General features: G+C 36.4%; 2 protein-coding genes and 1 long non-coding RNA gene across 15 annotated transcripts; 1 reads left to right on the top strand and 2 right to left on the bottom strand.

Moving 5' to 3' along the window:
• Positions 1 to 299: 299 nt before the first annotated feature.
• LOC122015966 lies at positions 300 to 3,916 on the top strand. 13 transcript variants are annotated; one of them, XR_006121026.1, is made up of 5 exons: positions 311 to 1,315; positions 2,471 to 2,522; positions 2,771 to 2,816; positions 3,088 to 3,443; positions 3,570 to 3,916. It is a non-coding gene; the product is annotated as an uncharacterized LOC122015966 (long non-coding RNA). The 13 variants fall into 13 exon arrangements; XR_006121023.1 differs by having other exon boundaries at positions 300 to 1,029; positions 1,162 to 2,522; positions 2,771 to 3,443; XR_006121024.1 differs by having other exon boundaries at positions 300 to 731; positions 821 to 2,522; positions 2,771 to 3,443.
• Positions 3,917 to 23,053: 19,137 nt separating this feature from the next.
• Positions 23,054 to 32,756, bottom strand: LOC122015396 (ABSCISIC ACID-INSENSITIVE 5-like protein 2). The gene is made up of 4 exons (XM_042572263.1): positions 32,600 to 32,756; positions 25,426 to 26,413; positions 25,212 to 25,283; positions 23,054 to 23,366 (listed from the first exon to the last, which is right to left on the bottom strand). The coding sequence occupies exons 2-4, from the start codon at positions 26,278 to 26,280 to the stop codon at positions 23,286 to 23,288; spliced, it is 1,008 nt and encodes a 335-aa protein (XP_042428197.1). The 5' UTR covers positions 26,281 to 26,413; positions 32,600 to 32,756; the 3' UTR covers positions 23,054 to 23,285.
• A 3,148-nt stretch (positions 32,757 to 35,904) lies between these two features.
• Positions 35,905 to 38,052, bottom strand: LOC122016133 (ferritin-3, chloroplastic-like). Its single transcript, XM_042573342.1, has 8 exons — positions 37,886 to 38,052; positions 37,514 to 37,597; positions 37,374 to 37,434; positions 37,205 to 37,292; positions 36,781 to 36,842; positions 36,634 to 36,699; positions 36,249 to 36,312; positions 35,905 to 36,151 (listed from the first exon to the last, which is right to left on the bottom strand). The coding sequence occupies exons 1-8, from the start codon at positions 38,023 to 38,025 to the stop codon at positions 36,096 to 36,098; spliced, it is 621 nt and encodes a 206-aa protein (XP_042429276.1). The 5' UTR covers positions 38,026 to 38,052; the 3' UTR covers positions 35,905 to 36,095.
• Positions 38,053 to 66,370: the final 28,318 nt, after the last annotated feature.

Raw genomic sequence — 66,370 nt, forward strand, 5'->3', positions numbered from 1 at the left:
GAGATAATGGTCGACAAGGTATAACAACCAAGCACTACAACAAAAATGACTTTCTACAGCACGTCATCAACGGCGCACAATTAAGACGTGTCGTTAATACTAGTTTTTACGGCACACCCAATCAAGTACGCTACGAATAGTATTATATTTATACAAATAACAGCGTGCAAAAAATTACACGCTGTTAAAAATAAATATTAACAGCATACTTTTTACATGCTATTAAAACTATTACAAATTTTAAAAATTAAAATTTTAAAAACATACAAAATATACTATTAAAAATATTATAAATTAAAATTTTAACAGCATACACAACAAATATGCTGTTAAAAGTTTTATGTAACTTTTCGCGGCACGTCCTCTACAGCACGCTGTTAATAATCTTAAAAGTTTTGGGATTTAATCGTGTCCGACGCCGTATCTCATCACGATCCCGCACCTTTATTTTTCTTGTTAACCTAAGCTTTCCCTTCCCGCAACGTCGCCTTTCCTCTCCGCAGCACAACATGATTTCTTCCATCGCCGACAAAGAGGCCGCCGACAAAGAGGCAGGCGACAAGGTTGAGGGTCGGCTGCTCGAGAGGTGGCCAGTGAGGCAACGAGCGGTTGTTGCCTGCCTCCTTGTCGACGGCCTCCTCCCATCGTAGCACGATCTTCACCAGTCACCTACGCGATGCAGCCGTTGCCTAGACTCGCTTGTAGGCGGTTCGCAAACGGCTACTTGAACGGTGATGTAACCCTTTCTTCCTCTCGTTGCGGCAATCCACTCAGGGATTAGCTAACTAGAATGCTAACTAGAATGCTACCTGCAACCTAGCTTCCTCCGCCACTCAGGGATTAGCACCGTCAATTACATGTTGAATACAATCACTTAATCAGTTACTCAGCGAAACTGAGTTACGGGCGCGAATCTTTGATGGCTTCAGAAGTTTGTTCATGGGTTCACCTAACATGAACACATTAGTTGGTTTAGGTGCTTTATCATCCTTTGCAGTCAGTTCAATTGCTGCCTTAATTCCAAAACTGGTATTTACAATCTTATACGGGAAGATGCTTTAATTTATTACGTTTGTTGCTATACATGCATCTGCTTGTTGACCATGCTCCTTATCAACATGTTTTAATGGTTATAAAAAATGTTGTTTGATTATGTCATAGCAACAAAAGAGGCGGGGAGGAATGGGGATGCACAAATTAAACAAAGGACGGCGATGTGAGACACAACAAATTGTAAGGGTAGGGGTGCAGGGAGTGGTAGACTTGTTGATGCCCAGAAAATGAGGCTTCAATATCAAACCAGTGACTACACTTTGTACGCATATAACTCCAAATTAACCTAACTATATTAGTGACTATCAATATCTGATTATCATTTTAGTGACAAATTAATAACAAAATGATAATATCAATTTAGATTGGTCTGAAGAAATTGAAAAATTATATTTGTTTTTTTATTAGTAAAACTGTAGGACTTTGCTAGTGTGTTGATGGTAACAGTATGCCAAACGAAGTGTTCCATACTATGTCAAAACATGGATATATCATAGTATTTTGCTTAGGAGCAAGCAAGGCAGCTGCTTGTTTTATGTTGCTGTGGTGAAAAAAATTCTTCTTAATGCTAGTTTGATTAGAATGCATGATGACAGAAGTACATATTATGATGCATAACAAGGCTATAATACTACTTGGCATTTCCAGTGAGCATTGATATTGTACTTTTTTGAATATTTGAATATTGTACTTTTAAATGTCGGAGAATATTTAAAAGGTAGCCATTCCTTTCCTTTCGCCCGTAAGTGATTGTATTCAACATGTAAATATGTTGGAGAATATTTTGTATTCTTACTTATATTTTGAATTTTGATACTTGCTAATATATCTAGATTCACTAACATATACACTTTCACTTATATTTGCAAATTATATTTGAATGATGTTTGAGGAATGACTTTTTAGTCGATAATGCATTGGTCTTAGAATGCATTGATATGGTATTTATCCAAGACATATTATCTATTGTTTGCTCTGTTCTGTCCAAATAAACTTTCAATTTCTTCAAAATACAGTCAGATTAATTTTTAGAATTCATTGGTTATTCTTTTGAGATTTTTTCTCTCCTCATTTTGATGGCTAATATATGACTCTAAGCTTACCAATTCTTCCATAAAGCCTTTCATTCCATTCAAAGGGATGGCAAACATCATCCACAAGTGATGTGGAATGTGAATGAGAAGAATTTTATGCTTCACTTGGCTTCATCCTGATTTGTGCTACTCATTGTTATAGATTTAGTGAAAACACTGTTTACAAGTAAATTGCTTGGATTGTTATTGTAAGTACGTTACATCAGTTGCATTGGAATACCCTTACTATCTGTATGCAAGCATGATTCAAGGTGTACACATTGCTAAAATCACTTGAGCATCCAAAGGGATGAAAATGACTTGTATTTTAATGCATGAAACAGGTGTCTTGGTGGGTTATAACGTAATACATGAAATAGATTTCTTGGTGCGTCGGTGAGTTATACCTTGATTATATTTCACTAACAAGTCATGAAGTAGCTTGAAATTATGTTATCTTTTTACCTGGTAGCCTTTTTAGCCCATTCTGCTGGTAGAACCAAAATCCATGGTTTTTGATGCTTTATTAGAAAGATTATGTTGACTTTCTTTTGAAGATATCATGTATCTGTCTAAAATATCTAGTACAAAAATTTCAAGCTGATTGGCAAATTCATCAAATTTCCTTTTTGTTGGATATACAGATTGCTTGAATTTGTGAGACGGGATTCAGATGACATTCCAATCCAGGTAGTGAAGTTTCACTTACTCTTTTCATTTATCCCACATAATTGGTTTAGCACATTGAAATTTTCAAACATGCTTGGTTGTAGCACTGCATTGTGCTTCACACACCTGATATAATGTGGCTCTATAATATGTTTCTGTTGTGCTCAACCACAAGCAGTTGAAGTTGTTGTTGCTACAAAATTGACTTAAAGAATTATTAGAAATTAAAAAAAATAGTAAGCATGCAATATTTATTTCTGTTCTGTATACCTTGAAATGAGTACCTATGCAGGAGAATTAGGATCATTTTGAAGCTACTATCTCATCTTCTAAAGGAAAGGGATTTGCTACAAAAGAACATTTTGAAGCATTTACTAGAGCTAGCTTGTTGCTCTTCAACAACATATTCTCTCTTCTTATTGAGGAACTGATTAATTTGGTAAGCAATTCATTTAATAATCCACACATTCTCTAAGTTCCAAACCATAATAAATCAGTTTAGAATTAACAATTTTCGCCTTCTTTTTCTTGGGTCTCCGAGTTGATTTTGGAAACATGCTTTGCACTCAGCATGCTCTCTAGCCGAGGAATCTTTGCCTACTCCGACAACTAGTCAATCACCATGCTCTCGGCCTTTTACGATTTAATGTACTTAATCTTATCTATGATTTAACGATTAATATGAAGTATTCATATTTTCTTTCTCATCTCATATATGCTTTATTAATTTAATCAAGTTTACTAACTTAAACTCTCATCATGGTTAATTTGCAGGTTGTAATTCCCTTGCATAAGTTGATTTCAATTGTGTCCTCTACAAACAAAATAAATTCTGTCGAAAAGTATATTCAGGTCGATAATCATGAATTCTGGTTCATGGGGTTTCTGAACTATGACACGGTTGTGCGCCGTCAGCACGAAGCTTTGCGCCATATGCAAAAGGAAGCATCGCCGCGACGGTAGATCTAGATGTTCCAACTATGTAACTTTTGTACTGAGCAATAGACTTAGGGTCTTTCTTTGGTTCATGTTAATATTTATATTGTTGTTTAGAGAAATTGATGAGCTTTGTAAAATGATTATTAGATGAATAAAAATTATGTATTCATATTTTGATTTTATATTATAATTTTTATTTTATTTTAAGTGGTGTATGAATTGGGATAATATCTAAATTTTAAATTTGTATTACATATTTTAAATCAATATTAGTGATAATTATATGATATTTTAACCGCGGCGCGCAACGCATGCTGCGGATATTATTTTTCGCGGCATGCAACGCATGCTGTGGATATTATTTTCCGCGGTGTACGTTGCGCGCCACGGATAATAATATTCGTGACATGCAAGGCACTTTTCACAGCGTGCAATGCATGCTACGGATATTATTTTCCGCAGCGTGCGTTGCGCGCTGCGGATAATAATATCCACGGCATGCATTGCACGCTGCCAATAACCTAGAACTTTCAACAGCTTTTAATTGTGCAGCTTGCAATGTGCGCTGTAGAAAGTGAATTTGCACTCTGCAAAAAGTCATTTTTGTTGTAGTGAAGGGTCTAGTAGAATCCTTGAAATCCTATACTATGGTATAATTCTACTAATGTATAGGCATGAGCCTATATTACAAGTAAGGGTTTACTAGGATACTCAGTACCTTATATTATAATATAATCCTACTAATATATAGGCAGAAACTAGGCAATCATGTCTCCAAGTTGCTAGTCACCTAACATTAATATCTTGATTAATTCTATGGAATCATCTCAAATATAATAAACAACGAAATCAAGATCAAGTAATCCTAGGAACCGATTCAAAGGGGAAAGCCTAGTGGAATACACTACCCTCCTGCTAGGGAGTGATTTCCATCAAGTATAGGTTAGTATAATCTCACTAACATATATGTCCTCACACCAGTATACAACTATACTACCTATAATATTAGTGCCCTGCAGGCACGAGCCTAAGTATATAGTCATACTATAATATAAATTCATGAACATAAGCTATAGGCCTAAATAACAACAAAAGTCTATTAGGATACTCAATATCCTACACTGCAGTATGAAATAATAAACAAAGGTTTAGCAAGATGCTCGATATCCTATGCTACGATATGATCATCCTAACAATAAACACAAAGTCAAATCATCTACTAAGGGGTCTAGCAGAATATTCAATGTCCTATACTATGATATGGTAATATCATGCATATCCATAAACACCATTATGAATATTAAACATAATTGCATAGCTATCAACAATAGATTAACATATAAGGATAAACAATAAAGTATCAAACTCAGGAGTGATATAGGATAGACTTAAGAAAGCGAGTAACTGTGACCTCATCAAAACATGACAATAAACAATCATGCACTATAATCACAGCTATCAAGACGATAAGCAAGATCAACCCACCTCATTGTAAATCATCCTCACTGTCTTTAAGTCAATTATTTGCTCCGAACTCAAGTCTTACAAGTATAGGATACAGATCCAATCTAAGTACTAAAGTAGTCCTAATAATAATGTTAAATTGGTTTATCGACCAGGTGATTAATTCATATGTTAATCACTAACTCATCAATGTTAACCCATTTGTTAATTAGTTAGTCAATCTATTAAATCTGTAACTAGTACAATTAATTAATCAACTAAATCATAGCTTTAATTAATATAACCTTCTGCTAACTGTGTTCTTCCGGAGTCTGTGACTCCTCCTCGAGTAGAAATTCCGACGAGGTTGTAGGGAATCAATGGCGGCGACATCACTGGAGAAGGGTTCGTGCACGGCGAAGGGAAGAAGAAAAGTGGCTGGTGGCCCGGTGGTGACGACTCGTCGGACTCACGGCGTGTGTGTGGCATTGGGAGGAAGGGGAAGGCAGTCGGTTGGAGCAGTTGGGAGGCGCCGGCATTTGGGGGATCTTGGGCAGCCGACACGGCGGCGGCCGCTCATGATACCCAGATCGCAGTTTTCTCCATCGATAGACTCTCGACAGCTTGCTCTCTCGGTAGCTGACAGTTTACAGCGGTGACGTCGCATGACCAGGAGAAGGGAGTACAGTGTCCGACAACCAACAAAAACAACAAGGATGCTTGACGACGACCGTGAAATCACGGCAGCATCCGTGCGGCGGCGATGAGGATGAGGAACGATTCCACATCGTCTTCTTCAGCGATGTCTCACGACCGCAGAAGACGGCGGCAGTGGGCAGATTAGTGACTTGCGTCGCGTGTGGGAGCAGGGAAGGGACGAGTGGTGGATGTGCAGTAGAGAAACGACACCGGTAGAGGCTGTACCGGTGTCTGAGGTGAGTGGCGGCTGCGGCTACAGTGACGACGCCGCGTGCATGAGACGTGTGAGAGGAGACTTCGAACCTAGGTCTTTAATATCAACTTAGATTAATTAAGTTAATTATATTATTAACTCCCATTCTAAACAGACTTTAGAAAAGTCGAATCCATTAATCCCATAAACTATCTAAATATTCATTTTAAAATATATATATAATAACAAAATAAATTATTAATAAAAATTTATTAGAATTTTTCATCATTTATTTTATTATTATTATTATTATTATTATATATATATATATATATATATATATATATAACAGTATGCTCCCAGGAGAACAAAATTATATCATTTTAAGTTGCATGATAAACAAAGATCCAAATTGTTATTGGAAGATTATGCAAATCAAGACTAGCATAGGGAGGAATCTTACCCTCCATTAACAATTTCATCGAGGTAAAGTAGGACCAAATCTAAGTTTTCAAGTGTTAACTTTTATCTACATTCTTCCTAAAAAGATATGATGCAATTAGAGCTGCATATAAAATTAACATAACCATTTTACCTATTTTATGAGTAATAAACAAAAAGACTGAGTTGAAGGTAAACAAATCTAAAAAAAAACAGTTGCTATTTTTAGCTACTTATCAGTGGCTTTAGGGTCTTGAGTCTTTTTGGAATAAAAATCATGTGCCATTGAAAAAGCATGACTCATTAATGAATGAGATGATATAAAGCGAGATATAAAATTTTGCACAGGCCGGCTCAAGACATATGATTTATGCCTAGGGCCTCAATTATATTAGGGTCCATCAAATTTTATATATATATATAATATTTATTAAAATATTTAAAATTATAGTTAAAATAAAATTTACTCAAGATTTATTTTTATTATTAATTTTATTTTTATAGCCAGATATATTTTGATCAATAATTTTAAATTTTTTAGATTTAACCAATATTTTTTATTTTTTTTATAGATTAAAGTTAAATTTGATTATTTTTATTTTTTTTACTCGTGATAGATTTAATTGATAATTTTAATTTTTTATTAAAATTTAATTCGTAATTTAAAATTTTTTACTAATAAAATTTAATTTACTAATCAAAATTAAGTTTGGTTAATAAATTAAAAATATTTATTGGTTATACTTAATTGATATTATCTTATAAAAATACTTTTGGAAGTCAAAACATATTTAATATTACACTATCATTTCCTCTAAATTTTATTGTCCTTTCTTTCTTCTCATTTTTATACTATTATTATTGTGTCGTTACTCTTCCATTAGGCACACTCTTTTATTTTTAATAATTCATCATTAATATTTAATAACTAAATATTTTTAACTAAATAAATTTGATTGATAATTTATCGAAGTTAAAATTGATAAAAAGATAGTTTAGTTCACGAATCTCTCACCAATATGAGATCCAGAGAAAGAGTATCTCATACGTAGTGACTATATCTACTACTCAAATCTATTACTTTTAGATCACATAACAATAATTTTATTGAGTTAAGACCTTCCTTTATCGAAGTTAAAATTGATTGATAAATTTTTAAAAAATAATAATTAAAATGTATATTAATAGTATTATAATAATTTATTACTCGTTGCCAAATTAGTTAACATAAAGTGACATTGGCACAAGATAAAGTTATTGCTATATGACTTAATTGACCACTGTTTCCAATTGTAAAAATAATCATTAACAATCTATGAAATTGTCCTTTTAAATTTTACTAATAAAATTAAATGTCGTGCCCGGGGCATAGTTGAGTTTGGCTATTGTGGGCGGGCAAGGGGTTAAATCTTAACAAAGTTAAAAAAAATGTCATACCCGCAGTGGCCAACTTTAATTTCCCAATTTACCTTCTCATAGATGGTCATGAGACCGACTATGTGGATCAATAGGGTGGCGAATTTCACCTTTTGCTACAACTAATAAGATTTTTAATATTTATTATTTTTTAAATTAAGGCTTATTTTTTTCGCCTAGGGCCTCAAGAATAATTGAGACTGATCTTGCATCAACTGCTCTACTTCCACCTTGACCCGATCTTCCATAAACAACTCTGATATTGCGAATCGATCTCTCAATTCTTGATTCTCCTTTCTTAACTCTCGTACTTCAGTAGATGATGAACTCGAACGACCTTGAGCCTAGGAGTAGACATCACACGATCAAAAATAACTTTTGTTTGTGAGTCAAGGTTAAAGAGGGAATTCTTTTTTTGCTTTGATCACCAATGACCTTATAATACATGTCACGTATAACATTGTGTGATGGAATTTGTAGCTCCCCTCCCTCTATATCAAGTTGAGACACCTGTGCAACACTAGCAGTCATATCGTTCTATGTAAAAGAAAATATTATTCTTATTTAATATACAAATAATAAAGCTAGTCATTGTTAAATGCGAGAGGTAATAAAGTTTAGATACTCCATCATCCTTTCGTCGATGCTGCTACAAAATAGCTCCCAATAATTGGATGGTAGTTATAAAGTATTTCTTACATAAACACATTTGTTTATAAATTTAAATAAGTTCATTGATAATTATGATAATTAAATAAGTTATGGTAAGCTCATAAACTCTATTACATCTTCTATAATAGATTGTGATCCAGTTGTATGATTCTTGTATCCAGATCAGCGATCTCAGTATTTATATTGTTTCAAGAAATTAATGAATTTTGTTGTTATTTTTCTATAGTCCAATTTTTTTTTTTTCAATCATCCCAAATCTCATTTGGTACATATATGGGATGACTTTGTCTCTTTCTTTCTTCACTTGTACAATAATTTCTTATATTATTTTTGACAATACAAGTTTCATAAATTTAGGCTCGTATCGGCTCCCAATTATATTTTTTCTACAATAATATTAAGAAAATTAGTATAAAGGGATATTATACAGTATCAATAATACTGTATAAGTTGACCACTTCCATCTTTTAGCCAACTTGAAGGTCAGTTATAAGCTGACTCTATGATTTACTGCTCTTCATATAACTTGGGGACGGACTGTGAAAGACTTATGAGGTGAGCGTAATTACTTTATGCTACAATAATATTCAAACACTTACAAAAAAATTCACGATAATAAAATCTTTAATGTGTTGATCTACATACCTCCATATATAATCAAAAACACACTGACATTTATTAAATTTTTTAGTGATGTAAACAATATGCTATGATTATTGAGAGTAAAACTGCTAAAAAATCTTTATTTTTTTAAAATAATAAAAAAAAAGATTATATGAATATGAATCAGTAATAACATCAATACTTATCACCAATAATTTTCAGCGTAATCTAGCCATTGTATATTAATATAATTAAGATGTGACTTTATTATATCTGTAAAATAATATTATAACACATATAAGTTTCAAATAATAATCAAATCAGTATAAAAGCATATGCCGGAAATAATTAAGCATAAAGGACACCTTTAGAAATTTTGTTTGGCAACAAAAGAGACATGTTAGGCAAACTTAGTGTACAACATTATGAGGCCTGAAAAAAATTACAGATCAATCAGCCTTAGAAATTTAGTTAACCATAATTTTCAGTCCTAAAATTTAATCATCATTACAAACTAAATCATTAACATTAACAGTTTTTAAATCTCCAGACTTTATTTAAAGCATCCAAGTTTGCTGAGGACATTCTGAATATCAAATAGGTCCTAAAAAAATTAAATATGTTCAAGAACCATTCATCTTTGCATAGTTCAACCCCTCTAATGAACATGCTATCTTTAACCAAAATAATTTTACTTATTTCCCTCTATGGATGAAATTTCTATTTTTAGAAAATTTATTTATATCCATGCTTCAATCCCATTCATTAGAAATGATTTCAATCTATTGAAACCAAACATAACAGAAAAAGTTACTGGTTTACCTACCATTTTGATTTCATTTTGAATTTATTTACATTGTATCAAAGGCAATCTATGCACATTTATCTTTGCGAGTGTTCTTTTTAATAACAAATGTAATCTCTTCAATAATAAATAGGTAATTGGTTAAAGATGTCATCCTCTCACCAACAAAATATTAATCTTTATTAACTAAGATTAGCAATTCTTTTTCTATCGTTGTAGAATTCTTATTAAGCATTAGGATCTTATATATTGTTCATTCTAATATAGGAATGTGAATTTACTAACATCATCAATAATGTGCACTGGAATGTGAATACTTATATGGGGTAACATCATCTTTTCCACATGCTTATTTCAAGTACAGAAAGTCATCTGCATGACTGCATTGTGCTAAGTGAGTAAGAGCGCATTGCTAATAATAATCATTCATCAATACCTAGTGCACAAAGAAAATTATCTCCAAATAGTTTAAGAACACGTCAAATAGAAGGCTGCACAAACAACATTATAAAATTAAGTATCAAATAGAGGGTCGCACAGCTAACAAACAACATTTTTGGTATTTTTTACCATAGAAAATTCCATCCCATGCACGCCAGTTCAAGGGTTGCACGCGTGGCCGGCCTGGGTTGCGTGCGCACCCGACCTCTACCTTGCCCATGACCTGGTATCATTAAGGTGGCTAGGTCATGCTTGGCCTCATGACCTCGGTGCAAGGCCGCAGTCGAGGTCACGCTTGACTTCGTGACCGCTATGAGCCACGGTCGAGGTCACGCTCGACCTCACGACCTCGCTATGAGGCTGCGGCACGACTTGGTCATGGGCACAGCGAGGTGACACCTCGGTTGCTGACAGATCAGGGTAGTGGGATAGGGAAGACTGAAGAGGGTAGAGAAGCAAACCTATGAGGAGAGATTGCATGAGGAGATCACATGATCAGCGTGATTGCGTGAGGAAAAATTTAGAGGATAGATCGGAAAGAAATTGGGAAAGTAATTTAGTGACGGAATAAATTATTTTAAAAATTTTCTATCGCTACTTTAGCTAATGTATCCCATTTTTATTAGAGCTAGTTTAGCCGAAATTATTTTTAGTCACTATTTAGTAATTAGGACCGTAAATAAGTTGAGTCGTGCTGAGTTAAATTTTTGGGCGCTCAATTTTTTTTGATAAAATAATCGAGTCAAGTCGAGTTTAAAATGAATCAAGCCTTTGAAATGATTGTTTAAACTTGATTTGATTTATTTTTTATGAACCTGAGCTCGAGCTTATATGAAGTTTGGCCTGAGCTTGACTCGTTTAGATGTTTTTGAGCTCCTAATTCAAACTTAGCTTGAGCCTGATTTGAGTTTGGTTCATTTAAATATTGTCAAACTCTCAATTTAAGCTTGTTTGATTGTTTGAAACTTTTATTTGGTTAATTAGTTATTGAGATTGATAATTCAAACTTATTTATTTATTTAGCATAAGAGTTTTATTACTGAATATGGTTCGTGAACATTGTTCATAAGTAGTGGCGTAGCTAGGATTTTCATTCAGGAGGGGCAAAGTGACGGAGTCGATTGATGACGGTGATGTTGGCGAAAAACAACGACGTCGACTAAGCGAAAGAAATCAATCAAGAAAATTTCACCTCAATTAAAAGGTGTTCCGGCGAAGAGATTGCGTTAGCCAAGTGAAGACGAGAGACATGCAACAAATGATAGCGACGATGGTAACAATCGGTGTGCGACGATAGTGACTTGCTATAACGGCAACGACATGTCGCGGAAGATCTTGTGGGTAAAATTAGAGTTAGGAAAAAGAATAGGAAAGAAATTAGAGGAAGAAAAAAAATGAAAAGGGGAAAATAAAAGTTCGGGATTAGAGGAGGTAGGAGAAAATGGACAGAGAAAAAAAATTAATTCAGGAAAAAGGGAAAATGGGTTTGGCTGAAAGGATTTTAATTGGAATTTTTTGTTAAAAAGATTAGAAAGTTTCAAAATTTATGACTATACCTTTTTTTTTAATGTTTTTCCCATCGTATTAATATTTTCTTTGAATTCCAGGGGGTGCGACCGCACCCCTTGAGTCTTATATAGCTACGCCCCTGTTCATAAGCATTGTTCACGAACATTAACGAACTGAATACATATGTGTTCAAACTTTTTTATTTAATATGACGAGCTGTTCAATCTTATTTATTTAAACGATCTTGTGTATATTGAATGAAAATAAATAAATTCTTACCAAACTTGTTTAGGAACATCTAATTCATTTACATCCCCAAGGGCGGATCCAGAGGGGGGGGGCAGCATCGGCGGTCCCCCCCCTACCGGTAATGGAACCCCTAGTAGTATGGGGTTTCACCGGTGGAGATAGAAGATATTGCCCCTTGTTCCATATAAAAATCGCCCCTCAATCCTTTAATTCCTGGATCCACCACTATACATCCCTATTTGTTGACGTTGAGGAGACGAAGGGACACCATTTCCCCTTCATTTCTCTCATTGCTGCAAACGTCTCTCATTGCTGTAAACACCAAGGAGACAAAGGGGCGTCCTTTCCCTTTTGTCTTCCTCAGTCATCTTATAATGTAACACCCCACCCTCCTCACTACTAGTCTGTGAGGGCGGAGCGCTACTGGACTACTAACTTATCTGAACTAATCTTGTTCACATGTTGATAGTAATTCCTAAAACTCTCGGAGAACTCAAAACATACAATTAACTAGCAGCGGAAGACTAAAATGACTCATCTAAACACATAAAATCATTCTATAAATAATATCATCAACATGAATGAACAATTCCAATAGTCTAAATACAACATAATCTTAATAAATTCTTATGCTAAATCCCAAGGCTTCTATAGTCCAGGCATCACACATCCATCCGCACCTCCTTGTCGCCTTCCTCTGCTATAACTTTTCCTTTCCTTTATCAGCAGTAAGAGGAAATGCAACTATAAGCAAAATTGCTTAGTAAGCGTTATCTAACTTACAAAACTCGAATATGCATGTTGCTGGAAGAAATCTAAAACTGAATGCTCAGAAAGAAATACTACTCATGCTCATCTAATAGCAAAAGAAACATAGCATACTGAAATACTAAACATGTAAACAAATCTAAACAACATGTCAGCATATAGGAAAACTAAACTTGCTGAATTCTAAACTTATGTGAAGCTTGTTTCTTTTGTTTAAAAAAAAACTTATACTTTAATACTTCAAAATAATAAACAACTTCTCTTGGGCCCAGGCGTAGTATCATCTTATGCGCGTTCCCTAATAGGTTGGGGTAGCGAGCCACCAATCCTAAAAGAGCAGACCTCGGTCTACCAGGGCCAAGACCTCAGAATTGGACACCTAAATTTGTTTAACGACAACCTCGGAAGTCGGGTACTAGCCTCTTCAAAGTAAAATATCTTAATTACTTCTTCTTTAAATGTCTTGACATTTTAATAAGCACCATGTGTGCCAAAATCCCTAAAATCTTGACTTTGGGATCTACTTAAGGCCTTGGCATTTTTCTTTCTTTTCTTTATCTTTCTTATACTTGTTAATACCTCTAATAAAAGAATGCTTTTTTAAAAACTGAAATGTTTAAACAAATTCTAACTTTGAAATGCATAAACAAAAATCTGCATACTATGCTAATCAAAATTCTGCATACTATACTAATCAAGATTCTGCATTCTATGCTACACTATTTCTGTATACTATGCAAACATAAATTCTGCACTATAATACTTAACCAAACTGCACTATAATCTTTTTTTAAAAAACTGCACTATAAGTTCCACAAAAAATCTGCACTACAAGTTTCACCAAAAATCTGCACTATAAATTCCACCAAAAATTTGCACTACAAACTTAATTAAAATATGCACTATAAGCTTAATTAAAATCTGCACTATAAGTTTACATAAAAATCTGTACTATAAGCTTAATTAAAATCTGCATTATAGGCTTAATTAAAATCTGCACTATAAATTCCACCAAAAATCTGCACTACAAGTTTCACAAAAAATCTGTACTATAAACTTAATCAAAAGCTGCACTACAAGCTTAATCAAAATCTGCACTATAAACTTAATCAAAATCTGCACTATAAGCTTAATTAAAAATCTGCACTATAAGCTTACATAAAAATCTGCACTATAAGCTTAATTAAAATATGCACTATATGCTTAATTAAAATCTGCATTATAAGCTTAATTAAAATCTGCACTACAAGCTTAATTAAAATCTGCATTATAGGCTTAATTAAAATCTGCACTACAAGCTTAATTAAAATCTGCACTATAAGCTTACATAAAAATCTGCATTATAAGCTTAATTAAAATCTGCACTATAAGCTTAATTAAAATCTGCACTATAGGCTTAATTAAAAATCTGCACTATAGGCTTAATTAAAAATCTGCACTATAAGCTCACATAAAAATCCGAATTTCTAATTACAAGGAGAAAACAAATCTTGGATCTACTCTAAATTCCCAAGCAACCACAATCCTTTATAGCATATTCCGAAAACTAAAAGAAACACTAAATCAAAGTTCGAAACTACCCTTACCGCAGGTGAGTAGCACTTACCTTGGTGTTCTTGGACTCACAACCGAACAAGAAGGGCTTCTAGGACCTTGGCCGGCCGCCGGAGACGATGCCCTAACTCCTTTTTGTTTTCTGCCCGAGCTCCGCCGTCGCACGCAGAAGAGAAGGAGAGAATGGTTTAGGTCACCGGAAAACAGAACATCAACTTATCCCTTTTTATAACTCAATATTTCTGTTAACTCCTTAAATAAATTTTTCTATCTTTACTAAACAGAACCGCCCGCTTGGGCACTTGGTCAGCCGCATCCGCTTAAGGTTCGGTTCGGGTTGGAGGTTGCGGGTTCGAATCTTGGCTGCATCCCTTTTATTCCTATTTATTTTATGTTTTCCTATTAACTATTACTTAAATAAATTTCATTCCCCTTTTTAATTGGCAATGCTCACTGAGACACTTGGTTAGCCGCGCTTTGCTAAATCTTGACCGGGTCAGAGGTCGCGGGTTCGATTCCTCAGCTGCCCCTTTTATTCTCATTTATTTTCTGTTTCCTATTAACTATTACTTAAATATATTTCATTCCCTATTGTAATCGGCAATGATTTATGGGACACTTGGTCAGTCGCGTTTTGCTAAATCTTGACTAGGTCGCGGGTTCGAATCCCAGCCGCAACCCTTTTATTACAATTTATTTTCTGTTTATTAACTACAACTTAAATAATTTTCACTCCTCCTTTAATCAGCAACGCCTGCTTGAACACTTGGCTAATTGTGTTTCACCCCGGTTAGAGGTTACGGGTTCGATTCCTCATCTGAACCTTTTATTCTCATTTATTTTCTATTTCCCTAACTACTGCTTAAATAAATTTTGTTCTCCTTTTAATTAGTAATACCTGCTTGGGCACTTGGTCAACAGGATCTGCTTAAGAGTTAGCTCGGCCAGAGGTCTCTTGTTCTAATCTCGGTTTGGACTTTATTTTTATTAAAACTTCTTTCGTTTAGTAAAAATACCAAACGAACTCCAAAAATACTCTAAAAATTTCTAGAATATTTCTAGAATATTTTTAAATACTATTAGGACTTGGAATAAGGAAATTTGGGTCGTTACATATAAATAGTGTGTCCAAGCCATGAGAAGGAACATGCATAAGGAGAGGGATTGGAGGGGATCAGAAAGTCAAAGCAGAACGTTCTAGGCTCTGGAGATTTGACTCGTGAATTTTGAAGTACTTTTCGGTTATTCGTGATCATACTTCTAACAGTAACGATATCCGACGACTTCTTCGATTTTTTCGGAAGATCATTGTAAATAATTATAACTTTATTTTTGTATTTGATTCATGCAGTAAAAAAGACAACACTATTAGCAATAAAAAATTTAATCTGTCCTTAAATTAACGACTGATATTTAATTTCATTCCTTAAATTTACATCTGAATTAAATTTTTATAGTTGATTAGCTATACAATTAAAAATTCCATCACTAATTAAATGAAATTAATGTTTGATTTCTAATTAACGGCAGAATAAATATTTAATGGATAATTTTCTAATAGTCCAGGAAGATCGGGCTTCTTTGGCAACTGAAAAATAAAAATGTTTTGTTGAATTTTATTTATATCATTACCTAAGGTAAGAATTAAAAGAGCTTTCTAAATTATATAAATGATCAAAGGACTTTTCATTTTAAAATAAATAAATAAAGCACACTCCACTAGATGTTGTGTAATTAAAATACTCTTTTATTCTTGATTTGGTAATGACGAGGGATCCCATCAAAGAAGAGTCAAGGCTGTAAAGATAAGATGACGTGGAGGGTACGTTCGAGCGGATTTCATACACCCGAGCGGGCTACAATACAATCAAGCTGGCTACATACGCACAAGCAGGCTACATGCAGTCTTGTAGGCTACATATGCCCAAGCAGGCTACATACGCCTGAATAAGCTACATACGCCCGAGCGGGGTACAATACAGCGGAGTAGATCACCCAAGTGGCTCGGCGCGAGTCAAGCAAGTATCTTATCATATCTTTCTGGGAGAGAGTGTCGTTGACAACATGATTGCTCTAGCTGGCGGAGAGTATCTTAGAAGCTTCCAGCCGTTTTGTCAGAAGATGGTTGGCTTACTTAAGGAATAGTGCCAAAAATACTTTCTGGAGTTGTCCTTTCATAGGACATCTGGAAAGACACATTTGTGCTTTGAGATGTGTGCACAAGCGTTACAATAGCTCTATAAAAGGGGGGTTCCCTTCTATAGTGGAGGTATGCGCAACTTCATTTCTTTACACGCTCTAGCTGCAGTTTTCCCACTATTCTGTTTCACCGGAAAACTGACTTAAGCGTCGGAGGGCCAACGTCGGGAACCCTTTCCGGGCTCGGCATTGACGTTCTTGCAGGACTATCGAGGAGTCTTCACCGAGTCAACCAGTGGGCCACGTCGCTAGCTCACCATCTCCTCAGATTTTGGACAGGATCATATTGGCGCCATCTGTGGGAACGTAGCTTGCATCAAAAACGTGAAGATGGAGGACGATGGATGGCTCACAATGGTAACACTAACACAAGAGGATCGGGAGACGTTGATATAGGTCTGAGCTGCGAGAATGTTTCAACAACAGCAGGAAGCAACCGGCGATGACCGAGTGTCCAAGGACCCAATAGCATCGGAGCTAGGTCGGCCACCTGACCATGGGTCCTGAGCAGACAACTCGCCCGACCGGTGACCGTGTAGCCAGCCAATAGGGGTCGATTAGCAGGCGCCTAACGCACCGATCCCCTACCATCGAGCGCTGTTTCTCACTCCTATGGAAGGACAAGGCCAAGCGGAAAGAATGCAGGGATCATCTAGCGAAGACATGACCACTCGAGATAACCGAAAGGGCAAGACCCCCCTCGGCTCGACGACTTTGCCGAGTGGGTTAATTGGCAATTCTGACAAGCAATTCACGATGATGAGTTGCCATCAAACTTTAGACCGTCGACGATCGGGAAGTATAATAGGTCAACTGGCCTGGAGGACCATTTGCTCGAGTTCGACACTGTATCTACTCTCCACCAATACTTGGACGGAGTCAAGTGTCGAGTCTTCCTTACTACTCTTTTGGGATCGGCGCAGAGGTGGTTCCAGCGATTGTCGTTCGATTCCATTCGTTGCTTCAGAGACTTCTGAGTGACATTCACTCAACACTTGCTAGTAGCCGTCATTAGCAAAATACCAAAGTAAACCTCTTCGCAATCAAGCAAGGGCCCAAGGAGCCACTCAGGACCGATTGTCGTTCGATTCCATTCGTTACTTCAGAGACTTCTGAGTGACATTCACTCAACACTTTGCTAGCAGCCGTCATTAGAAAAATACCAAAGTAAACCTCTTCGCAATCAAGCAAGGGCCCAAGGAGCCGCTCAGGACCTATATTAAGAGGTTCAATCAGGTGGCTATGGAGGTCCTAGCGGCTACCCAGGAAGTGCCGCGGAGCGCATTCTCTCAGGGACTCACGGAGGGCGAATTTTTCTACTCGCTCGTCATAGAGCCCCCAAAGGACTTGATGAGTTGCTCGAACGAGAAATGAAGTTCATCAACATCGAGGAGGCACAGGCGGCTCGAAAGAGAGACGCGACTGCCAAGTCGGCTGTTACTTAGGAGCGTCGAGCGGCACACCATAATCCGCCCCGAAGGGACCCTGATCGGGTACGACGTATTAGCATATGGAGCACCAAGCACATGCCATGCAACATGTAAAGGCCGAGCGGAAGAAGGTCAAAGAGCTTCGGCAGTGGACTGTTAGGTTCTGCTCGTTGCACAAAACAGCGACTCGTAATATGAGAGACTGCTATAGCTTAAATGTTGGTGTGGTTAGCACTAACGGTCTAACTCAAGTTTTGATGAATAATAAAGTAGGCTAAGTTAGTTTCATATTGATTTAACACTTTGACCAAGTGTGAAGGAGAAGCCCAGACGGGTCGACGGGCTGACCTGACGTTTGGCACGACATCCAGCTAGGTCAACGTGCTGACCTGATAGCTGACACGAAGTCTAGACGGGTTGAAGGGCTGACCTGACGTTTGACACGAAGTCTAGCTAGGTCGATGGGCTGACCTGATAGCTGGCACGAAGTCCAGACGAGTCGAAGTGCTGATCGGACGTCTGACACGAAGTCCAGATGGGTCGATGGGCTGACCGGACGTCTAGCAAGTAAATTGAGGTAAGTCACTAGAGGGGAGTGACTGTGAGGACGCGTTCCCGGGAAGGGAACTTAGGCGCCGATCCAACTTAGAACAATTTCAGAACTCTAAGTTGAGATCTTGACTAGATTTCGGTCTCGGTGAGATGAAATCTAATTACTATTCTGTTTAATTATAAACTGTGCTAACACTCTATTTTGCAAGATATATAATTTACATTTGCCTCCGAATTAACGTTTTCTTGCAGGAAGGAGATTGTTGGAAAATAAGGGTCCGGGCACTCGGAGGCAAGTTTTATCCTCCAACGCACGTTGACACGTGGAGCTTTGTGATTGGCCGTGCTACGTAACATTCCAGGCGCCCGGAAGGGATCCGGGCGTCCGGAGCCTCCTATATAAGGAGGGTGAAGGCTGGAGCAATAAAAACGACAAGATCTTCCATTGATTGCTTTGTTGTGCTCTTGCGACGCTGCGAAGGCTCTCCGACAAGTACTGTTTTTTCTTTCTTCTAAATTATTGTCGGTATTATTTTTACTAGCATTTCTGTACCTTACTTTTGTAATAAGCTTTTCGAATTGCTAGTGGATTGTCCAACGAAAGCACTCAACGAGTGCGGGCCTTGGAGTAGGAGTCACCGAAGGCTCCGAACCAAGTAAAAATTATTTGTGTTAGCATTGTTGTTTTCGTGTTTATTCTGCTGCATACTCTCGCTAAATTTTTAATTGCTATTCACCCCTCCCCCTCTAGCGAATTCATGATCCAACATTAAATACCCCACACCACCGCCCCTCTTAGTAGGGCGTTCGGTTCTGATCTCCAAAACCCAAGCACCGACACTATTGCCGAGCGGATGACAGCACGGTCGGGATAGCGCACATACCGAGGCATCCTGAAGGCGATCACAGTCAAGGCATGGTGACATATCCGCCCGAGCGTCTTCGGAAAGGCTGTGCATATCCACGCAGGAGGAAGAAAATAAAAGGAATGCCGCTCGGGGCGACATTAGATGATCATGAGGAGTCCAATTGATGGCAACTCCAACAAGGCACGAAAGTCGCACGCCCAACAGTTGGAGACTCATATTGTTCTGGCACAAAAGCACAGGAGCCACCTACCAGAGGCTAATGAACAGAGTGTGCTGGCATCAAATCGACAGAAATGTAGAAAGAAAACATGCTGAACATTGGAGAAATTCAGAGTTAGGTTGAATCCGGCCAAGTGCTTGTTTTGAGCTAGAAGCGGGCGCTTCCTTGGTTATATAGTAATCGAGATGGGAATTGAGGCTAACTGAGCAGGAGAGCTCGACTCATACTCTCATTGTCTGCAAGACAAAAGCAGGAGTAATTTGAAGCGGCCATGGAGTGCGAACCACCTACAACTCTACCGGGTCGGATAGTAAGTGCGAAATTGAATTCATGTAATTTATAAAAATATCCGTTGCATGAATGCAAGGGAATTTGAAAGAAATCTCTAAAATACTCAAGGCTCACGTGCCAAGCGGCCATGTTATAAGTGGGCATGCCCTCACGCCAAGTGTCAAAGACTCACGTGCCCAAACGATCGTGTTATAAGTGAGCCTAGCTAGCCACGCCTAGTGTCAGAGACTCTTGTGCCAAGCAGCCAGGTTTGAACTCAAGGTTCACGTGCCGAGCGACTGTGTTATAAGTGGGCATGCCCTTATGCCAAGTGTCAAAGACTCATGCGCCCGAGCGACATGTTATAAGTGAGCCTAGCTAGCCACGCCCAGTGTCAGAGACTCTTGTGCCGAGCGATCAGGTTTGAACTCAAGGCTCACGTGCCAAATAGTTGTGTTATAAGTGGGCTTGCCCCCATGCCAAGTGTCAAAGACTCATGCGCCCGAGCGACCGTGTTATAAGTGAGCTTAGCTAGTCACGCCTAGTGTCAGAAACTCTTGTGCCGAGCGACCAGGTTTGAGCTCAAGGCTCATGTGTCGAACGATCGTGTTATAAGTGGACATGCCCCCATGTGAAGTGTCAAAGACTCACGCGCCCTAGCGGTCGTGTTATAAGTAAGCCTAGTTAGCCACACCCAATGTCGGAGACTCCTCTATCGAGCGGCTAGGTTTGAACTCAAGGCTCACGTGCTGAGTGAATGTGTTATAAGTGGGCATGCCCCCACGCCAAGTGTCAAAGACTCACGTGCCCGAGTGGTCGTGTTATAAGTGAGCCTAGCTAGCCACGCCCAGTGTCAGAGACTCCTATGTCGAGCAGCCAGGTTTGAACTTAAGGCTCACGTGCCGAGCGACCGTGTTATAAGTGGGCATGCCCCAACGCTAAGTGTCAAAGACTCACACGCTCGAGCGGTACCTAGCTAGTTACGCCTAGTGTCAGAGACTCACGTGCCCGAGCGACCATGTTATAAGGGAGCCTAGCTAGCCATGCCTAGTGTCGGAGATTCTTGTGCCAAGCGGCCAAATTTAATTCTAGGATCACGTACCCGTGCGGTCGGGAGCAGTTGAGCCATGTCCACAAACTCCGGGCCTTTGACCGCTGAGCAACAGACCAAAACCCAAGAAGGCGAATCAGTGGACTTGCAGCCTCCTTCGACTAAACTTGAGGGAGAGACTTGTGATCCGGTAATGACGAGGGACCCCATTGAAGGAGAGTCAAGGTCGCGAAGATCGGATGATGTGGAGGGCATGGCCGAGTGGACTACATACGCCTGAGCGGGCTACAATACGGCCGAGTGGGCTACATACGCATGAGCAGGCTACATGCGGTCGAGTAGGTTACATACGCCCAAGAAGGTTACATACGCCCGAGCGAGCTATAATACGACCGAGCAGATCACTTGTGCGGCTCCGTACGGATTAAGCAAGTATCTTATCACATCCTTTTGGGAGTGAATGCCGCTGACAGCAGGATTGCTCCAGCTGACGGAGTGTACCTTAGAAACTTCCAGCCATCTTGTCAGAAGATGGTTAGCTTGCTTAAGGAAAAGTGTCAAAGATACTTTCTGGAGTTGTCCTTTCATAGGACATTTGGGAAGACGCACCTGTGCTTTGAGATACATGCACAAAAGTTACAATGGCTCTATAAAAGAGGGGTTCCTTCACAGCGGAGGTATGTGCAACTTTATTTCTTTACACGCTTTAGCTGTAGTTTTTCCACTATTATGTTTTGCAAGAAAACTAATTTGAGCGTCGGAGAACGAACGCCGAAAATCCCTTCCCGACTCAGTACTGACATTCTATGTGCTTGTAGGACTATCAAGGAGTTTTCCCCGAGTCAACTAATGGGCCACATCGTCAACTCACCAACTCCTTAAATTTTGGATAGGATCAATTCTAAATGTTATTATAACAACTACTACGAACTCCAACATATAATAGTTCGTCAATGTATAATTATTACAATGTTAAAAACATTTTAATTAAACTTATTATACATGAAATATTATTCTATTAAAACACCCCTTACTAACTTAATAAAAATTCTTTCAAATTCATCCAAATCTATTAACGTGGGTCGCAATTATTTTAAAATAATTTTAACTATTACGTAGTTATTATAATTATATTTAAATTTTAAATATTATTATATTAAAATATTTTTTATTAATTTATCAAAATTATTTTAAATTTATCAAAATCACTTTAAAATTTTAAAATAATTATAGCAGCTATAATGAGTACAACTACATAATAGCTATTAATATTACAATAATATTGTATAGCAATGAGACAACTATATAATAGCTATTTATATTACAATAATATTGTATTAATAGTTACATAGTGTGGCAATTACATAATAACTATTATAGATTATAACATACAGTCGTGCTATAATAACACTAAAAAGCTCCCAGGACGTACCTAACTTGAGTTGGTACTCAAATGATAGATTTATATCAATAGACAAAAGTTCAAATTGCGATTACAACAAATAACCCTTCCACTTAAGGTCATCAATATTTAATTTACTTCCATTCATCTCATCATAGGATCAATGGTGAGCGCGAGCACTATCACATCTTTACATCTACAATAACACTAAAGGTAAGAAATAATATTGTAATAGCTACAGGAAAATTATTACATGTTATAACAGCTAATCCTAATTATTACAACAACATTAAAATAAGAATAATCTCAAAATAAAACATATGATGGATTGTTCTTTTAATTTTTTTTTAGAAAAAACTTTTAAGAATTTATATTATTTAGAAGGCCCTTTTAATTTTTACTCTTTTTATTACAAGAACCATGTCAAATCAACAGGCTAGTTTGTCTGCAATTTAAGAGCACCAATTGCAACTGAACTTCCTTCCAACTAGCCAGTAAATCATTTGTAGCTAACCATCTACTTTCTAATGCCATTTACCTCTTAACACATTTTGAGTGTTGTGTATTTGGACATCCCCTTTAACTCATCCAATTTACAAAGCAACTGCTACAATATTGATTCCCCAAAACCAGGGCTCATAAAGGGGCAGCAACCACTATTCATGGCTGTTGCTCTCCATAACTTAAAAGTCGACTAACTATTATGTCTCCATTGAAAGATTGATTACAACACCCTGAGCTACGAAGGATATATATTTGAAATTATTAGAGAGGTGCAGAACTCGTCCGTCGAAGTTGATACCTTGGTTCGGGTACTGGTAAAGCCATAAGAATCTGGTCCAACTCCTGCAACGATTGGAGGAAATGGAAGTAAGCAAGGATTTAAGTCAGTTTATTGAGCTGCAATCAAATTGCAAAAGAGCACGGCCATGACAAGTTGAATCCAAGAAGAGAATGCTTCCCACTAATCGATGTCTATGTATCACAGCCAAAAAGAAATGGCAGATGCATAAATATTGTAGAGAATAAGGATGCAACTAGATTGCAAGTGTGAAATGCATGAAACTCACGAAGTTGATCATCATGCTATATAAAAGTTTCATGCGTGTTCATGAGATTATGGATGATACGTAATATGCATTTGCTTTTTCATCGAGAATTTTACATGCATCAATAATAAGATGACTAGCATAACCAGTACTAACGGAATGTCTCTAATACCCTATAAATTACCATATTATATTACTTAATTAATGGAAGAACAGGTGGCTTGTTTGACATTTCAATGCAACTCTACAACATGCATAACAGTAAGGTTGCTGAATTAATATTTTATTAATACGATTAGCCAAAGAAGATAGGACCAATAGGATAAAAAAATGCGTTAAGGTATTATATCCACCTCATCGTTTGGGACTTTTGTTTCTTTATTTGGCTACTGATAATGCTTAACATTAATATCCACCTAATAAAACCTGAATTAGCTGGCATATGGTGGATCTTATGAACATAAGCAAAAACCTAACATCACAAGCCACAATGCAAGTCAAACAACCAAATATTCATCTTACCATGCCATCAACGCTAAATAAAATGAATTTCAAATGCGAATAATGTACTTGAGCTATATTTTATGGTGATATTTCATTGAATTTAAACAGGCAGCAAAACAAAGGTTAACCTAGAAACATGTAAAAGCAATACTAATGCATGAGTGGCTGCTAGATAATCAAATGGAGTTCCAATGTTGGTTGTATATTTAAGACCTGTTTGTTAATAAGACATGAAAAACTCAGCTGCACCTGCACCAGTTGGTGTAATTGAAACAAGAGTTAAAGAAAAGGTACACCAAGACTGAGCTCTTTGGTTCTATTAGTGGATAATTGGACAAAAGTAAATAATAAATGTACTTATGCTCCAACCAATATTAGAATTTGTAGACAGTCTAATCAAATATTTAAGATTATAAACAGGAAATATCTAAAGAAAAACTTTTGAGGTGAAAATATGGTTTTTCAAGCACAAAATCCATAAATATGAATAGTTTTTACATAATCTAAAGTATGAAAACAAGTGACAATGTTAGTTGTGCTTGTCAAGTAACAACGAAAAAAACAATGACTATGCAAATCTAATTTGTAAGTGTCGTTTTTCACAGAAATGTCAACTATGTTTTTGCATGCTTTTAAGAACGTTCTTAACACTGATAGAGTAATCTTAAAATAATGTCTTAATGCCAATGATATGCTAAGCTTTACGATAATACCTTTAGGCATGTTGTAAAGTTGTAGCATTTCAGAACTTTGCAGATGTTTTGTGGTTAACATGAAAAAATAAATCTTCAAAATAACATGAAAAAACAGAACTTGAGAGGGAAGTGATTTCACAGGAACTGATAGTTTCGCAACCACCTCAATTTTTAAGTAGACAACAACAACCAAGTCTTATCCTATTAGGTGGGGCCGGCCAAATTTTATTTAGTGGAATAATAGAAAAATTCTAAAACAACGATTTTCATTTAAAGCACTCTACAAAGAATCATCCAAATAAGTACACCAGTAACATGAAAATGAATAAAAATAATTTCAACGTTGGCATGCCTGGATTCAAAGGCAGATATAGAATAAATAAAATGATTGCAGAAAGAAAATTCACTCAGATAAAATAATCATAGAGAAGGCAATAGTCTACCTTCTGTTTCTTCAGCCTCTCATTCTCTTCTTCCAAGCGAGAAACCTTGTTTTCTAATTCATTGGTGTATGCCTAAAATATAATAAATTAAAGGTTAGAATGCAACCTTTCCAATGAAAGAAATAGCCTCCCAGAGAACTCATAAAATAGCAAACGAACTGTTGGTTTAAAAAACAAATGCATGGTTATAATTATTATTGTGCTGTTAAAAAACCTGTTTCCTAGCTCTTGATCGTGCAGCAGACTCACGGTTCTTGATCATCCTTTTCTGTCTCCTCTCAGACAATTTGTCTACTATGTCCTCTGAAGCTCTGCGTTTTCTTCCAGGTGTCTGAGAATCAGAATATCCACCAATTGTTGGTGATGATATATTCATCTGACCCTCAGGGAAAACAGTGTCAAACATAGGTGCAGAACCAGCAACTATTGGTTGTGGAGGTGGACGGGCAGACATATAAGCCCCCAGCAAGCTTTGCTGTCCCTGCATTTGATTATTCATAGCTGGGATCTGATTAAACTGTGGTAACCAACTAGCTCCATGTGTAAAACCATGTGTCCTAGATGTTAGATCTGGATTTTCTACACGATCCAAATTTCCAATAAAATCATTACCCTCTTTCATAATGTTCTCAGTAACCACCCCAGCCTTCAAAAGAAAATCCTCCAGTGTCATTTCACCAAGTGTTGTTTGCCTCTCATGGCCTGATTTCTTTACCTCATCACCTTTAGTTGGCCCAACTTGAATGTCCCGCCAAACTTCATCCACTGTCTTTTTACACAACCCTTGTGACATGGTAATGCTTCCTTGACGGTGGATTCCAGAGCTAGAGGCATGTTGGTCTATGGGATTTTCATGGTCCACACCATTTAACTGATTAGTCTCTGCTGCAAAAACACTCTTCAGTAGTTCATCTAGGTTCATGCTATGAAGGGGCTCCCCTAAGTGGTTCTGAACTTCATTGAGGGTCATATTATAAAGTGACCCTTGCCTCGACAAATTCTGAATCTGGGAAGATTGCCTATCCCCACTGCTACCTTCATCCTTCAACGCCATAGTCAATATTCCCATCAACCTTCTGTACAAAATATCATCAGTCTCACATCCTCAAGCTCAAGCCCCCAAATCAGAATTCTTCAAGAAGCTCTAGAATCCACAAAGAATTTTGCATGCTCTTGTAATATCTTCTTTTGGCAAGTCTCTCCTAGTAAATCACAAGAAGACAACAAAAGTCATGGTAGTAGAAATAAGTAGTTAGCTTTGTTAGTTGACATAGGCAACACATATCATTACACCGATGAAATGAAAATTGAACCAGCTGATAGGGAAAAAATAACAAGTTTTGCCCATATGGTATATTGCCAATACTAGGAAGTAGAAACCTTGATGCTGTCAATACAAGACAAACTTAAGACCTATAAAACCGAGTTTAAATCCAAACTTGAATCCAATTCTGAATAATTATCAAATCAAATATACAATTTGGGTTAAATAGCGACATTGTTCTTTGTAATATAGAGTACAAATAGATAGTCATACATGTATAAGTATTACATTTAGTAATAATAAACTCATAACTGATATTTTGCCACACTCAACCTTCCTGCTGCTGTAGTTCTAACACATCATATAATGATGGATTAGAGCTCCTTGGCCTTCTTTTAGCAAAAGGTCATACGTTGACCCCAGATGCCCCCACACTACCGGCCACACAACCGGTTTCACAGTCATTTATAAAGAGGTAAATTACGGGTGACTTTGTTTTTGAATAGTGACCATTACATGGGGGAGGGCAGGAACCTGGCAAGCATTTCGCTTCCCGGAATTGACTTCCAGACCTCTTGGTGGCAACACCCCCATGCAATGACCATCTATCCGTCCCATGGGGACAAACCTTGGCCTTCTCTAGTTTTAGTTATGTCAGTCCTCAAAATATTATTAGATTTGTAAATTAACCAATCCATAAGGGCATGATAGATGTTAGTCATTCAAGATTTTAATCCCTGAAAACTTCACTTTAACAAAGTTTGAACCGATCCTTACCCATTAGTCAACTACTCTAACTAGATTAGGTGTTGAACCATGAGTTGACTAATAACCACTTATTGGCCGATTGGGTCAAACCACAAACCCCTTACTCACACGGGGAGTTGACTAGATCCCAACACCAATCGACTATGCCCCTTGACTTTGACCAGTTCTAAGGTCGATTCCGCCTAAGTTGTTGTCTACCTTTCATCCCTTGTATATAGTTCACTCCACTCACATCTCACATTCTCATGTCCTTTGAATGCAATGAACCCACGACTCCTACCCATGGCATCTTTCGTGTAGTTCACCTTCTCGGCTTGCCACACTCCAATATTCCTCATCCAGCGACCTTTGATGCACTGTCCTTCTCTGATCTCACAGCCCTTGGGTCATCACAACCTATGCCAAGTCAACATGTATACATAATATATACTACACAACTTAACACACAAGTTAGACAAACCACAAATCTAACTTAACCCCTTTGTCAATCTTATCAAAATCCTTTTGCTACTTACAACACAAAAAGGGACGAGAGTCCTATCATAAGGGACCACAGACCAAGGTCTGTGATGATTAAAGAAGGATGACAATGCCATCCAAGGGACAATGGGACAAGGAGCATAGAACATGGTAAAGCCGAGGAGGTGAACTATGTAAGAGAAGGCATGATAAGCCAAGGGCTCAACACACGAGTAGCTTGATGGAAGAAAACCTCAAGGTTTAGATACTCTCCATGAGAGATGTGAGTAATGACCTATATATAAAGGACAAGGATAGATGACAACTTAGGCAAACTCGACCGTAAATGTTGTCGAAGTCTGGGTTGACTAGTGTTGGGGATTAGTCGATTGGTGGCTAAGAAAACCACACCTCAAGTGTTCTGTGGCTTGTGGTTTGACCAATCGACTGATGCCTATAGAATAGTCAATTGATGGTTGAGAAATTCAATAACGAAGTTTATGGTTTGGACAGTTGACTGGTAGTTGGTCGTGTTATGGATGTAGCAATCAACTGATTGGTCATTTTGGTTACTGATAACTCAAACCATTTGGCAAACGAACAAAATGTTTGTCAGTTGATTGCACAGTAAACTGAGGTTCTATTTGGCTGAGAACATAATCCTTTCTAATCAACTAAGCATTTGGCTCAATACTAATCATCTGATTGATGTTATAGCGACCTATTCAAATGCAATTGAAGATGAAAGGAGCAATGACAGGACTGGGATAAAATATGACAGATCAATCAACTTATAGATGTCACATCAGCATAACGATAAGATAAGTTTGAATTTAAGGAGGAGGCTATAAAAAGAGTTCGAGAAGCTACAAAATTGATTATAAGCCTAGGGCTGCTAAACTATGTTAAATCACAATGCATTCTGGTTTGCATTTTATTTCTTGTATTCTTTCAGAATTCTAACATTGCAGGAAAGTGGTATTCACCCTCTCTACCACATCGTTCATTCAATCCAACACGTGGTATCATAGCCTCATCACATTCAAAGGAGTAATGACAGACGAAGCAATGGTAAGAGACAGATTTATTCCAAGGCTGGAGGGCAACTTCAACTCATGGAAAAGAAAATGGCTCTCTCCTACATAGTCGACATGGATATAGAGATATCCATAAAAGAAGGTTGACAAAAATAATTGCAAGACAGATTTATTGCAGTATGATTTTCCTACATATTCCAAGACAGATTTATTGCAGTATGATTTTCCTATTGATGGAAATAATAATTTGCTATCTCCTTCTAGGTTGACAAAGTAACAAAAGGAGGTGGTGACCAACATGAATGTGAACTTGGAGTTGGAACAAGTATTATCTGAGTAGGAGTAGGAGATGAACAAAATTGGAAAATACAAGCCCGCCAAAGACCTATGGAACAAGGTCATAGCCATACATGAAGGATCATCGGAGGTGAAGCTTGCATGGAGAGACCTACTACAAAAAAACTCAATTCGTTCACATGCTGAAGGGAGAACAAATCGTCAATATGTACATAAGATATAAACAAATTGTTCATGACTCAACAAGTATTAGCGAGTAAATATTGAATAGGTACCTCATCTGAATCACACTAAATGCCCTACTGAAGACATAGTGTTGAAGCTAAATGATAAAGAGCTAATACATAGCTCAAGAGATGAATGTAATATTTTAGATGAGTTATTTTTAGAATTAAAATTAAATACTTCCAGACCCGATGCTAAAAAGGAACAAGCATACACTCATCAAAACCTGGCATTGGTAGGTAAAGAAAAAGAGAAAAATGACAGAGCACCATCCTCAGATTCTGAGGAGTTCATTGCAGAGGAGGAATGATGACAAATGATGTATGGTAAGGTAAAGAGTAAAATTCAAAAATAAAATGAAATTGACCAGGAACGACATAAAGGAGTACTTGAAGCAAAGTAAGACGGCAGGAAAATAGTTTATTGCTACAAATGCCATAAGGAGGGCGAAGGAGAGGGAAAAGAAGAAGAAAAGGAGGCAACCACATCAAAGAGGTCAAAGAAGAAACATCCTAAAAGAAAATTTGAAGGGCACATGGAATGAATCAAGCTCTTCATCGGAAGATGTTGAAGTCAATAGCACAACATGCTTGGTGAATTATATCAACACATCCGCATCCGAAGACAAAGCAGGAGACACCTACACAGCCAACAAAACATTTATGGCGTTTGACGATAGCATACCTTCCTCATCCAAAGAAGGCAATGAGGCATCAAATTAAGGGAAAGCAAACCATTATGATTCAACTGGCACAATGAGGTAAATTCTTTCACCTACGAAACTAAGCTAATTTAGTAAATTCCTTGAATCGATCACTCAAGAAACGTAAAAAGAAAAAGAAAATTTCTCATTTATGGCGTTTGACGATAGCATACCTTCCTCATCCAAAGAAGGCAATGAGGCATCAAATTAAGGGAAAGCAAACCATTATGATTCAACTGGCACAATGAGGTAAATTCTTTCACCTACGAAACTAAGCTAATTTAGTAAATTCCTTGAATCGATCACTCAAGAAACGTAAAAAGAAAAAGAAAATTTCTATGTTAGCAGAAAAAATAAGTGTTATTGTTCCTTGTGAGAAATTGCATTATATTAGGATTTAAGGATTAAAATTAGAAAATAATTGGTTGAAAAGGTAAATTGACTCTTTAAAGTAGCATTAGAAAAATTTACCATTAGTTCACAATCCTTAAACATGATAATCAATAATTAAATAGTAAATTTCAGCAAAACTGGTTTAGGCCACAAGGAGTTAAAGAAGGAAAAATCGTATTACTACCTTGTAACTAGAAAAATTTAGAATTTTCTATGCATTTTTCGAAGTGTGGCACAGAACCAACCTTTTGTGCCTCAATTGACTGATTTAGTAATTTTGTCGACTGAATAACGCCTTTCAGGCAATAGTACTTTATGAATAGCAATCTAACCTTGTTTTCACATTCGTGGTTTAGGGTTAAATTGAAATATTAATCATGTGTAATGAATATTTTCGATTGTTTTTTTGTACATTCCTTTGATGAATGACAAAGGAAGAAAAATATAAGGGGTTAATTCTCGAAATAGTATATTTTTTTTCTAAATTCCTAACTCAAGTGGAGCTTAAGTGAAGAGGGAGTTTAATCATATTTTTTTTAAAAAAAACTTTCCTATATGTTGTCTTTATACCCCTAACTTAAATGTGTTGTAAAAAAGGGAGATCGTTGGAGTTTTCATCCCCTTCTATATTGATGCAATTAAGTGTTTTAATGAATTGTACAAAGGTTTAAATTAAAGATTGCTACATCTAATATGTGTGTTAAGTTGTGCAGGATCCACCGCGTGAAGAAGTGAAACCAACATAATCAAGGCAGTTGATGGCTCGATGGCTCGATGGCTCGAGGTTCATGGAGATCGGAGAAGGATGACGTAGACATCCAAGGGTCTATAGGATGAGATCCATGGAGATCTATTAATGATGGAATTGTCATTTGAGGGTCCGCAGGAGAGCACAATAGAGCTGAGGAAGTGAACTACATAAGCAAAAGCATGAAAGATGATATAATAATTTTACAACACAAAATTGTGTCTAGTTCTCAGAATTTGAGGTTTCATTATTAAATAAAAAGAAAGCCCAAGGTTTAATATGCATTATTTTGATAATTATAAAGGAAAAAAAATGAGAATTTAACTACTACAACAATAATAGCAACCAAGTCTTATCCCACTAGGTGTGGTCGACTTAAAAAAAAAGATCCACATAGCTAATTTATTCTCAATATGGATGTTGATAATTTTATGGTAGGGGATAGAGCCCAATGGCGTAAAAGGATCCACATAGCCGATCCCACTTATTAGGATAAGGCTTGGTTGTTGTTGTTGTTGTTATGATAGTTTTTCACATTAGTAACACAAAATTAATACATAGACATCACATACTGACAATCTAGCAGTTACAAAATTTTAAAACTCACATGCCTAGCAGCGCAAACTTTCAATAGTTGAGTGATACCAATCTCAAAGGATATCTCCTTGTTCAAGCACTAGATTTATTTGTACTATTCAAATTTTATAATTTATATCTTAAATGTTCGACATGTAAAACATCAATAAAGTGAGACTAAACCTTTTCAGAACAATCTATTTTTTTACAACAAAATAATGGAAAATCTTCATAATAATATCATAGTAAGCTTCACACAATAGCAGAAACTGTCTAAAAATTCACATTGCCCAAAAAATATGAGCAATCATATTCAAGTCATTTAAACATCTAAATACATAACATAATTACGGGATTCACTGAGTTGCTACTAATTAGTAGGATGATCGGCGCAAAAAGGATTGTCTTCGATGATGATATAGTTTAATGTCTCCAACATTCTTTCACAGACAAAGAGATCTAACAATTAGCAAGTGCTGGAATAACTGAAATAAACAACTATACTGTTAAGATTAATTTTGAACTCCACAATCAGCGTTGATGTGTTGTTTGGTTAAACACGAAAAGTGGTTGTGCTCTACCTATAAAAATGTAAGCGTCTTTCTTATATGTACATCTACCAGAGTCAATCAAAAATTTGGAAATTTTGTAGCATTTTGAAAAAAAAAAAAAATCTAGCAGAGTAGGCAATTGATACTGCAAAATTGAAGGTAGTAGCTAGCTAAAGAAAGAGAGAAAAAAAAAAGTGAGGCAGTCAGGTAGGTCACGGGGCCAAAGAGGGAGTAAGAAGAGAAATAGGGAGAGGCAGATTGGAAGGAAGGGGGAAAAAGCAGAGTGGCGACTGCCGACTGCAGCTCCTAGGGAGAGGAAGGAGAGGAAGAAGGGCAGCAGAAAGAAGGAAGAGAGGAGGATCCAAACCTCGGTTGAAGGTGCTGGTGGCGGTGCTGGCGGCGGATGTTCAGCGAGAGGGGGCGGACGGGAGGCGGCGGATGGCCGGAGACATGGCGAGTCGTAGACGTGGCGTTAGGGCAGGCAGAGGGGCATGGGCCGGGGAGCACGTCATAATTATTTATTTGATGATTTTATTTCTTGGAGTTAATTAAATAATCTTTTCTTCTTTGTTTTTTTTTCTAGCAAAAATGACTTTTGAGTTTCTTATAACAGCAAATTACCCAAAAATCACTAATACAAAACGCAACTCTCTCCGCTTTCCCATGTGTCTCAAAATTTTATTTTCGACCCCGGCTATGGTGCAATTACATAATATTTAAATTGTCGCCTAGATATTCACGATTCAAATTCTAGTTATGATAAATTTGTAAGAAATTTTACTGGTCACCCTAGGTTTGACGTTACCCAACTTGATTAATCATTTTTCAAAATTTTATTTCCACTTCCTATCTAAAATATTTTTTTTTACTTCAATTCCCTAATATACACTTCGATTTACCTAATTATTTTTATTTTTTAAAATATAAGAAGTCTAAAATAAGATATAATTTATCATAAAATTAGTACAATTTAACTAAAATCATCTAATTAATTTAGCCTAAGCCAATTGCTTGATATGAGCTTCGAATCAATTGGTCATGCGAAAAAAAGTTATGCTCAATTGAATAGATAATATACTCGATTCTAGTTAAATGGTACTAAATTTAAGAAAAATTATACTTTATTTTAGATTTTTTTTCTACTTATAAAAAATAATGAGGGCTTTTGTTCTCTTAGGTAAAAAGAGTCATTCTTAATTTGATAAAAAAAAAAATACTAGTTTCTATTTTAAATATGTTGAATTTAGAAAGAATTACATCTCATTTTAGATTTTTTTTTACCTATAAAAAATAATAAAGGCTTTTATTCCCTCGCGACAAATGAAAAAAATTATACTTAATTTGATAGAAAATATACTAGATTCTAATTTAAATATGTTAAATTTAGGAGAAATTATACCTCATTTTGGACTTTTTTTTACCTATAAAAAATTAGAGTAATTAGGTAAATCGATGTGCATTACGGAGTTAAAAGGTAGTTTAAGCAAATGAAAGTTTGTATGTAGAGAGTGAGAATAATTTTTTTTTCTGACGTAAGGACTGAGAAGAAAGTTGAATTTGGTGTTACAGAGTTTAGGAGAATTTACCCTTATATTCAAAAGCTTACTATAATAATAAACTTTATTGTATTATAAAGGATAAAAATAAAAATGACAATTTTTCAAAGGATGCACTTAGGTTTATGAATTAACCAAAATACACACTATATTTTAATATTTACCAAATAGTACACTCAATTTAATACTCTTCCCATTCTACCCTTCCATCATTTCTCTCTTTTCTCTCTCATTTGGATGTATGCATGCGCATAACATGGGTATAATATAATTCCATATCAAGCTCACGTTGGTCTTGATATGATTCATATCAGGTCCATAAGATTTAGGATTTAGATAATTCTTTCGATAATCTTTTAATACCTCCAGAAAAGTCAAAATAAATAATAGAGGACACCATTATATTTCTTGTAGTCTCAGAAATTCATAGAACTTGAAATGAGTCTAATCAGATTAGTCTAAGTTCATTAGTAGATTTTGATTAAAACTCACTGATCGATCTAGAGACCTCTGATTGTAATCATTTTAGGTCCTGTATTTTTTAGGCTGCAAGAAGTCCAACGGTGTTGTCCATTACATATTTCATCCTTTTTAGTGGTGCTAAAATTTTATCAAAAAAAATAGCTAAACCATAAACTCATTCATATCAAGCCTAAAGTAGGCTTGATATAATTCCATATTAGACCCATGGGGGGCAAGGTTTAGCTGATTATTCTAATAAAATTTTAACACTTTCAAAGAAGCTGAAATATGTAATGGACGACATTGTTAGACTCCTTGCAGCCTTAGAAATCCACATGACCTAAAATAGATCCTAATCCAGTCTGGAAACGGAGAAGATGGCAAGTTGGGGATGTAGTTCGGAAGTTGATGGGGCGAAGACTCCACGTGGTCCTATAACACAAAAACCTTAGTGCCGGGTTGGGAAGGGGTTTCCGGCATTGACCCTCTAATACTTAAGTCAGTTTCTGGTGATGTAGAGAATAGTAAAAACGTTATAACAAAGAGCGTGTCGAATAACAAAGTTACGCATACCTCTGTTTGAAGATGGGAACCTCTCTTTTATAATGTCACTGCAGTGCCTGTGCAAGCATATCAAAGCATGACACATTTTCCCAGATGCCCTAGGAAAAGATAAGATAAAAAGTGTCCCTAACACCTTTCCTTAAGCGAGTATACAAATCCCTGATGTGACAGGCTAGAAGCTTCTAAAATACGATTTGCCTATGGAACATATTCTGTTGTTAGTGGCACAAACCTCTAAAAGAATACGAAGAGATACATAGATGGGTCCCGTTGTAGCCCGATTGGCACCTGCTCGACCAGGACTCCTTGTCCAGTCATGCTAAATAAAGCAATCTCCGTTCGCTCGACCTCTCCGTAGTTGGAGGGCCTCCTTTTAAAAAATGTTCCACTTCCAATCCCAATTCATAAACCTTGTAGAGAAAGCTTATTCAAATTTATCAACACAATTGGTCTAGAAAATTTAGTTCTCGAATCCAAGAATACGATTTGATCTATTTTCATGAGGCTTCCCATAGTAAAATAACAATTTCACTATGAATAAACTCCTATATTCAAATTGGGACTTTGTAGATTTACTCAATGAGAGTCTAAAATAGCAGTTATACACTCCTCCAAATAATTAAAGAAAGTAAAATAGTAAACAAATAGAACAATCACTCTAGGTTTAATGAGCCCAGAGCCCATGGTAAAAAAAAAATGGACTAGGGAATTGACCACTTGCAATTGCAGCCGGATCGCACCACCCCTTATTATAGTTTGAGTCATGACGAGTAACCAAAGGCTGCTCGGAGGTCGCCAGCGGTGGGCAAGTGGCCAAGCTGCTGGGCGACGAGCAGGAGGTGGCCTCCGGCCACTCGCCCCAACCCAAACTATAATCTAGGGACAGTGAACCTAGGGAGAGATCATAACCAATTATGACCGGATTACGACCATAATCTAGTCGTAATTATAAGTGATCAATCCCCTAATTCACTTTTTTTATGAACGAAGGATCCCAAATCCATGGCACGAGGTCAGCCCTTTCAAGTTATGACAACCACACACAATTGCACATATTTATTCCAACATGAAGTGTTAATCTAGTTGATTGCGAAAGCTTGAACCAAGTTTCATAGTCAATCAAGACTAGACCTCGACGTCATACATCAAATATTACTTCCTCCAGAAACCCCGTCTGGTTCTGCTCTCTACTTTCGACAGCATCAAAGATTACAAATACAGAATGAAGCAAATGACAACCTACATCTAGAGACAGATGTAACTGATCAGGACCTCAACACTTTAGGCAGCCACAACATCTCCCTCATGGAGGAGCATCTGGTCGAAATGCCAAACCCCTGCATATAATACCCAATCGCAAATAAGACATTTGAAGGTTATCTACAACATTTCAAAACAGACATCTAGAGATTATCTTAATAATGGAATCCTTACCATGTCCTTTCCCTAACCTTCTCAGCTGAGCAACGTACTCAGATATCTTCTTTATGGCTTCCACCTGAAAATGAGATGAAGATTATAAATTTCAGCAGCAACAAGCAAATTTGATTTTTCTAACTTGTTGTTTGACAGGTTCATAAGTTGCTATTACTTATTTGCTCTAACAGTATTCTAATAGCGGTATAAAGATTGGTTACTGGAGAGTAGAAACTGGAAATAAAGCTTTTGCTTTCTTTTTTTACCTTGACCTTTCAATCTTATTCTAGGTTTTTGTCTATAATTTTGCTGATTTTAGTGAAATTATGTTCAATTTTTCTGAACAAATTAACAATTGTGTCAAAGTTGACAATCAGTTAAACCATCCTCATAATTATGTCACCTGCTCTTCGAGAAATTCACTCTCAATAAAGTCAGCCAGTTGAGCATCTTTGCAATTTTCAGCAATCTGGATTAAATTTCAAGACAATGTAAAAGTTAAAATATGAGATAACGCTAACTAGTTGGACCATGGTTCAGTATCACTTACATTGTGTAGCTGGATCAACTTCTCGTTCGTCAACTTCTCAAGAGCCAAAGTCAATTCCATGGCTGAAACAAAGCAAAACAATGTCACCAAAGATTTTACAAAATCCAAGGTTTGATCAAACTTAGCAGAGTAGTAAAAAAAATGGAATGATACAAAACCAAATAATTCAATCTCGATGTAAAAATTTAGGATTCCGAATGAAAATATTAGGATTCCTGGAGCCGACATTAAATTGTAAAAATTTAGGAATAGTCGCCATCGTTGTTAAAAAAAAAAGTCTCTTTCCTGGAACATCATCAACGAATAAGTAATAACAAGATAGAGTTCAGCGATATTGAGGAGAATGGACGCAACAAATATTTATATGCAACATTTACATAAAACGACAGAGTAGATTTGTGCTTATGCACAGATTCGAACTTACCATGCAATGCTTCTCCCTTCTCGGGATGATCGAATTCAGACGGTGGCATAACAAGAGACTGGAGTTTCACTCTTCCTCCTCGCTTGTTCTGATCACGGAGAGATTTAGAATCAGTTGTCGTAGTTTAGAGACAATAACAAACACCTTGAAATTTGAATCTGTAACTTACTTGGTATTCCATCAGTTTCTCGGCATGCTCCCTTTCCTCTTCACTTGACTCCTTGAAAAATCTGTAATGAGCAAAAGCAAGTCAGATATACTCAAGAATCACAACACATGTATGAAAATAGAGAATAAACACCGACTTACTTTGCGAGGCCTTTCAGCGCAACGTTGTCGCGGTCGAAGTAAGCGAACAAGGCATGATAGACGTACGAATTATTGTATTCGACACTGCGAATGGAACAATGTTGACGAGATCACTGAGATTGATCTAATTAAATTTCTCATAGAAGGAATTTAAAGAACAGAACAAACGAAAGGTAAGTCAAACAAGACGCATTTTCCAAGAACTATCAACTAACAAGGCAGCTAAGAACTCGCTCGCATTGTGGAGATCCCAGGTCATTTATCTCGAGAATGACAAAGAAATTTCATCGAAAAGATGAATCAAAGATCGCAGGGAAAAAATATTACAATAAACATAAGGTTAAATGAATGAGAGAGAGAAATAGAACCGACTTGATCTGTTGATTGATGGCAGATTCGCACTCATCGGCGTATTTCTGACGGCCCAAAGACAGATCTGGGGACGTCGGAATCAGAGCGAGCTCCTTCCCGATCTCCTCCAAGGCAGCGGCCACGGAAGCTTCGAGAGGCATGTCTTCTCGCTCGAAGGATGATGGGTGGGGAATGAAAGGGTGAGGACGCGGGGATATAAAAAGGGCAGGGGAGAGACTGGATGGGCGACAAGTGGACAGTCAGATCATTTTCAGTCGGATGTGCGCGTGGACGACTCACGATCTCCACACGACTCTCTTCCTCAGCGACTGTGTGAAAGGAATCTTTAAGCCACAAAAAAAATAAAGTTTTGAAAACAAAAGGCAGCTCATAGCTTTTAATGTCATCCACGGTGCAAACGGAACTAATAATTCCATTTCCTTTTTTGATATTTTTATCTGATTTTCATATTATCATTCAGATATTTTATTTTTCAAATATTTTAAAATTTATAATTAAATATTTTATTAAGTAAATATTTATAGATAAATTTGTTGAGTATCAAATATCTTTAATTCTCTCTTAAAAAAATTAGATAAAAAAAAAATAATAAAAAAAATTAAATAAGTAATCAATGCCGACTTTTTTTTGTGGCCCCTGCTACGTCACCCATGTGCCCCCAATGCAGAACCCGTCTTTTTTTTTAAATGTTTCTTTATATATTTTTTAAAAATAGAAATCATCGAGTATATTGGAGAGGATCCGCATGGATGCCCTAATAAGGAAGACGTGTGGCGGCCTCGCGCTTGTTGCGGAGACAACAGCAAATGAGACCCACAGAAGTCGCGTGTTGCTTCCCAGTTGATCATGGTCTTTGTGTTGATTTACAGTGAAAAACGTTCTAGAAGAAATCAAGAAAGTAGATGTACAAAAAGATATTCGGTAATTGACTAAAGCCCACATATAAAATTTCAGAATTCCTAATTAAAGAACACACTAAAGTTGTTATTTTTTGAAAAGTGCATTTATTTCCGATAATACACCTCTCGCCAACTGCTTATCCCATTCCCAAACATCAGAGCAAGTGAGCAACATATTCAAAATAAAAAAAAAGTTTATTTGATTCGGATGCATGCAATCTCGACATCTCTTCGCTCTCCCAATTCACGGAAATTAAATCTCCTCTCTCTCTATTAGCTCGTCGAAAACGATTTCCTCAAAAGTCGAAACCCTCCACATGGATCTATCAGCTCGTCGAAAGTGAATTAGGATCTACTGATAATCTTTCCGTCTACCATTCAAGTTCAGGGTTAGTTTGACTTCTCATTCTGTATCCTGACGTTGGTCATCTCTCTCCTCTCCTATCTTGGATCGCTGACATAGTATTGTAATTCAACCTCTCGATCAGGTATATTTCAGATTTCTATCTTGTAGAGCCCTCCTTTTTTTTTTTAATGTCTTTATATATTTTTTTAAAATAAAAATCACCGGGTATATTAGAGAGGATCCGCATGAATGCCCTAATAAAGAAGACGTGTGGCGACCTCTCGCTTGTTGCGAAGACAATAGCAAATGAGACCCACGGAAGTCACGTGTTGCTTCCCAGCTGATCATGGCCTTTGTGTTGATTTACAGTGAAACAACATTCTAAAAGAAATCAAGAAAGTAGATGTACAAAAAGATATTCGATAATTGACTAAAGCTCACATATAAAATTTCAGAATTCCTAATTAAAGAACACACTAAAGTTGTTATTTTTCAAAAAGTGCATTTATTTCCGATAATACGCCTCTCGCCAACTACTTATCCCATTCCCAAACATCAGAGCAACATATTAAAAATAAAAAAAATTATTTGATTCGGATGCATACAATCTCGACATCTCTTCGCTCTCCCAGTTCACAGAAATTAAATCTCCTCTCTCTCTATTAGCTCGTCGAAAACAATTTCCTCAAAAGTCGAAACCCTCCACGTAGATCTATCAGCTCGCCGAAAGTGACTTAGGATCTACTGATAATCTTTCCCTCTCCCATTCAAGTTTAGGGTTTAGTTTGACTTCTCATTCTGTATCCTGACGTTGGTCATCTCTCTCCTCTCCTATCTTGGATCGCTGACCTAGTATTGTAATTCAACCTCTCGATCAGGTATGTTTCAGATTTCTATTGTAGTCCCCATCTCTTACACATGTTTAGACTTTGTCACACTTTACACTTTAACTTGCATTCCTTTGATTTGATTTTGTATTGGTTTGCATTGTCCTTAACCACCACGCTATTTTCTTGAAATATGAAAATCCATCTATAATTTTTTATCAAAATTCATTGGTGGGCATGACATAGAGTTTTATCAATTTTAAAATCTTATAACGGGTAGACAGTATTAGACTGGTTAGAGGGGGTGAATAGTCCTGAAAATAAGTTAATCAAATTTTTTACTTTTGCTTAGCAAGGATAGCCAAATTAATTAAGCACAAATAATTAACATTAAAATCAATAACAAAAATAAAGTAAGAGAATAAAAAGATTTACTTGGTTACAACCTAGATGATCGTTAATCCAAGACAATTATAAGCTTCACTAAGAAAAATCTCCTTCGTGCAGGCGGAGTAGCCTCTTACAAACTTTGAATGCTCAAAAAAAGCTAGGAAAATCAATACAATGATTGTTGTTAAATTCCTAACTCCATGGAGTTTTTTATAGTCTCCTGAGATGATGTTACCTTTGGCTGATGTGGCTCGGAGGCACCTCCAAAAGGATCCAAGACGCTTCTAGTGTGGTTAAAGTTTTATCCTTAGTGGCATAGTCACCAACGTCTCTGCCACGTTGAAGGGCACCTTCATGAGGATTGACGGTACATTCGAGTTCGCTCAAGGTGCCTTCGCGCTTTTTTATCCTAGGCACCTCAGACACATTTAAGGCACCTCGGGTCTCGAATGCGACAACTTCTCTACTGAAGCTTAAGATGCCTCCAAAGCCATTGGAGGCGTCTCGAGCAGTATTCATTTGAACAATCTCTTTCCCATGCTCGTTTGGGTGATGCTCTGGCTGTTCGGAATTGAGCTCACCCGAACTCAACTCCAGTCTTCTCTTTAAGCAGGTTTCCTCCCTGACTTCTCGTCCCTCGGATTGCTGTGCGTGTCCTCGCTCCACCAGTATACTCTTCCATAGTTTATCGTTACTCGGATGTACCGAGCCCGTCGACTCACTTCCCATGTCATCCTTCTCATCCGTTGTGTCTTTCGCTTGACTTTTTGTGTTCCTAACCTCTTGCACACTTAGACACAAGGTATAAAAAATAAACATGAACTAACTTAACTTGGCTGATCGTATCAAAATCAACCCAGGGTACTTACAATAACCATACTTTGTGCATCATCAAATTGATAGGAATGTGAGAATTTGGTTTTAACATTTATTAATTTTTATTTTTTAAAATTGTAGGTGTTGGCAAAAATTCCAATGGACTATTGTTTTAGGTCACTTTAATATTTTTTTGGTTGTACAATAAGTAAAGGAAAGCAACATGATTTTGTTAATTTACATGATAGACACAAAGATATCATTAAACAGTCCACTTTTACTATTTTTTTTTAAATATATAAGATATTAAGTAAATTGTGGATCTATTGGTGAATATATTTCATAGTTGGAATTCAACGTCTCAAATATTTTAGATTTTCAAGTGTTCTAGTTACTTTCACCAGAAGAGATGTGTCTCTATTGCTTGGTATTCTAGACAAAAATGTTTAAGTTCCTATGAATTCAACTAATGCATACGGTGACCTCTTTCTTGCTCTTTTTTTTTTTTTAAAAAAGAACCTACTAGATCAAAAATTGAGTTGCTTTAAATATAGTCCTATAGAATTGAAGTAAATGATGATGTTTTAGTATTTTGCAAATTGTATATTTTGTATATATATTTATTTGTGTGTTGTTTTCTTCTATTACATATAAGATTCCTATAAATCTTCTAGATATTATTGATGATTTTGACAATCTAGGTAGATTCAATTGAGTTGAAGTTATTGATCAATTTATTTCTCTAAGATATATCAAACAACTATCTCACTTCCTTACCTAAAGGGATTTATGGGTTTTTGACAATCTAGTTAGATTCAATTGAATTGAAGTTATTGATCAATTTATTTCTCTAAGATATATCAAACAACTATCTCACTTCCTTACCTAAAGGGATTTGCGGGTCTTTTGGCTATAAATTATTTTTTGCTAGTCAATTTGATTTTTTATATGGATGACATTAGTATGTATGTAATACTTAGTTTATGAAATAAGTTTGATTTTTGGAGCATGTCTCAATCAGAGATTATATTATAATATTGAATAGACATGAATAAATAAGTGGATGACTACTCCTATATATATTAGTAAGGTTAGGGCATTGTTGAGCTAAATCTCATCTAGAGAGGTAAATATCAAGAATTTCACCTAACTTTCTTTCATTGTCAATTTCTAAATAAAAAAAAAAAGGTAACTCGATGTACGAAGCTCCCGCCATACGGGGTCTCACAGAAGGATTCATTGTACGCAACTTTATCCTACTTTTTTTATAAGAGACTATTTATATGATTCAAACTCGTGACCTTTTGGTCATATAACAACAACTTTACCGTTACGCCAAGACTCCTCTTCATTTCTAAGTTATTGTCAATTTCTAAATAATTTTATTTTTTGATAAGTTATTGTTGAGCTAGTCCCTACTCCTTTTGAAAATATATTGGTTGAAAATCTTCCTTATCTCGATGATTTTGCTATAGAAGCAAGATACCCTAGTAATAGTGAATGTCGTAACTGTATTATTCATCAAAACTAAATCAAGGAGCTAATAATAAAAAAAATATTCAAATAAATAAAAGGGTGAAATAATTACTTAAAATGATAGAAGATAACGGTATCCAATTTGAACCAAGTGACCATGTAGTGGATCCTCATCTTGAACTAGTCACTTCTAAAACTAGGACTAGGAGAAGATGTGACCGAAGTCACTGTAATTATAGAGATGCTACTATTGATAGTCCTATATGCCTCAAGATGGTACCTTAGAGGAAGAGGAGTAAGACAGAAATCTTCGATCCTTCCATAAACATGACATGGAAAGGAGTACAATTGATTGAGGTATCAAAAAGCAATGTTGAAAAAATATAAAAGAAGTAAAAGTTGTTTTGGAAGGGGAAGGGGGAAAGAAAAAAATTGATGTGGATAATTTGCAATAACAAAGAGTTAGTATCTCAATTTTTGAAGGTAATTCTAAAGAAGAGGTCAATAAGAAGGCAACAAGGATCGTTAAACTTAACAAAAATGAGATTGGGAGTCATTGTTGTAAGATTGTATTTTCACATCAAGTATTTTCAGTATTTTGATTTTAATTACTAATTATATGTGTTTTTTTCTTAATGATAGTATGTCAAGAAATAATTTAAGACTCCTAGGAAGAAAAAAATAAGATGAAGATCTTGTCTATTTATTTTATACATTGAAAAAAAATAAAGTATGGTAGTTTCAAGCCCTCATTACATAGTTATTTAGTTATGTTACACGCTTAATAATTTACAATTGATTTCCCTTGGAGGCCTACTTTCAAATTTGTTTTGCGTGATGCACCTTTTTGTTCAACTATGACTTCCTTCTTATATAGTGTAAATGGTTCTATTTTTACAATCGGTGAGCTAATTGATATCCATTGTTCAATTCTATTTAGGAGGGCCTCGTCTAGTATGCCATATAACAAGTCTGTATATTCTTCATCTAGGTTCACTGTAAGGAACTAAAATTATCTAGTAATATATCATGATTGAATATGTTATATTAGTTGGTTAATTATATATTTATGCACAATTACAGTCAACATCAAAATGTTTGTGGAAGACTTCCACAACACTTCATAAAAATGGATATGGAAGATGGAGGAGTTAGGTATATTTTTATACCTATTACCAGTGATAGAGTACACTTTCACTTATTGTCTATTAGCACAATTACAATGACTTTTAACCATTATAACTCTCCAACATATAATTTTGAAGTAGTAGTGAGTATACGATATTTGTGTTTATGTTAGTATTTTAGTATAAATTAATAGTTATGTTAGTTTTTCTCATTTATTCTTATAGGTATCTGAATTTTAAGAATATTCTCATAAGAAACTTAGTGATATTCGTCTTTGTTTAGAATATTACCACTCTATTGTTGGTTCGGGTCGGCTGGCTGGAGAGGGTTGAGTTGCCTGAAACACTAAAATACCTTTCTCGATCTTTCAACTCAGACCAGTAGTAATAACATAAAGATAAAATTAAACAATAAGAAACTAAAAAAAGAGGCACCAGAATTTACTTGGTTACAACTTAGGTGGTTGTTAATCCAAGCCAAATGAAAGCTCTTAAAAAGTCTCTTTCACTGAAGGCGGAGAAGCCTCTTACACTCGTTAATAGCTCAGACTATTGCTAGGAAATCAATACACAAGTTGTTATTTCTTTCCTAGGTCTAGAGGTCTTTTTATAGCCCCTGGAAAACCTTTCCTCAAGATGAAGACGCCTTCCATAGGGCTGGAAGGCCCCTCCAATGAGGCAAAAGATAAAACTTTATCCTTTCCGCCAACGGTCAGATTGCTTGGTCGAAGGCGCCTTCCATGGTTGGTTGAATGCGCCTTTAGTTATTGAAGGCGCCTTCTACCTGAAGGTTGCAAAGGCGCCTCCAACTCCTGTTGAAGGCGCCTCTAGCAGCTCCATAGCTCCACTCTAGTTCTTCCGTTGTTCCGTTCGCTTTGGTGATTTCGACCAACCGAAATAAGGTTCACGCGAACCCAATTTCGGCCTTCTCCTCGAGCAGACTTTTGCTCTGGCTTCTCGTCCCTCGAATATCACACACATCCTTCTCGTCTATCGGTGTACTCTTTCGCAACATCTCGACCCTTGGACACACCGAGCCCGTCGACTCTCTCCCGTGCTGTCCTTCTCACTAGCCACGTCTTCCGTTCAACTTTCTGTGCTCCTAAGCTCCTGCACATTTAGGCACAAGGTCAAAACATAACAAAACCTAACCTAACTTGGTTGATCACACGAAAAATAACCTTAAGATTTCAACACCTATTGACAACTAAGTCTCTATTACATGTTACAATTGATTGTTCCTAACACGAAGTCAACTTATAAATAAACGAAAAACAATATTAATGTGCAATTTTGACAAATTTTGAATATTAAATATCTTATGTTATTTACAACAATAATTGTAACTTTTTTACAATGAAATACATTAGATATCTTATATATCATCTGAATATAGATTTCAAACAAACAAAAAAAAATAAATTAGAATGGGTGTATCAATATCAATTTTGACGGACATCTTTTCAAAAATTTTAGTTTAATTATTCATCTTGTTGTAACAAAAAGAGTTTGGTAGGGATTGTAACTGTGAATTTATGTATGTATGTGACTTATATATTTTTAGTGGTTAGATATTTACTGCACGTTTGAAATGATACAGCAGAGTTATGGTTATAGTAGTCCTGTGCTAGTCATATAATGTATTGGTAATTGTCGTAATAACTGTATTGTTAATTATATTAGAGTTGTTTGTTATTACTTTTATTAAATGTTTATTTAACAGTGTTATGTATGAATTTATTTATAGTAAATTGTTACAATGTTTTTACTATCATGTCGAACAAAATACATCATATCAATTGTCACTTTGGTACTATTATTTGACAATTAACACCACTATTATTCTGGTCATTGAACAATAACACTACAAACTTTTGATTTTTGAAAATTAACATCACAATATTGTTATTTATCCAAAAAAATGATGATGTCTAAAACTAGCACCAAAATGATGTTGACATATTGTGATCTTTGCAACACAGTGGCATCGGTGTTTGAACAACAACACCAAATAACTTATGAATTCTCTAAACCAGCACCACCATTTTGTGATTTCACCAACTCAATGGTGCCAGTCTTTCAGCAACACCACCAAAAAAGGTTCTGATTTTGTGCCAATTAGCACGAACTCATGACTTCTTGTGAAGGTCTCAGAATTAGGTGTACACTTCTTATATACCTTCTCCACATTCCTCTCTTATATTCTGTGTCCATTTTTAAGAAATCTAAATCTCCTAAATTCATCAATAAGTTTCAATCAAAATCTATTGATGGACTTAGCAAGCTCTGATTAAACTGTTTGCAAGTTTGACCCATTTCTACAATGCCCTAGTGTCCAAATATGTCCTGAGTTATTAGCTTGAAAGCATTCCCAACATTGCTCAAATGGTTTTTAGGATGCATTTGGTTGGGGTTATTGTCAATAACCTTAGTTATCCACACAAAATTATGTTGTTTAACTCCTTTTGGTTTAGGTAATGGGCAATTCCCTGATGCATTCCCAGTGCATCAACAAACATCAGTAAAAGGGGAATAGAACCTGAAATGGGATTACCTCAGACTTACAAGATTTTTCTTGATTCCGATGTTAACGAGAATCCAGCCTCAGTCGTTCGTTGGTCGAGCATGAGCAGCGACCGATCGTCGTAGCGAGAGCGAATAGCAGTCGATCATTCCTTCATCGCAGCGAGGATGAGTAGCGGTTGGTCCTCCAATGGCAAGCAGCAACCGGTTGTCGCAGCTAGGGCGAGCAGCGGCCGGTCGCCCCATGGCTAGCAACAATTGATCGTCTCATGGAGTGAGCATGAGCAATAAATGTTGTCGTCATTCCTTTTGTGCAGAAGGCTCGCCGGATGTGGTGGCGGCTCATCAGTCTCATGAACAAGACGATCGACAAGTGGGGACGGATGTTGCAGGCGCACAATCGCCGTTACGAGAGACGACGGTAGGGACGGTAGGTTCACAATCACGAACGTGAGGTGACTGTGATTTTGTTTAACTTTGGGGTTTTTTTTTTTACTTTAAATTTTTGATTAAAACTTTAGTCAATTAATCAATAAACTTCTGGCTCTAATTAAGATAAATTAAGTAGATCTAATCTAAAGCCCAGTAAAATTATTCTCCAAAAATTCTAAAATATTATCTAAATTTATTTATTTATATATTCATCATTAATAAATAATAATAATAATATTATTATTATTATTATATTTTTTGGTTTATTTTCACTCTTATAAACTTATTATTATCTAGGTTATAATTAAAGCCTCCAAATAAATAAGTTTTTATTCCATTATCTAAGATTGAACTAAATAATATTAAATTATTTTTTATTTCCCATAATTTGATTATATGATTACCTAATAATTACACAGTTAAAATTATGCATAATAACCAAATGCACACTTAAAATTTTAGACTTTGATTTTGATCTTTGAATAATAGTTCCAGAATTGTGTTGATCCTTGAAAACTACCACCACTATTTGTGAGATTAATATAATATATTGGTTCTGATATTTAAATAATAGCACCACAATTGTATTGATCATTGAAAAACAAAACTACCATTTTGTTTTTTTTTTTATCATAAACAATGGTTCTATTATTTCAAACCTAGTACTAGTGTTTTAAAAAATTTCATTATGCATGTCAATTGGCACAGACCCATAACTTCTATAGAACTCTCATAACTAAGGTTGAATATCATCTCTATCTATTCCAAACTCAACTCTTCCATTCCATGACTATTTTTTAGAAATTCAAATCCCCTAAGTTCATCAATAGATTTCAGTCAAAACTCATTGATCGACATAACAAGCTCAGATTCAACCCATTCCAAGTCAGGTAGGTTTTTTGCAGTGCCCTAGAGTCCAAATGTAACTTGAGTTATTAAAGTTTAGCTTGTAGGCAATACCAGTAGTGCTCAAATGAATTTTAAAGTTTCAAACATTATGCCAATTGGAATGGATCCATAACTTTGTTTATGAGGCTTAAAACTAGGCTTCCACATCATAACGACCATCTCTACACTACCTTCTTCTAATACATGTACATTTTTCAAAAATTCAAATTCTCTAGGTCCATCAATGAGTTTCAGTCAAAATTCATTGATAGACTTAACAAGCTCTTATTGTACTCATTCTAAGTACGATAGGTTTTGACAGTTTCCCGATCTAAATGTGCCCTAACTTATCAGCTTAAAGACATTCTTAGCAATGCTCAAATAGTTTTTAAAGTTTCAAACTTTGTTTCTAACCTTTAAATAACAACATCAGAATGGCGTTGATCCTTGGAAATCAACACCACCATTTTAGTATTTCTAATAAACAATAGTTTTGTTCTTTTGAACTCTACACTGGTGTTTTAAAAAATTATATCATGCATGTCAATTGGCATAGATTAATAACTTCTTGTAAGGGCCTAGAACTAGGCTTGCACATCATATATATCTTTTCCACACTCAACTCTTCCATTCCATTGCTATTTTTCATAAATCTAAATCCCCTAGGTTCATTAATAAGTTTTGGTCAAAACTCATTGATGAACTTAGCAAACTACGATTGGCGACATTCCAAGTTCAGTAAGTTTTTGCAATTTTTTAGAGTCCAAATGTGCTCGAAGTTATCAGTTTGAAGACATTCCCAACATTGCTCAAAATATTTTAAAAGTTTCAGACTTCGATTTTGATCTTCAAATAACATCACCGTAATGGCGCTGAATTTGGAAACCAGTACTATCATTTTGTTAATTATCGTAAACAATGGTTCTATTTTTTCAAATGCAGCACCAGTGTTTTAAAAAATTTCATCATGCATGCCAATTAGCATGGACCAATAACTCTTGCAGAGGTATTAGAACTAGGGTTGCACACCATATATACCTTCTTCACACTCAACTCTTCCATTTTAGGGTCATTTTTCATAAATTCAAATCCCTTAGCTTCATCATTGTTTTTCGATGAAAACCTATTGATGGACTTAGTAAGTTCCGAGTGGATCCATTCCAAGTCTGGTAGGTTTCTGTAATTCCTTAAAGTCCAAATATGCCCTAAGTTATCATCTTGAAGATATTCCCAATAGTACTCAAATGGTTTTTAAAGTTTTAGACTTCGGTCTTCGAATAACAATACCACAATGATGCTGATCCTTAGAAACCAACACCATCCTTTTGTAAGATCAACAGAACATATTGGTTCTGATATTCGAATAACAACATTTCAATGGTGTTGATCCTTAAAAACCAACACCGTCATTTTGTGAGATCAATAGAACATATTGGTTCTAATCTTCAAATAGAACCATCACAATGGTGGTGATCCTTGGAAACCAGCACCACCATTTTGTGAGATCAATAGAACATATTGGTTATGATCTTCGAATAATAGTCCCACAATAGTGTTGATCCTTGGAAACTAACACCATCATTTTTTTATTTATCATTTACTAAAGTGACCCCCAGGACATAGTTGACTTGACTACTATTGGATAGATATTGTTACAATGGACAAGGGGTTGAATCTATTAGAGTGTATACTAAAAGTCTAGCTTTTTGTAAACATCTATTTTTGAAATAATAGAATCACATTGGTCAAATGTCTACATTTATTTGTTAAGTGTAGTTGTTCAATTAATTTATATTATAGATAACATGGTGTGTGGTGTCACACACAGAAGTTCATGTTATCAGTTCTTTATAAATTATAAACAATTGTTCACGACTAAGATGGAAAGGAACAAACTGTTGGAATAGTCGTAGTGTAATTAGGTATTAGTTTATCTTGACTAATAAATTACACTAGTACACTCTGAGTGTATTGAGAAGGACCATTTAAGGTAAGTTATTTTTGTACTGACTTAATAAAAGAACAAGACCTTAGTTATTATGGAAGTGTGTGCTCTTAATCCTAATATAATAACAAGCACATATATTTAGTATTTATTTCTTTGACTTATCAAAGGGTGAGATTTAGCTCGATAAATCAAAATGCCCGATAAGTTGGGAAATGATATTACTTATAGTGTGTGTTGTTGATTATAGAAGGAAACTGTGTCCTAGAAATCTAGGTTGATAATGTCCCCAAGAGGAGCTCATAAGGATTGTCATGTTAAACCCTGCAGGTGGACTTAATCCGACATGATGATAAGGTTGAGTGGTACTACTCTTGGACTAAAGATATTAATTAAAATAAGTTGTCAGTAACTCAATTAATTAGTGGACATTCGACATCTTAAACAGAGGGAGATTAACACACTCATAATAAGAAGGAGCCCAAAATGTAATTTGGGATTGGTGCGGTAGTTCAATAATAATTCTTTAGTTGTATGAATTGTTATTGATAAAATTAAGTTGGGTGTTCGGGGCGAACACGGGAAGCTTAATTTCATCGGGAGACCAAAACCAATTCCTCCTCTCGGTCCCTATCGTAGCCTTGTATATAGAGAATTATACCCACCTATACCCACCTTCTTACCTACTCTTTGGTGGCCGGCCAAGCTAGCTTGGAGCCCAAGCTAAGGCCGGCCAAGACCCAAAGATTGAGCCAAGTATGGGCTGGCCAATGCTTGGAGCCCAAGCATGATATGACTGGCCCTAAGAAAAATAAAAGGATTTTTATTTTAAAATTTTTCTTATGTGGATTCCATGGTTTAAAATTTAAATCTTTCCTTCTACAAAAGATTAAGAAAAGATTTGATATCTTTCCTTATTTGTAGATTGAGAGGAAGATTTTAATTTTGATAAAACTTTCTTTTTTTTAACCATGTTCATGATTTAAAAAGATAGTTTTAAAATTAAATATTTCCTTTTATAGTCTTCTACAAAAGATTAAGAGAAAGATTAGATATCTTTCCTTATTTGTAGATTGAAAGGAGATTTTAATTTTAGAGATAACTTTCCTTTTTGGAAATCAACCACATGTTTAAAAGAAAGATTTTAATTTATAAAATTTTCTTTTATAACTAACCATGAAGGGATAAATTATTAGAGAAATTTTGATTTTAAAATTTCCGGAAACAAATAAGGAAGTTTTAATTTTATGTTTAAAACTTTCCTTATTTGGAGCATGGGGATGTGGCCGGCCATAGCATGGTTAAAAGGAAAATTTAATTAATTTTTCCTTAATAACCAAAGGCAAGGAATATATTGGAATTTTAATAACAATTAAATTTCCTTACGTGCCAAGACCAAGGAATATAAAAGAGGGTGTAGATGCGTCTTCACCTTAGAACATCTATTCTATAGTTCCTCCTCTTTTCTTTGGTGTGTGGCTGACCCTATTCCTTCTTTTTCTCTTCTTCTTTAGTGGCCGGATTATCCTTCCCTTGGAGCACTTGTTGGTGGCCGGTTCTAGCTAGGAGAAGAAGGAGAGAAAGGAGGCTTTGCTCTTGCATCCCTTGGAGCTTGGTGGTGGTGGCCGGACCTCTACTTCTCTTGGAGAATTGGTGGTGGCCAAATCTAGCTTGGAGAAGAAGGAGCTTGGTGGTTCTCGTCTCGTAAGATCGTTGCCCACACAACGTCCGAGATTAGAAGAGGAATACGGTAGATGATTAAGAGGTTATTTGCTTACAAAGGAAGGTATAACGAGTAATTGTTTTCCACATCATACTAGTTTTTCTTTGTATGAATTCCAAATACAAGAGGCATATGATTCTAGAGTTTCGAATTTGTTATTCGAGTTTGTTTTTTTTGTTTTTCGAATTTGTGATTCGATTGTTCCTTTTGGTTAAACCTAGAGTTATATAAGGAAATTAAATATTAAATTTCTTTAAAAGGCTTTGTCTAGGAAGTGGTGGTTACTCTCATATCCAAGAAGGCCTAGTGCCTCACCATGTTTAACTTGGAAGCCAATTTTGAAAATTAATATTTAATTGAATTTATAACATAGGTGGATTTGGATCAATAATGTTAAGCATCATTTGCGATCCAAATCTAAACCATTAAGAACATATTAGTTAAATTTGGAATCAATAATGTTAAGTTCCGTTTGCGATTCCTAATTTAATTTCTAAAGAACACAATAGGTTGTTTAGGAAAGATTCGACACTTGTACAAAATTTTTGCACAGTGGAACCGGTACGATCTTCCTAGGACCAACCAACAATTAGTATCAGAGCTAGGGTTTGCCTCTGTGTGTTTGGTTTTCAAAATTAATTATGCCCATGTCATACATAATTTAGGCAGGATAATAGTAGGATGTGTTAACTCTGTGGTTGCAGGTTCCAACTATTATGGCTTACAGATATTGTGTGTGATTGGACCCTTGGACATGTCAAGGGCATTTTATTGTGTGTGCATGATTGTAATATTAAATACAGCAGGAGATGTATTAGTTATTAGGATTTTACATTTTTGTTTCGATATAGATTACATGTACATTCCTTTATGGAATATAGGATCGATATATGTAAAATTCTATTTTTATCGCGGATCGTATCCTTGCAAGGCGTGGTACTATTGGAGGACCAGAAGCGCAGTGAAAAAGGAAGCTTGATGGACCCGATGACATAAACCCTAGGGCTGGCAGCACGCGAAGGACAGTGATGGAAAAAGGCCATAATGGTTGGAAAATTAATTTTCATATTTATTGCTTTTATTTACTGTAATGTGTGTGATGAGTGCAAACTAGGTTAAAATTCATCACCTTAGATAACTAAGTGGGAGAGGGATTTTTAAATAAATTCCACGGTCTCCATTACTGGTTTGTAAGTGATGCAACAAGCTTGCGTGTTGACTCTGAGTGCCTCCCTCCACAACGGATGGGTTTGTTATGGATCACTAGATCAAACTTCCTTTATGGATGATTATAAGAAATTATTTAGGAGCGTGTGATCTTCTCCAACTGAAGGGGCACAATCCTATTTAATGGACTAAGTATCAAGTAATGGTATATACTTAGATGCATTCAATAGTATCCTCCCCAACGGAGTCACTGCTATTGTTTTGTGTGACCAAAGGAAAATCAACTATTAATTTTATTTGTCATAAAGTTAGGATGACAAGAGAATAAAATTAATGGGTAATACCCTCCTCTTACAAATGTTGAATTTGTATACGCCCACACTAACGTGGCATGCAAAATTCACGGTGTTTTGAGATGTTGGTAAATTTAAATAGTATTGTTTGAGGAATCAATATTATTTTAAATTTAGAGTCCTGACCAAAGTTTATTTTGTGATTCTTAAGATGACTTTCAACCCACTGACCATGATACTGAAAGAGAACAAATTTACTAGTCCAAACTATATTGATTGGAAAAGAAACCTGGACATTGTCCTAACTGCGGATGGCTATAAGTTTGTACTGTCAGAGGAGTGCCCTAATGTGCCTAATGGTGAATCTACTCAATAGGAGATTGAGAATCATAGGAAATGGGTAAAAGAAGATGAGATGACGCGGTGTTACATTTTGGCTTCAATGTCAAATGTGCTGCAACATCAGCATCAGGATTTACCAACAGCTTATGATATAATGAACAATCTCAAGGATCTCTTTGGTCACCAGGATCGGGCGACTAGGCAAGAAGCTATGAGAAAGTTAATGACAACCGCCATGTCAGAAGGTACTCCCGTAAGGGATCATATCCTAAAGATGATGGCTTATTTGAATGAAATACAAATCCTTGGAGGTGAAATCGATGGGGAAACCCAGATCGATATTATTCTCCAAACGTTACCCAGAAGTTTTGAGCATTTCCGCCTGAACTATAATATGAATAAAAGGATGTATTCATTAGCGGAACTACTGACAAAACTTCAGACAGCAGAAGGGCTATTTCATCAAAATTCTCAGATTCACTATGCTGAAAATGGTTCTTCATCTAAGTCGAAAGACAAGAAGAAGAAGAAATGGGGTGTTTCAGCAAAGGAGGTGAATAAACCTCTGGGTACAAGACTAAAAGCTGGAATGAAGAAGCCGAGGGGCAAGTGCTTCATTTGCAAGCAAGCCGGACATCGGAAGGCTGGCTGTCCTCGTAGGAAAGAGAACAATATAGGTATATCTCATTCTCTAGTAGTTGAAACATGTTTAGCGGTGTTATCTACTAGCACATGATGTGTAGATACGGGAGCCACTGATCATATCTGTAACTTTTTGCAGGGGTTCCAGGAAACCCGACGATTATTTAAAGGAGAGATAATTATCTACATGGGCAATGTTACTAAGGTGGTGGCTGTTGCAGTGGGAGATGTCTACTTATCTTTTGATAGGAATAGAAGTTTGGTTTTAAGAAATTATCTTTATATACCCAGTTTTAGAAAGAATTTAATTTCAGTTTCTAAACTGTATTTGGATGGATATTCTGTTTCTTTTAGTAACAATGTAGTTATAAAGAGAAATAGGATTATTATCTGTTCTGGTGCATTGGTTGGCAATTTATATACTTTAAATCCAATTTCTTCTACAAAGCAACAAATGAAAATTAATAACACATCTTCTAACTCTAATAAGAGAAAAGAACCTTCGGAAATGAACCAAACATATCTTTGGCATCTAAGGCTTGATCATATTAACTTAAGCAGGATTCAAAGGCTTGTAGCCGATGGACTCTTGGGTTCATTAGAGTTGGAAAACTTTCCAACCTGTGAATCTTGTTTGGAAGGTAAAATGATCAAGAGACCTTTTAAGGCCAAGGGGTATAGAGCCAAAGATGTGTTAGAACTAATTCATTCTGATTTGTGTGGTCATATGTCTATCCAGGCAAGAGGTGGTTATGGATATTTCGTCTCCTTTATAGACGATTATTCAAGATACGGATACATTTACTTGATGCGCCGTAAGTCTGAATGCTTTGATAAGTTCAAAGAAAATAGGGCTGATGTGGAGAAACGTCTTGGTAAAAGTATCAAGACACTACGGTCTGACCGTGGTGGAGAATACCTCTTTGAAGAGTTTAGGAATTACTTATCAAAAGATGAGATCCAATCCCAATTGTCTGCACCTGGTACACCCATACAGAATGATGTGGCAGAACGAAGGAATATGACTCTTATGGAAATGGTTAGATCGATGATGAGTTATTCAGAATTACCAAATTCATTTTGGGGATATGCTCTTAAAATAGCAGTGTACATTCTGAATATGGTACTTTCTAAAACAGTTCCTTCTACTCCCATGGAGTTGTGGAATGGGCGTAAGACTAGTCTAAATCATATCCGGATATGGGGTAGTCCAGCACATGTGCTGAAGGGAGATACTGACAAGTTGGAATCACGTACAGAAGTTTGTCTATTTGTGGGATATCCTAAGGGAATGAAAGGTGGTTTGTTTTATAATCCTAAAAATCAGAAGATCATTGTTAGCACCAATGCTCGATTTTTAGAAAAAGATTATGTAATGGACCATAAGCCCATGAGTGAAATTGTTCTAGAAGAAATAAGAGAGGACACATCTACTTTAGTACCAACAGTACAAGATGAAGTACCACAAGAGACTGCAACACGTGTCACAGATGATGCATAGTTAAAGACAGTGCCTCGTCGTAGTGCGAGGGTTGTGAGGCAACTTGAGAGATTCATGTTTTTGGGAGAATCTTCAGATTTGATCCCGGGTAAACATGAACTTGATCCCCGGACATATGACGAAGCACTCCAAGATAAAGATGCAGTATCTTTCCAAAAGGCAATGAATTCTGAAATAGAATCTATGTATTCTAATAAGGTCTGGGAGCTTGTAGAACCACCAAATGGTGTAAAAGCCATTGGATGCAAGTGGATCTACAAAAGGAAAAGAGGGACAGACGGGAAGGTAGAAACCTTCAAAGCAAGGCTTGTTGCGAAAGGGTATACTCAGAAAAAGGGAATCGATTATGAGGAAACTTTTTCGCCGGTAGCCATGCTTAAGTTTATCCGGATACTCTTGTCTATTGCCTCTCATATGGATTATGAGGTTTGGCAAATGGATGTCAAGATAGCTTTCCTTAATGGAAGTCTTGAGGGAAACATCCATATGAAGCAGCTAGAGGGGTTCATTAAAAAAGGCAAAGAGCATCTAGTGTGCAAGCTCAATCGGTCCATTTATGGATTAAAGCAAGCTTCAAGATCTTGGAACATCCGGTTTAATGAAGTAATCCAGTCATATGGATTTATTCAGTGTCCGGATGAGTCTTGTGTATACAAGAAGTGTAACGGAAACGTGGTGGTATTTCTTGTACTATACGTAGATGATATTTTGTTAATTGGCAACAATGTCAAAGTATTATCAGACGTAAGAGTATGGTTGTCCAAACAATTCGATATGAAGGACTTAGGAGAATGTGCACACATTCTTAGGATCAAAGTCATAAGGGATCGCAAGAAAAAGATGTTGTGCCTATCTCAAGCTTCATATATAGATACAATCCTTGCTCGTTTTAGCATGCAAAACTCCAAGAAAGGTTTCTTACCTTTTAGGCATGGAGTAGCTTTATCTAAAGAGATGTCTCCGAAGACATCAAAGGAGATAGAGGACATGAAGGCAGTTCCTTATGCTTCGGCTGTAGGAAGCCTAATGTATGAAATGCTATATACGAGACCAGATATCTGTTTTGTCGTGAGCATGGTTTGCAGATATCAAAGTAATCCTGGACAAGGACATTGGACTGCGGTATAGCATATATTAAAGTACCTGAGAAGAACTAGAGATTATATGCTAGTATACCAAGCAGATGATTTGCTCCTTGTGGGTTACACGGAATCAGATTTCCAATCAGATAGGGACAATAGTAAGTCTACATCAGGCTATGTGTTTACTTTAGGAGGTGGAGCCATTGCATGGAGGAGTGTTAAGCAGAAATGCGTTTCAGACTCAACCATGGAAGCTGAGTATGTGGTAGCCTTTGAGGCAGCCAAAGAAGTTGTATGACTTAGGAACTTCCTAATGGACTTAGATGTGATTCCTGGTTTGCCCAAAATCATCACAATCTATTGTGATAATAACGGTGCAGTTGCAAACTCGAAGGAACCACAAGCCTATAAGGCGAGTAAGCATATAGAGCGCAAGTACCACCTGATACGAGACATCGTCAAGCGAGAAGAAGTTGTCGTCGCCAAGATTGCATCAGCAGATAACCTAACAGATCCTTTCACGAAGGCCCTTCCGGTGAAACCTTTTGATCGGCATGTGGAGGGGATGAGAATCAGATGTATGGCAGCAGATATGGCAGCAGATATGACAGTTTAGTCTTTTAGTATAAGTGGGAGATTGTTAGAGTGTATACTAAAAGTCTAGCTTTTTGTAAACATCTATTTTTGAAATAATATAATCACATTGGTCAAATGTCTACATTTATTTGTTAAGTGTAGTTGTTCAATTAATTTATATTGTAGATAACATGATGTGTGGTGTCACACACAGAAGTTCATGTTATCAGTTCTTTATAAATTATAAACAGTTGCTCACGACTAACATGGAAAGGAACAAACTGTTGGAATAGTCGTAGTATAATTAGGTATTAGTTTATCTTGACTAATAAATTACACTAGTACACTCTGAGTGTATTGAGTAAGACCATTTAAGGTTAGTTCTTTTTATACTGACTTAATAAAAGAACAAGACCTTAGTTATTATGGAAGTGTGTGCTCTTAATCCTAATATAATAACAAGCACATATATTTAGTATTTATTTCTTTGACTTATCAAAGGGTGAGATTTAGCTCGATAAATCAAAATGCCCGATAAGTTGGGAAATGATATTACTTATAGTGTGTGTTGTTGATTATAGAAGGAAACTGTGTCCTAGAAATCTAGGTTGATAATGTCCCCAAGAGGAGCTCATAAGGATTGTCATGTTAAACCCTGCAGGTGAACTTAGTCCGACATGACGATAAGCTTGAGTGTTACTACTCTTGGACTAAGATATTAATTAAAATGAGTTGTCAGTAACTCAATTAATTAGTGGACATTCGACATCTTAAACACAGGGAGATTAATACACTCATAATAAGAAGGAGCCCAAAATATAATTTGGGATTGGGCGGTAGTTCAATAATAATTCTTTAGTGGTATGAATTGTTATTGATAAAATTAAGTTGGGTGTTCGGGGCGAACACGGGAAGCTTAATTTCATTGGGAGACCAAAACCAATTCCTCCTCTCGGTCCCTATCGTAGCCTCTTGTATATAGAGAATTATACCCACCTATACCCACCTTCTTACCCACTCTTTGGTGGCCGGCCAAGCTAGCTTGGAGCCCAAGCTAAGGCCGGCCAAGACCCAAAGATTGAGCCAAGTATGGGCTGGCCAATGCTTGGAGCCCAAGCATGGTATGGCCGGCCCTAAGAAAAATAAAAGTGTCACGCCCCGGAGGAGTCCCTGTCCGAAGAAATTTCGGCAGCACCTTCCCTGTACGGCGGACAATCTGAAACTTTCTACATACGCAATATACATCAGCCACAGGCGGCTGGAATATACACACAACCACGCAGTTATATATATATCATCAGCCCACTCGGCTGGAACAAAATATAAAACACAGCAGAAGAACGATAGAAATCCAAAATACATGACTGCTAGCCGGCTAGGCTTACACCACACAACATCACAATACTCCGGGAAACAAAACCGGAACACAAAGTCAACTACACACATACCATACACCACGATAAACATAAACAAAATGCGAAGACTGGTCTTCTAATGTGATGTGGGGACCGGCAGTCAGGATACTCCAAGCGACTCCATAAACAACCTGCTACCTGAAAAAGATAGTGTCAACGGGGGTGAGTTCAACAACTCAGCGAATACCAATGGACATGAGTAGTAAGATATATCTAACAGCAACAAACATGGAATACAACTTCCTAATTATATATAGGGAATATGCAAAACTGAAAGGTAACTGAGGAAGCTGTACTCACCAGGAACTCCTATCCAGACAAAAGGGTCGTCAAACCGAAAGTGTCAATAATCCTGTATGCAGGTCAAAAGTATGCATGGACTACTAACTATACTTAACTAAAGTTGTTCACATGAAAATATCTATACTTAAAACTATCAATGCATATGATGCTAATGATGCGTCTGGTCACCCCCGATCGATCCTCTCACACACAAAGGTGAGACCGAGTAGGTAGTGACAACGTGCACTCTGTCAATCCGCTCTGATGAGTGACCGAGTGGACGGGATGTTGTCGACTCCTGTCCTGTGACTCCAAATCATAAATGGGGAGCTCAATGCTCTCATCTCCCAGACACGATGACGGGAGGTATCTCTGCCGGCTACCACTGAGTCACCCGACCAACGGAGCCAAACAGCCGTCTGCCGGCTACTACTCTGCTACACTAAATGCCAGCGAGCCAAACAGAGCTGGCTACCACGCTGAGTCATATGACCAACGGAGCTAAACAGCAGAACCCCCACCCGCCGATATACCACTAAATCATGAGTGGGGGTGTGTGCAGTACATGTAACTGGCGATGGGCTCAACCATAGTGGAGCCGACAATCGCACAGCATGCAATCATGATGCATGTCACTATGCATAACAAAAACTGATCAACATAACCATATCCATATATACAAAATGGGTACTGTAAAAGCGATGGTCACATACCAAAATCTATAGTACACAGGTCAGATAGAATATCAAAAACCTATGTCCTGAACATAATAAGTATGGAATATCCTGATCAGCATAGAAAAATCCATATATACATAATATGAGTACCACAGTATCAGTAGGTCAATCCACAGATCTAGGGTATACAGGTCCTTTATGATATAACAACCTAGATCCTAAACATATCCCCCTTTCCATAGCATATGTACCAACAATATGCACAGATCAAAGAATTAAAGTCTGGGTACACGAATCATATATGATATACAAATAGAAGTACACAAGCCAGGTATGGCATAAAAACCTAAGTATCAGATAATTTAGATACACATGCCAGAAACAAAAATCCAGAACCTAGTCCTAACCTCAGTAAAGCATGGTATGTCACTCTAGAACCTAAGATACTCATGGTAATAAAGTACTCATGGTAATAAAGTACTCATGGCAAATAAGATACTCATGGTAACAAATCACGAGATATCAGCACGGATACATAACAAGAGACAAACCTAACATGCTATGGATATCAAACAGTGACATACCAAAGACAAACATTTTCATTGCTTGCAGCTATAAAGTACTATGCATATCCAAATGACGATATCATAAAAGATAAGTCAAGAGGTACCCGCCTCCAATGTAGATCGAGCTAATCAACCTCTACGTCGATGTGCTCGTTCTGAATCTGAATCCTGTAATAATCGTACATGTATAGTTTTATTTAGCTAAATTCAAATAAATTAAATAACTAAAGAAAATGCCCAACCTACTTAGGGAGAACCCTAATCAACATAAACATAATTCCACTAATTAGGAATCCTTATAGTAATATACCAAAATCTACATCTACATTACTGTTGTAGTTAAAAGGATCCTTACCTGACCTTCTTCTCCGACGATGACAGCAAGCAACAGTAGCTGAAACTGGTGAAGTTGCTGTCCACCAAACCATATACTCTAAATTAGCAATCCCACACTCAACCAGGTACACAAACCAACCATTCCACATCCACTTACCTAAATCAGTAGTCAAGGCTGGTGATCACCTCAAACCCGGCCGCAAGGTGCGTGAGGGAAGCTTAGCTCCGTGAGTATGAGCAAGGACAGAGGGATGAGGTCAGTAACAGATCCCCAATTTCCTTCAGCAACTCCTCCCTTCTGGTGACGGCAGCCCACGGCAGCAGTTGTTTCCACAGCGATCGAGTGGAAGGCAGTGTGTACACAAGACTAGGGCACGGGCGACTCCGGCTAGGGCACAACAAGCACGGCAACACCACTGCTCCGGTGAGGTGAAATGCTACCCAGATGTCAATCGGCGCAGGGAGGAGATGGCGCGATGCTGCTCAGCGTGATTTGGGATCTCCGCGACAACCCAAAAGAAGGGCAGAAGAGGAGAGCAGTGGAGATCAAAAGGAGGCGGTGGAGAGGCTAGGGCTCGGTGTCGGGCAGAGGAAATCGCGGTCGGTGCTAGCTTCCTGTGGCCGGTGATCTGCGCACGGCTCGGCGTGGATGAGGAGGAGAGGAAATTTGGCTCTGGGAGGAAGAACGAGAAGAGAAGAGGAGGAGAAAACCGCTCGGCCGGCGGTTAGGGCACCGAAGGAGAAGGTGCGCGGCGGCGTCGGGAAGAAGAAGGAAAGGGTGCGGGGTTTGCTCGGGTTCGGCGACAAAAGCAAAGGAAAAGAAATAAAGAAATAAAAAGGAAAAGGATATATAAATATAATCTTTTCCTCGCTTAAATCGGGTAGCCTAAACAGGCTTTTTCCGGACCCCGTTCTTGTCCCCGTTAACTCGTCCATACGAGCTCCGAAAAATTCCCGAAAAATTTCCAAAAATTCCGGAAAATTCCCTTATTAATATTCGCCTATTCTCGGTATTTTACAAAAAGGATTTTTATTTTAAAAATTTTCTTATGTGGATTCCATGGTTTAAAATTTAAATCTTTCCTTCTACAAAAGATTAAGAAAAGATTTGATATCTTTCCTTATTTGTAGATTGAGAGGAAGATTTTAATTTTGATAAAACTTTCTTTTTTTAACCATGTTCATGATTTAAAAAGATAGTTTTAAAATTAAATATTTCCTTTTATAGTCTTCTACAAAAGATTAAGGGAAAGATTATATATCTTTCCTTATTTGTAGATTGAAAGGAGATTTTAATTTTAGAGATAACTTTCCTTTTTGGAAATCAACCACATATTTAAAAGAAAGATTTTAATTTATAAAATTTTCTTTTATAACTAACCATGAAGGGATAAATTATTAGAGAAATGTTAATTTTAAAATTTCCGGAAACAAATAAGAAAGTTTTAATTTTGTGTTTAACACTTTCCTTATTTGGAGCATGGGGATGTGGCCGGCCATAGCATGGTTAAATGGAAAATTTAATTAATTTTTCCTTAATAACCAAAGGCAAGGAATATAAGGGAATTTTAATAACAATTAAATTTCCTTATTTGCCAAGACCAAGGAATATAAAAGAGGGGGTAGAGGTGCCTTCACCTTAGAACATCTATTCTATAGTTCCTCCTTTTTTCTTTGGTGTCTGGCCGACCCTATTCCTTCCTTTTCTCTTCTTCTTTAGTGGTCGGATTATCCTTCCCTTGGAGTACTTGTTGGTGGCCGGTTCTAGCTAGGAGAAGAAGGAGAGAAAGGAGGCTTTGCTCTTGCATCCCTTGGAGCTTGGTGGTGGTGGCCGGACCTCTACTTCTCTTGGAGAATTGGTGGTGGCCGAATCTAGCTTGGAGAAGAAGGAGCTTGGTGGTTCTCGTCTCAGAAGATCATTGCCCACACAACGTCTGAGATTAGAAGAGGAATACGGTAGAAGATTAAGAGGTTATTTGCTTACAAAGGAAGGTATAACTAGTAATTATTTTCCGCACCATACTAGTTTTTCTTTATATGAATTCCAAACACAAGAGGCATATGATTCTAGAGTTTCGAATTTGTTATTCGAGTTTGTTTTTTTTTTGTTTTTCGAATTTGTGATTCGATTGTTCATTTTGGTTAAAGTTAGAGTTATATAAGGAAATTAAATATTAAATTTCTTTAAAAGGCTTTGTCTAGGAAGTGGTGTTTGCTCCTATATCCAAGAAGGCCTAGTGACTCGCCATGTTTAACCTAGAAGTCAATTTTGGAAATTAATATTTAATTGAATTTATAACATAGGTGGATTTGGATCAATAATGTTAAGCGTCGTTTGCGATCCAAATCTAAACCATTAATAATAGATAAGTTAAATTTGGAATCAATGATGTTAAGTTCCGTTTGCGATTCCTAATTTAATTTCTAAAGAACACAATAGGTTGTTTAGGAAAGGTTCGACACTTGTACAAAATTTTTGTACAGTGAAACCGGTACGATCTTCCTAGGACCAACCAACAGAATCTTGGTAAAGCTGAGAAAAATGTTCTCTCCATAGTGGCCAACTGTAACTTCCTGATTTACCTCCTCATATATAATCGTGGAACTGATTGTGTGGGGTTGCGGTGTGACACATTCCACCCTTGTTGTTACAATGTTTTTACTAAAGTGTGTATAAGCTTGCTGCATATTAAACAAATATATTATTATATTTAAAACAAAGCATGCCTAAATCATATCAGTGGTTATGTTAATTTAGGGTTACCTCCAAAATTTTGTTCTTTAACTCATCAAACACTTCAATTCGATTCTGTGAGGAGGTAGTCTTATTTTTTCAGTAACCACTGACTCATCCTTTCCTTTTTCATTGACATTCAAATCAGACTCGTAGCCTAGAAAACTCCTCAGCCTCAACATCATTCAGATATCCCCTTTGCTGACTGAATAGGGTCTACAATAACTAATTGATTTTTAACTCTCCTTTATTTGGAACCCTATCAAACCACAAATGGGTAGTTCCTGTAGGGTGCATTATACCATAGGAGATGCTCTTTTTGATACAAACCTTTCTCCTCATAGGAGATGCTCTTTTTGGTACAAACCTTCCTCCTAGTGCATGTAGTATCCTGTTATGTTTGTGTCATGCTTAGAGGCTCCCACCAACAATAGTAAGTTGGCCATATATAAAGGTGATAGTAATGCAAATATGTGTAACTTTACGACTGATTTTGCAATGAATGAGTTGCTCCTACTACAAAATGGTCAAATTGACCTTGCTTAGATCCCAAACTATCATCATTCTACTTCTTTGCATACGCAATGCGTCATGCTCAGTTCTAAAATGATGAAACCTAAGCTTCAACAGTTTGTCATACGCTTCATGCTTGAGTTTGGTTTCCAAAAGTCCCAATATTGCAATTCCTTGCTTTCTAAGGAGACCCTCTACTAGGAATGATAATTTCTTTTGAACCCTATAAGCGATCTGATATATGACCCGAATGAAGGAGAGTATGAAGAGATTTTTTTTTGGACTTGATTAAACAATCGAATAATCAGTATGAAGATTTTTGGGTTCAAATATAAAGACAGGTTTAGTAGAATTCTACCCATACCTAACCCGAATGCCCAATATATATATATATATATATATATAAATTTCATTTAATCGCGTCCTCTTCATCTTCCACTTTAAAACCCTAAACCCTATATTCTTTAACTTTTTTTTGGGAATGAAAATAAGGTTTAATCCGAAAACTCTTAATTCAGTTAAGCGGAATAAATCGACATTATCAACTAAACTAGAGCTGCACCATTGAATGTTGGTTTTCAAAAATCAGCACCACAAACTGTTCGGTTAACTTGAGTTTTGATCGAATTAATTGATGTTTTATAGGTCTAGTTTGGTTGATCTTTATTGGAAAGATTGGTCGGTTTGGTTAGTTCGAAAAAATTTGATTTATTCAATTTCAATTTAATCACTTCGGTCGATTGAGTTTTGAACCGATTACTCAATCCTAATTGGGATAAATTATTTTTAATATTTTATTATTTCTTCTATGATATTTAATTTGTTAATTTTTTACTTTTAATCTTTTTTCTTCTTATTTTTTAAAGAATTTAGTAAATATTCATAACTTCATCAAAATAATTTAAATTTAAAATATATATAATTATAGGCGGTAATAGGATATTTGGATAGGTTATGGATATCCGATCCTTTAATAAGTATGAGAATAAGGAAGGAGATGAAAGTTGAATATCGGATGGGAATAGAAATGAATAAAATAAATGGGAGCAGAGACAAAAAATATAAAATCTAATTTAAATCCGACCTGTTATCATCCCCATCCTCTACTCCTCTTGTTTTCTGGGATGGTTGGAGCTCCTAAAATTCTATATAACTATCTTCATGTCTCCCATTAAGGGTGGAGTTAATGTAGGTCCAAAGTGGATAGCTTGGTCTAAAGAAAAAAAAATGATAACATGCAATTTAAAAAAAAAATAAACATAATCATTAATGAGCTCATTAGAGAAAAAAAAAATATGTTTCAAGAAGTGGGCTTAGAGAAAAAACAATAACATGCAATTAAAAAAATAAAGAATAAACATAATCATGAGCTCATTAGAGAAAAAAAAAAAACAGAATATGCAATGAACTTTAAGGAGTTTCTAGAGCTCCATCAGTTCATGAAGATATTTATTTAAGAATTATAGATAGTTGAAATATTTATTTAAGAACTATAGATAGATACAATCCTATTAAAAAATATATGTGATATTTGAATTTTATTTTAAGTTAGAAAGTATAAATAATTTTAGTTTGAGCTTGGTTTGAAATAAAATTTGAATTAGTTTTACTTGTTCGAACCTCGATTCAAGAAGAATCGAATTATAGTTTGAAATGACTTAAATTTAAGTTTGGTTAAAATTATTTAGCTTTAATTTAACATATTTTAATTAAAATTATGTAAAAAAATAATCAAAGTTTGATTTAAGTTCAGTTCACGAATAATTCATGAATAATTGAATAAAATATTATAGATTCGATTAGGAATGAAAAAAATTATTGAACATTAAATTCGACTCAAATTCAATAATTTCAAACACAAACCAACTATTTTTCGAATTGACTAAAAAAAAAGCTGAATATACTCATTCATTTGCACCCTATTTGACTACAGATCCTAACTCCGATCCACTCCTATGAGTGCTCTTCCTTCCCTTTCACGGTGCCATGAAATTGTCCTTGGTTACCTAGAAATCTGTCTCTCAATATATAAAAAGCCTTACAAATTAAAAATGTCGTTGATCGAGTCACTATATGAATTTAGGTGGTGTTTAGTTAATGGATTTAGGAATAAGGGAATAGAATAATAATAAAAGATAATATTTAAATTATGAGTTTGAGAATGATAATTTGAGAATGATTTCTACATTTATGGGAATCAACTAAACTCATATAAGTAGATGAATTTCATTTTCATTCTCATTCCATCTAACCATCAAACTCATACTCATAGCTAGTCATTCCAGTCATTTAACCAAACACCACCTTATATTTTTATATAATACCAGTTAAAGCACGGTTCAAACCATATTTGATTCATTTGGAATCCGACTCTTAATTGACACACCACACTACAAAAAAATAACAATTTACAGACGGAATTTTAGACGAAATTTTAATTCAGTCGGAAATCCCTAATATTACCGACAAAATTATTAATTCCGTCAGTAAAATCTGATTTTACCGACTTAAGAGTAATTTCCGTCGGTAACCCCAGGATTTTACCGACGGAATTAATAATCCCGTCCATAAAATTAGGGATTTCCGATGGAATGAAAATTCCGTCGGAAATGCCCCTTAAAGAACCCTGACGCTTCACTTATTACCTCGCGCGCGACGATCGACTCTTCTCCATTTTCCCCGATCCCGATCGCAGGTATGACTTTTCTCCTTCTTTCTGACTCTTCTCCGTTGTTTTCCAGCGGTCGGCAGCTGCCGCTGGCCTGCGCCCACCAACGGCGGCCGGCGGTGGCTGCCTGCGCCAGCTTTGTCGCCCGCCGACAGGTTGTGCTTGTTGCCGCGAGCAACTTGTCATTTATTGTCATAATTTTTGAGCTAAATTATTTTTATTTTGTAAACATGTAGCATTTGCTGCTCTTCTTCGGTTGACCTACACATTTTCAGGTAAAATTTACTAAATTATACTTA

This window comes from Zingiber officinale, chromosome 8B, assembly GCF_018446385.1.
Source record: "Zingiber officinale cultivar Zhangliang chromosome 8B, Zo_v1.1, whole genome shotgun sequence".
Lineage (NCBI taxonomy): Eukaryota > Viridiplantae > Streptophyta > Magnoliopsida > Zingiberales > Zingiberaceae > Zingiber > Zingiber officinale.

Excerpts from the sequence above, each read along its gene's own strand:
- LOC122015396 (XM_042572263.1), bottom strand. The coding sequence starts at position 26,280 with ATGGGAATATTGACTATGGCGTTGAAGGATGAAGGTAGCAGTGGGGAT. Across the intron at positions 25,284-25,425 it reads GATCAAGAGCTAGGAAACAG|GCATACACCAATGAATTAGA; the intron begins GTTTTTTAACAG and ends ATTATATTTTAG. Across the intron at positions 23,367-25,211 it reads AGAGGCTGAAGAAACAGAAG|GAGTTGGACCAGATTCTTAT; the intron begins GTAGACTATTGC and ends CAATCGTTGCAG.
- LOC122016133 (XM_042573342.1), bottom strand. The coding sequence starts at position 38,025 with ATGCCTCTCGAAGCTTCCGTGGCCGCTGCCTTGGAGGAGATCGGGAAG. Across the intron at positions 36,843-37,204 it reads GAAGGGAGAAGCATTGCATG|CCATGGAATTGACTTTGGCT; the intron begins GTAAGTTCGAAT and ends GCTTTGTTTCAG. Across the intron at positions 36,152-36,248 it reads AAGGTTAGGGAAAGGACATG|GGGTTTGGCATTTCGACCAG; the intron begins GTAAGGATTCCA and ends TATTATATGCAG.